Source organism: Corvus cornix, chromosome 1A (genome assembly GCF_000738735.6).
Source record: "Corvus cornix cornix isolate S_Up_H32 chromosome 1A, ASM73873v5, whole genome shotgun sequence".
NCBI classification, from domain to species: Eukaryota; Metazoa; Chordata; class Aves; order Passeriformes; family Corvidae; genus Corvus; species Corvus cornix.
The window spans coordinates 2,983,286-3,044,454 of NC_047057.1; the positions used below are offsets into that span (position 1 = coordinate 2,983,286).

Below are 61,169 nucleotides of genomic sequence, written 5' to 3' on the forward strand. Positions count from 1 at the left end.
TCCATCTTTGGGGAGAGCTCTGGGCTCCAGCGTGTCACTGGGATTTTAGACACTAGGGAAAAATGATTTTTGCTGGGAGCTGTGAGGAGATGCTGGGAGCTAAACTCACTTCACTGCCAAGTGTTGGATCATGCAGCTTGCTCAGTCCTTTTCCAGTAACACCAAGGGCTGGGATTCCATGAAATGAACTAGTTGTTACATGCCATTCCAGAGGAGACGGAAACAAAAAAGTCAAGACATAATCTGACCTTGAGAAAGCAGCTGGGCAAAGCTCCTCTGGTCTATCCAGGAGTATCTTTGGCTGTCCATTGGGAAGACAGCTTGGGAACTGCTTACTGGCACTGGGCAAAGGAGATGCCATTCCCATCTGCTGGGTTGGACACATGGAAGCTGCTGGATGTCCCTCATGTACGCAGCAAATGTACTGTGTGTGCTTCTGCATGAAACACGTTCTGTTTGTGGCAGTGCCAGGCCAATCTCCAGCTGCTCGCCCAGAGAAAATGCACATTTCTTCACGTCAACCTGCAGGGACAGGTTTTTCTTGGGAAATGATAATCAAAGACATGAGGGTCCTTCCTGAGTCTCACATGAGGGCCCACTGGGAGTTTCCTGTCTTCAGGTAAATGGTAATCTAGAAAAAGGAAAACACTTTCTAAGTGCTTTACCTTGCTGGGAGCTATTAGCGGAGTGGAAAGTTAAGTTTATCAAAACCCAAATGTCTATTCTCATGTGTTACTTTCACATCCAAAGTCAGACTAAGAAATTGAGTCAATATTAGATGTTTGCTTAACCAGCTTAGCCTCTGAATACAAAGGCCACACTTTCCTATTATGAAAATTTTGTAAGATTAAACCCCCTTTGATTTCTGAGGAACTACTTATGTGTTGTGTCCCTGGATGGGATCCTGTGAAGTTACACTCCATGTACACAAGAACCACCAAACCTATTCAAACTAATCACACAACAGGAGAGTTTTCCTATTCATTTTGGTTTTACTGTTGCTCTTGGTTATCATCTGGGTTCTCCTCCAATGGGATTTATGCACTCACCTTTCACACAGCGACTGTACAAAATACCAGAGCTCCAACAGCCAACAACAAAATCCAAACATATTAAGTCTTTTGTACTTTCAAATATATCCTTCCCTGGTGGATGGCATTTCATTTAAGAGAGGCTTAGCAAAATTGTACAGATGATTATTTATGTCTGTGTAAACATCAGATCCATTCTAAGGAATACTCAAAGGCCACAACAACATGAGCTGTTTTTGAGAATCCAGGTCACATTCATGTTTCCTCTGAAAGCAGCAACAACTTAAGCAAAGACCAGTTTTACTTGACATTATTTTCAGAGAACTGCTAATTTGTGATTCATTGTAAACTCAGAGCCTCAAAATGCTTCATAATCTAAAGAACCTTCCATTGAGGCAGATTCATTTATTGAAGAGAACCAAGAGAGAAAATACACTCACGATCAGCCTGATCTGTCTCAAGTGCTGGATGGATGTTCTGCTGTGCCAGTGGGTTTGAGGGGTTTTACAGCAGATGCTGAAGAAGTCCAGAAAATGCCAACATCATTCCACAGCAGTACCTTGGGAATGCAAGTTGGCATCCTTTTGTTTTTCTTTTCATATGAAGTTACTACCTTCACACAAGATTCAAAGCCCAAAGCAAATGAAACCGTATGATATAAACATGCCAGAAAAACCTGCAAGCTCAAGAAGGCTGAACCAGTGATTTCTGAGCTGGAAGCAAACACGTTGCACTGCCTCCATCCCTCAGAGAGTAAGTGCTAGGAGCAGTGATTTATCTCTGTTTATCCCATGCTGGTTTATATGCATGTGGAATTGAATGACTACACTTGGTGTCCAGATAAACTTTGGATCTTAGATATCAAAAAAGATTTTAAAGCAAGTGTTTTTATCTTGCTTTTTGAGAAAAAAAAGGAAAGAAAAAAAATGAGGAGAAGGTTTTGCTGCTAAGTGTCTTCCAGTTTCAAGCATGAGAAGTCTTCAGAAAACTGCAGTTTAAGAGTATCAGACAGATGGTGATTATCAGAGAGCACAGGTGAGGACGGTCAAAATGAGCTATTGAGCACATAGTTTGGGAATGTATAAACCAGCTCTTGTGAATACAGACACAGATATTCCAGATTAACACATCACATCTTTTTTTTTTTAACAGCTGAACTACTATGGGAAAAGGGGAAAAACAAGACTCAAGAGTCCCACCCCCTGGGGCTTCATTGAATTATTGAATGGTTTGGGCTGGAAGGGACCTTAAAGATCATCTTGTTCCAACCCCCTCCCAAGGCAGGGACACCTCCCACTATCCCAGGTTGCTCCAAGCCGTGTCCAGCCTGGCCTTGGACACTTCCAGGGATCCAGGAGCAGCCACAGCTTCTCTGGGCACCCTGTGCCAGGGCCTCACCACACTCACAGTTAAGAAGGTATCCCTAATATCTAATCTAACCCTGCCCTCTGTCAGTGGGAAGCCATTCCACCTTACCCTGTCACTTCACGCCCATGTCCAAAGCACCTCTCCAGCTCTCCTGGAGCACCTTTAGGCACTGGAAGGGGCTCTAAGGTCTCCCTGGAGTCATCTGTTCTCCAGGCTGAACACCCCCAGCTCTCTCAGTCTGTACCCTGGAATATGGCTGCAGACAGAGAATCCAAACCTGCCCATCCTTTAGCCCCATGAAGTGCAGTGAGTGACACAGATCACTCCAGCACACAGCTCCTGCACATGTGGCACAAGAGGAGCACTCCTACATAATGCACATAAAAATTTCTCAGTGCCAGTGGTGGTGCTAGAATTTTCTGTATGAAAGCATAATCTGGCAGGTAAGCTCATAAAATGGAAATCTGAGAACTAGTCCTAGAACACATCTGTTTCCAGGGTACACATTAAACTTACAGGTACTTTCACATCTGACATAAATTAAAAGCCCTCTTTCAAAACCAAGTTGTGTTTTTATGTTTCTAAGTCTTCTAGAAGACAGCACTGTCAAATGGAGAGTTTCTCTTTGAATACCCACTGAATGGCTACTCCCCTCACTTCCAACAACACTGACCTCTTCAGGGTTTGTCTCCCTTACTGCCATCCAAGCCTGTGGACCTTCTCAGAAAAAAAGGGACACCCGAAGAGGGAAATGGCTTCCTATTTACCTTTGCTGCCTTTAGTTTTCTCTTCAAACCCTCCTTGTCACTCAGAGGATCAGTTAGGTTGGAAAAGACCTCCAAGATGATCGAGTCCAATCTTTGACCACCTTGTGGCACCAAGTGTCCCGTTGAGTCATTTCATGAGCACCTCCAGGGATGGTGATTCCACACACTCCCTGGGCATCCCATTCCAATGCTTAACAACCTTTTCTATGAAGAAATTCTTCCTGAGGTCCAATTTGAACCTCCCCTGGTGCAGCTTGAGACTATGTCCTCTGATCCAGTTGCTGGTTGCCTGGGAGAAGTGACAGACCCTCATCTGGCTGCACCCTCCTGTCAGGGAGTTGCAGAGAGCAATAAAGTCTCTCCTGAGCCTCCTTTTTTCCAGGATAAACAACTCCAGCTCTCTCAGCCACTCCTCATAGAATTTAGCCTCCACACCCGTCCCCAGCTCTGTTCCCTTCTCTGGACTCACTCCAGCACCTCAATGTCTTTCCTGAACTGGAGGACCCAAAACTGGACACAGGACTTGAGGTGTGACCTCACCAGAGCTGAGTACAAGGAGAAAATCACTGCCCTGGTCCTGCTGGCCACACTACTGTTGTTACAAGCCATGATGCCACTGGCCTTCTTGACCACTTGGGCACAGCCAGCTCATGTTCAGCTGCTGTCACCAGCATCCCCTGGTCCTTTCCCACTGGGACACTTTCCAGCCACTTTGCCCCAGCCTGTAGCACTGCCTGGGGTTATTGTGGCTGAAGAGTAGGACCCAGCACTTGGGCTTGTTGAACCTCATTCTGTTGGCCTTGTACCATTGATCCAGCCTGTCCAGATCCTTCTGCAGATCCTTCCTACCTTCCAGCAGATTGACATTCCCAGCATACTTGATGTTATCCATGAACTTACTGAACGTTCACGTGATAAGATACGTAGTACAAATAAGTCCTATTCCAACAGGAATAAAAAAGGCCATGAGAAATATAAATATCAAGGCTACAGAGTGAGAATAACTCAACAGGAATACTAACCAGTAAAGCAATGACACATACATTCTATCTCAAACCAGAAAACTAGACCAAGACCTCCTCATGTCTTCTGAGTTATAAGGAAGGGATCCATCCTATTTGGCTTTTGTCATATGCCATGTAAGCATCAGCAGTCAATCTGGTCAATCTGGGCATTGTTAAACTCAATGCAGAGAAATAGGTCATGACCCTGAGACATTTGACCTGTATATACACATCAGTAACTATGTATCTCTGTGTGTGTATAAATAAATACATATTCACCTACATATATTACATCATAATAAAACATTTATTACTATATATAGTATATATTTATTATATCTACTTAGGCAACAGGGTGAGATGAACTGCTCTCTAAAGGCTCTTGTTCCTCCCCACTGCCTGCCTCAGACACAGATACTTGCATTCAGCCAGGTGAAACCCATCTTACTGGGCTGAGCGTGGCTAAAAAGAGGCAGAAGAATATCCAGACCTCACAGATTCCCAATAATGTAAGGACACGTCAAGTATTGTGTGTGCTTGAGCCTGTCCTCAGCTGCCTTTGCGCTGGGTTGTCTCATGCTCTGCAGCTACAAAAGGACCTGTCAAATTAATCAGCTGCCATGATCTGCAGCATCCTTGTCTGAGCTGGAGGAATGATGCAGGAACTGTTGTGGAAAGGAGTAATCCAAAATAACTGGGAAGAGGGGAGTGATGAGGAATGCATGTATATAGTGAACCGTAAGGGAGTCCAGTCACATTTTCAGCTGCAGTGCAGGGGGTGAACAGGTTTAATTTTGAAAGGGAACACTTTGAGAAGGGGAAAAGTAGGCCTACACTTGACCCACCTGGGTGGGGAAGAGGCAGGGGGACATCAGGTGTCCAGCAAAGCAGCTTTGTTGGTGGGGAGCGTGGGGTGTGGGCTGAAATGATGGTGGCACCATCTAATGTGCTTGGGACAGGGGTCCATATGTACTCCTGGTCGCTTGGGAGGGGCTGCAGTTGTATTAGAAATACACCTGCTGCATGGTAGGAGGAGGAGAATTGGGTTTGGGAAGCAGTTTCAGGCAGGGCTCTTTCCCCATCTGTCAGTGATAGGATGCCCTCCTCCTCCCAGCACTCTGTAGGTGGAAAGTCACACTGTCCTCGTAACAATTAAGCCATAACATCTTCTGCCTCCTTCACATTTTGGATTTGAGTGTCCAGGCTTTCTCCTCATTTGGCACTGCTGCTCTTGGAGTCGCTGGTACAATCTGGTTTCTTCTGTGGCAAGTCATTAATTCCATGAGTTTGCATCTGAATGCCACGATTCCCTGAGAAGTCTTCCCTACAATGGGAAAAAGACTTTACTACAGGTGGGAAGAAGCTGGTGTTCTATGGCTTCTTCTATATTTACTATGAGAAACAACAGAGTATTTTTTGCAGAAGACACCATTTAGGATCTCAGTTACTTTTATTTGTCAGTTACTATTTCATCTGGGATTGGCTCTTTCACCATTTGTTCCAGCACAGAGCCAGTAAAATGTAGATCATTCTTGACACTTTTTCACCCAACCATTTTCAGAAATCCTACAATGGCCCAGGCAATCTGCACCATAGTTGACCATCTTCAGTAAAGCATATTTCAAAGCACTGTTTACATTTTATATGGCTTTGTCTAGTCATGAATTGACAAAAATCCACTTCCGATGTGATTTCATGAGGTCCTCCCTTCTCACTTTTCAAGAAAAAACCCCATTCAGCTAAGAAGTATCAGTAATTAGTAAGGAACATGAAGAGAAATGAGGACAAAGATTAGCAAAGAGAGAGGAGAAGAGGAGAATTCCCAAATGTCAGATAGGGACATCCTGGCTTAACTAGGCTGGGGATCCTGTGAACAGGAATAGCCTTGGTGCACCTCAGTGTGGTAACAGAAACAGGGAGGAGGCCAGACTGAAATAAATCTGAAGTACAAAGTTGTTATGACACAGTTCTGAAATCAGGGGGATGAAGGAAACAGAATTACGTGGTTGTGGTGGCAGATGCTCCCCCAGACTTCCCACAGTTTGGCCAGAGAGAAAAAGACTGATTGCATAATCTATCTGAAACAACATATTTGCATAATTAACCTTAAATTTCCCACAGAATTAACCTCCCACTCATTATTTGAACTGCCATTCTCAGTTCCACAATGGCTGGGACAAAGAATTTGTCCAGCTTTTTAGAATTATAGAATCACAGAATGATTTGGGTTGGAAGGCACCTTAAAGCCCATCTTGTTCCACCCCCCTGCCATGGGAAGGGACACGTTTCACTAGACCAGGTTGCTCCAAGCCCCATCCAACCTGGCCCTGGGCACCTTCAGGGATGAGGAGTTCATAACCCCTCTGGGCAACTTGTTCTGAGATTTTTTTATTTCAAAAGCTCTGATTCCTCCTTTTCTTGTGCCAGTATTTAACAGCTGAATCAGACAATCCCAAAATCCTGGGTCATATTTAACACCAAAGAAGCTGTCCAGAAATCTAAGCAGTGCAATAGGGAGAGGCTGATCCAGCTGATAACTCTTCCACCTCTAGGGATTTTTTGGTTAGATTTCCCATTTTCCTCGTTGTGTCCCACTTACCTTATTGTCTGCTTGGTGAGTCACACCAAGACAGTGGGAATGATAAGCAGAACAAACCAGATAGCTGTAAAACCAGAAAATCAATATGGTTAGCACTTGGAGTTATCTTATTTATTGCATTTACGCCAGCTGGGAGAAACACGCAAGATCAGGGATAGGGCCTCATCTTGCCCCTGTGCCCAGAGGCAGGAATTTTTCCATGTTTCCCCATTGCTTCCAGGACCCAGACAGAGGGGACTTGGGCAATGGAGAGAGATTGACCACAGCCAAATAACCAGGGACTACTGATGTTGTGGTCTCTGGTTTGCAAAACTCCTCCTTTCCTTCCTTCATCTCACTCCATTATTCCTCCTCATCATCATGTGCACTACAGTTTTCGACAGACTCCAGCTGGAATCAAGAGCCCTTGTGCAAAGGCTTGAGCATATGCACAGTAAGACGCAATTTCTATTTCATCAGCTAATGGCTGAGTGGAAGATGGGGAAGGGAGAGAAGAAAATCACTTCAGACTGATCTAAATGCACTGCTTTAGCTGGGAAGTAATGTTCTATTTGCCCATCTTTTTTTATTCATTTGAAAATGAGAAAAAAACAGCATTTAAATATTTACTTTTTTTCCCCCTGCTTTTTTCCAGTTGAAGTGGTTCAATGAATTCACAGAAAGTCTCAGAGAAGAATCTGAAAATGGCTCCATTTAAAAAACAGGCTTTTGGTTGATCCGTTTTCTTTTACATTTACATTACATTTACATGAGTCTTTGAAAGTTTCTTTATAAAAGCTTAAGTGCTTAAACAATCAGTTTATACTGTCTTCACTAACTTCTCACACAATACATGGATATAGATGTGTCTTGCAGCATATTTAGTAGCTCTTCTGACAGAAATGGATCTCTTTGGAATAGAACAACAAACTGAAAGACCAAGTAAGTGCTCTGGGTGATGGAGTGAAGTTTTTAAGAAAATGGCATACCTGTCACTGGCAGTGTCCTCGATGAGGAAGAGAAAGTGGACAGAAGAGTGAAACCTATGAAGAGAGAGAAATTCTTGATTTTTGTATCAATTCTCTCTTCAGATGAAGAACACCAGAGCAGTGATGAGGACAGAGGCAGGCAAAGAGTCAGCTTGTTCCAGCACCAAGGCAGTGCCAAGGGTAGAGTCTGACAGCTCTCCCTCTGCACAGAACGCTTAAAAATTGCCATGTTTGTTTCTTGGCCATCAGTAGATCTTTCCAGCCTAGATATCAACACATGTGCTGATCTGATACCTGTTAATGGTGGGCATGAAGCGAACTGGAATGGGATCCATCAAGATCTTTACTTCATATGAGACTGGAAGGATGACTTTCAAGGTGCCAAGTTAGGATTTGGAAACATGGTTTCAGCCAGGACCTGTTTTTGCCCAGAAATATAAGCCAAAACTTCCCTGGTGCAAGAAATTAATTGAAGTTCTCTCTTATCCTGAAAAGGAAGCTCTGAACTTGCCCCAGTATGAGATATGGACAGATTTTTCACAAGATGTCCTGTAACAGAAGTTTCTTGATAAATTTCTTTGTGCTGAATGCTGAAGGAGAACTGAGAAAGGGGAGTATATTCCTTATTCAACCTCATTATAGACATCACATCATAACCAAGACAAAGGCAACACTTTAGGGGAATAAATATTTGGTGCTCTAATTGCCAGGACATGATCTTGCTCAGGTTTGAGAGCATTTTGCAGGAAACTGGAATTATTGTTCTGGTGAATTAAAGGCCAAGGGGTTTTTTTCATTGCCCAGTCTCATGTTTTTCACAATCCTAGTTTAAAAATTTTAAGATATTTGTAATTTTAAAATACTTGTAATTTCAAAAGGCTGTGTTATTTTCTGGAGCTGGTTTGTTGGTGAGTTATTTCCATCACAGCAAGAAGTTCCTTCATCCTGATAGCACCAAGTGATATTTTCAATGGAAAAAAGTCTGGTGGTGTGATGGAAGAGGAAAGACCAGACAACAAATTGTGATTACCGTACCTGGAACACTCTGAACCAGGCACCACAGGGAAACAGATCTATGAAATAGGAGAGAAAGTCCTGGGTTGATGCTGAAACAGGGTGTGCAGTGGTCTGGTAAGGTCACAAGGGCCAGAATGCTCCTCACCCACTGTTACACAGATGTGGCCTCTGAGGTAGTCACCGAGGCTCAGCTGTAGGCACTGGGCAGAAACAAGGCTTCACAGGGCTCATTTCATCTCAAATAGGTGTAAAATAGAGCAGCTGACAGAGCACCATCAACACCTATTCCCTCTGTTGGTTTTAGAGCCAGCCCAGCTCAGATGTGGCCATCTGTGCAGTAGACATCTACACTTCTGCATGATTAATTTCCTCTTAAAGGAAGTACTGGTGAAAAGCCTTTTTTTTCCAGTCTGTTGGTAGGAAAAATCCTCTCATACTGTCCTTGCATTGGCTTCCACCTCTTTAAATTTCATCCCATTGCACTTCACTGCCTCAGAGGAGGTTGGGAGGGTACTGGAAGCCTGAGGACTGCAAAGGGTGTGGATAGCTGGGTCTGTCCACCTTGTAGCAGGGCATCTTAACCCCCACAAGAGCTTATCCACTGTTTGTTAGCCTGTCAGATAAACAGGACAAGCTGTCTTGTAGTGAGTTATTTTGGCCACATGGAGTTAACACTGGTCTGGCATCCCCCAGCTGCCAATAAACATCCTACTTTTGAAGATCTGACAAGAAAGGCTGAATTTCTGACAGCCATTCATTTTACAGCTATAAAAGCCACAGCAAAATTTCACAAGGCAGAAATCTGTACATGCTCCTGGAAACGTGTAGAGTTTCTCCTGTGAGTAGGGATATCTATTTCACAGTTACTTCCTAAGGGATTAAGTGAAGGAATCTGTGTAGATTATCGTCATTTTAGTGGTAAATTACATTTGACTCCTAATCAATACTATTTCTTTTGCTGACTTTAATATAGGTACCTTGATCCAGTGCACTGTTTTATGTTATGCTATAATCTACTAGTAGTTCTTTAAGTTTTATACTCCGTAGTGAGTAAATCTGATTAAGATCTTTCATCTGTTATCTCCTGTCTGTTCATTTGTCTTAATAAATATTCATTTTTATATAAATACATCTGATTTGTCATCAATAAAACTTGCAGAACAAAGTGATTCCTTAAACTGTTGCCAAAATCTGAGGCTAAGGAAAGATTTATCATCATTTAAACCCCTTTCTGTGAAGGCATTTAAATACACAAGGGAGTTCTTTCTTCCCCTCAGAGTCAGCAGCAGGGCTTCTTTAGTAAACTTTTTTGAAGCTCCCACTCTCCCCACAACAGTTGTGGGGTCTGGACCCCCCGATGAGCAGGTAATGACACTGATGTGGCGTAATCACAACCATCTTACCTGGCCCAATGGTCTGTGGTGGCCACTGGTTGCTGTCATTGGTGCATCTCATATCAAGAGGTGTCCAGATGATTTTGCCATTCACCTTCTTGCACGTCCTGCTGCCAAAGGTGGGGGGTCTCTTATCATAACCTGCTTGGCATCTGAAATGTAAGACTTGTCCCACGTAATGCTGTGGAGGCAGCCTTATGGAGGCATGTGGAACCGTCTTGGGAGGACCACAGAAATCTGTGGGAGCACAAGGCAGCACACAGTTAAAGCAGACAGATTTTGCATACTGCTTTTGTTCTTGAAAATCTTGTGCTCTTAGAAAATACAAGCAGGATATACCAAGCCTTTCTAATTCTTGGTCAGGACATAAAATACTCATCTGCTTACACCATATCACTTGTTCAGCCAAGATATTACAGCAATTGTTTCTTTCCCTCTGTCTGCAAAGCAATTAAATATTACTCACCATTTTCACACCACACCATGGAAATCAGCAGGAGAAGTGTTACAGTATTGAATGAGTTCTTATTTACCTTTTTGCTTGAACTCTGAAAGTTCTTCTTGCTTCTGGGGTGCAGGGCTCCTTGGTTCTCTTTCTGGCTTCTGTGTAAGTTCTAACTCCGTCATGGGAGCCATTGATGAAAAATTTTTCTTAACTGTGGAGAAGTTACAATTGCTGAGTTACAGCAAGACAAATATCAGAACAAAGCCAGAACACTCAAACTTTTGGAGGTGGGATAGAACTGTTTCAAGTTTTAACTTAGAGAGATAAGCATGAAAGATCTTTTGTTAATGCCCAGTTGTGTTTTATACCAAGTAACACATTGGAAAAACACCTCTATGTATAGAAAAAAGACAGTGCTCACTCACCAAGGCATTTAAATTCCCCGTATTTCCAAACAGCACCCTGCTGTTCACTCTTACACTGAATTCCTGGGTATGAACCAGGTTCTCTGTAATAGCCAGGGTGACACTCATAGTACAGTTTGGTCTGTAGTGGATACATTTCAGCAGTAACATCAACAAAATCAGTTGTTGGAAGACGTGGGCACATCTCTGCAAATAGAAAGCCTGAGAATCAGGACAGCCTGGCATTCTACTTTATGCATCAAGAACTTCCCCATTCTCAATACCAGACATGTCCAGCAGATGGGCAACATGAAACACTATCAATATTTTCTTAATGAAGCTGTGCACACTCATTTTGGAGAGCAGCTGCCTGCACCAGAGTGTGCTGCCCTGAGTCTATGGAATGAGGCACAATAGGTAAAAGCAAGCAATTAAAAGTTGCAATCATCTACAAGCAAAGATTTGGAATGGGCGTAGACTCAGTTCTGTCTGAGGACACCAAAGAGCAGCTTACTGTGAAATAAGTTTGTAAACCTAAATATATCTTGTTCCAAAACAAGGACGTGAAGTGTCGTGTCATCAGCAAATCATATCTAAATATACTTCTCAATCAGTTGGAATGAATTAAGTTAGATCATTTCAGTGCACTTGAAAAGCCTGATCAAGCTGAGCTGGAGACCTAGAAGTTGATAAAGGCACGACTTAATGATTATTTAAGGCCTAAAGGCTGTGAAATTAAAAGATCAGTCTGGTTGCACCAGGGCTGGCATTCTGGATCTTTGGGTGCATGAACCATGGTCCTTTATGCTTATGCACAACAGTAACAGCTTTTAGGATTGAAATTTCTTAGTCACCATATCCTCACATTTTCTGCAGCCATAATTAATGCAGCCTTAGCAACCAGCAGGAATGACTGCGAAAGGCCCTTGGGTCCCTGACAGCTGTTCATCATTTGGAGTCTGCCCTTGACTCCCAAAGTGCCTTCTCCTTGAAAGACCAACAGCGACTCAACCAGTGACTCCCAGCCCCAGCCCTGCAATGCCCTTTTCTTTCATTTCCTCACTTTGCTATTTTCTGCCCTTTTTACTTTACATTGTCGTGCTGTTTAGTAAAAGTCACAAAGTTTGAAGAAGGCAACAATGAAGAAGTATGTGAGCATAGTTTAACAGCTAATCTGCATAAGGGTTGTTTTAATCCCCTTGTACCTTTGTGTTATCAAAGGATTTGCCTTGTAAACTACATCAGACTGTGGCTTTGAGAGAAGTGACTGCACCCGAAATAGTTAACCACATGTTTTACCACAGACTGTCAGGGTGATTAAAATTAAAAAGTTATCAGATCAGCAGCAAGCTGAGATCATGTACTCTCACTTTCCCTGAAAGCTAAAAGCTTGTTTCCCTCAAGACTTCAAAAGCCTCTTTGAAGCAGATTGCAGATCCGAATCTCAGCACAAGGCACTCAAACCTACAACCCATTAGTCTCTTCTTAAGAAAACCCACAACATTTAACCTACTCATCATAAAGGGGAAGCATTCTTTTAATTGATGATTAAATGTTGGGTTCTTCTGAACCTGCACACATCAGACAGAGATTGTGCAGAAATGGTGCACTTGGGACATGGTGAACATCCACATTGCAGCTGGATCACACACAACCTTCCTCGGATCCAGCCTTTTATTTTCATCCACATTGCTCAAATTCTTGTCTTCTCACATCTAAATAACTGCAGTATCTTCTTTGTCCTTTACAACCATATTCCTTTCCCTGATCCACAAAGAATTTTGAAAGATGACTTTCCCAGGTCTTGTTGTGACCTTCTGCCTGCCTCCCTTTAACTTGTAATGGCTTCATTGTCACATCAAATATTTTGCTTCCATTTTCAAGAACTTTCTCCTTAGTAACCATTCATAACCCTTCAAAACACTGGCTTCTCCTCCCACACTAGAGCTCCTCACCAATGTGTTTGATATCAAAGTCATTGGCTTTTGGGTTTATTGTACCAGTCCTCATACTGGTGAGGAGCCGTGCATGAATATGGATATTGCAAGATACCCTTCACTATGATTACTCTTAATTGTCTCAAAATATCTTATATACCTTCAGAGGTGCTTGTCTTTATTTGGTTTTTACTCATCTTTCTAGAAAAAGTAGGCACTCAGCATGTAACCCATGCACCGTCCTGCCAGGGAGTTGTAGGGAGTGAAAAGGTCCTTCCTGAGCCTGCTTTTCTCCAGGCTGAGCCCCCCCAGATCCCATCAGACTTGTGCTCCAGACCCTTCCCCAGCTCCACTGCCCTTCTCTGGACATGTTCCAGCACCTCCATGTCTTTCTTCAGTTTCATGTCATGGGACCTCCTGGAATAATGTGGGAAGACTGCAGAGAGGATGCAGACCTGGCAAGGTTCTGGACAGTACTGACCTCGGGAGTGAATCATGCCTAAAACTTCATTCCATCTCTGTGCCCAAGGAAACTGCATGGTTTGCCCCTAAAAAATCAACATCATTGTTGCATGAGTGGTAAAAGAGCCAAGGGATGGGAAGAAGCCAGGGAATAGGGAATGGCAGGGTAGGTATGCTCCTTCATTAGATTTCTGACTTTTTACATTTTTAGCAAAGAATAGCTTTGCTTTTTTTTCTTTTAAATTTTGCTTTTTTGTTTTGTTTCTTTTTTTGGTGGGTTTTTGTTTGTTTGGTTTTTTGTTTGGTCTGGGGTTTTTTTTTGCTGTTTTGCTGTTTTGTTGGGAATTGGTCAATCAATTTGAGTTCACCTGACATGAAAATAATAATCTTTAAAAAGGCCAGCACATCTGGGCATAACACAGGCTGCCTCACAGCCTGTGGTGGCTCAATTTTGCACAACCCAGATTTCCCTGGATTCTGCATCCCTCCATAGCTGCTCCAGGGTTGCACTCCTGCTATTATTTGTTGAAAATATTGCCCTCACACTGCCTTGAGATCTCGAGGTTTTGTTTGCCTCTTCATTTTCCCTTCCCACATATTCCAATTTTTCATCCCCATGACAAGGTGTTGTGTGCCACTATTTCCTTCTCTTTCTATCCTGATGTCCACTGTTCTCTCTTTCCTTCATTCACAAAATTCATCAGCTCCTACCTACCATTCTCACTTCCCACACCCCAAAAGTGTCCTGGGACTCCATTTCTCTGCACTTAGAGGGGCCAGAGAGGTTGGTGTAATTGTGTTCATGGGGATTTTGCCCTTCTGTCAGCTGCAGAATTATGAGAACACATAGCTCTCCTAAGGCAGATGTGAATTTCTGTTTCTCCCCATATCAATGGATTTTTGGTGCCTATAGCATTTGTGGAAATTCTGGAGGTGGTTTCAATTATTATGATGGAGTGGATGGAGACAAACCCTTGGAATTAGAAGGAGACTTGTGAATTCAGACAATAGCCATGAAACATAAGAATTTAAAAGTAGTATTGTTTCTGCTGGAGTGCTCCCCAAATTAAGTTTGATAAGTTTTTTGAGACCTTCAAGCTCTGTCATCTGAGCCAACAGATATGTGTGAGCTAGGGTGTCTGATGCCATTTAAGATGTCTCAGGGCCTCTGGGATTTCCACATGAGCTGTCAGATACCACACGGGAGATATTGAGGGAAAGAAACCCAGCAGATAAATCAGCAGCAGTTCTTTTAGGTTTCTTCCCTCACGCTTCCCATTCAAATACGTCACTCACCCAACCACAAAACTGCTCTTAGTGGGTGTGCTGGCAGTACAAGGCTTCATGAAACCCTCCTGCCTGTTTCTCTTCCATGTCTGAGTTGGCAGAGCAGTGTTAGATGAGGCATCAGAACAACACCTTTAGTCCACAAGAAGTGAGTGGGGAAAATTTGTAACAGGTATTTTTAGTGCTAGGTAAAACACAGACGGTGAGTCACACCACAATAACCTAAACTCAGAACTTCCTCTATCACATGGCCATGTGTCACCAGTGCTGACATTATTCTTATGTCGAGTTAAAACAGCAAGGTGCAAAAATAGGATGATTTTCCCCTTACTACAAAGGCAGTAAAATGGGATTGGTAGAAGCTGGATGTTCTGAAGACTTGGGCAGAAGCAGTGGAAGAAACCAGGCACTGCACACACCTGCCCAGTTCAGAGATGAAGAGCACCTCTCCCCAGAGACACCAACAAATCAAACCAGGCCAAAATGAAGATATTTCCCCAGCTGTGCCTGAAAAGCTAAATCAGCCCTGGGGATTTATGTGCTGTGTGAAACTGTGCTCTCTGAATGGTGCAGTCTCCTGAAGATGAAACTGATACAGGCAAAGCGAAGGAGTTGATACCAACAACAGGACTGAAATGGTAATGAACTTTTTCTAACTTTAAAACTTATTCCCAAAGGATCCTTTAACAAGCAAGCCTCAGCTCTGCAGGATTGTTTCCCCTCCTATTAAAATCATCATTTATTGCTTATGTGGATTTGCAAGATGGGAAGAGATCCCAGCTGTGGAGTTGGGGTACAGACCCCAACTTTACTGTAATTTGCCGGTGAGATTTTTAATTTAACTGTACCTTAGATTATAGAGAGATTATCTTAAAATATATTTTGAGTAGTAGTGAGTCTGCAGAGTAAGTGACAGAAATACAGTGGAGATGAAATGACCAGGCACAAGTTTTAATACGAACAGCAATGAAGGAGAGATCAGCCTTACAGGGCAGGAGGTGGGTTTGAATATTCCCAGCAGTGGAGAAGAGGAATGTCCTGTTCTAAGGATTTGGCAGTTCAGTGCCTGCTGAGTTTTCTGTACCAGAAAATGTCTCTGTTGGAAAGACAGTGTAAAATAAACTGGAATATGAACTGGCAGGAGCTCTAGGACCATAGAAAACTGGGTTTGGGAGAAATGCACTTCTCTTATCTCTTGGCTTAATCCTGCTGACCAGCTATTTGCCATTGACCAAGGCAGTAGAATCTAATGCAAAAAAATTCCATATACAGCAAGGCTAAATTTGGTTGGACAGTGGACTAAGCTTTCTCATGCTAAGCATAATTTAGCCTCTGGCATGTGCCTTCTTAGCTCCTTCTGTGAGAATTGGAACTGGGCAAACCTCTCTAGAGCACAGCAGACACCTAATTTACCTTCTCCAAAGCAAAGCTTAAATGTGCTTCTTTCTTTTTATCAGCTGCAGGGGTGGGAGAACGTTCCTCCATGTTCACGTTAATAATCAGAGTGGTTTACCTGATGCATTGATGGATCTCACACCTGCCCTAGCAGGGACGCTGGGTTGGGGACTTGGACTCAAAATGTGGAATCGGAAGTGGGAACATTAGGAAAGAGGGAGAGGGAGGAAAACTAGCCTGGGCACAGTGCACTGCATAGAAAGTGCACTAAGTGAAGAATGGGGAACGTTTGTTTTTGTTTCTGGGTGTTTATAACATCCTTGGTTCCGCGGTAAAGCCGCAGAGCTCAGATTCTCTACATGCAACCACGGCACATGGTTTTGTAGCAGAACAGAGCCAAGTCTTGAGAATATCATATGTGAAAGCCTTGTTTTGGTATGTGACATTTTTGCTTAAAGAGATAACCTCAGTAACACACATGTCTTTGGTATTCTCATCTAAAAGGAAACAAAAAATTGTCTTTTTAAACAGCATCAGAGGGTTCAGATTCTTTCCTTTGTCTGGAACTTTCTCAGCCTTGCCTTTTGTAGGGCTGAAAGGGCAGTAGAGAATATCCTCTCTGAAATTAATTGAATGGTCTAACAAGTGTGTGTCCCAGTCTTGGGAAAGTGAAAAAAAAAAAAAAAAAGGTCTAGTGGGGAAATTTCTATTTCAAATGTGGCCTAAGGACTCATCTCACCTGACTTAGGGACTTAGCATGGTCATGGAACTTTTCCCCCAAAAGTGTGATGGAAATTTTCTACACATGGCAAGAATTTTTCTGACCTCGTCATGCATGAAATATTTTTCCACATATTGAGGGTTATATATTCTTCAGGTGAGGGCTCACACTTTACAAATTAAGAACATCAAGAAAAAGCAGCAGGTGACAGAGTGCTGCTCCCCTGGCAGGGCTGAGGAATAGGGAGCCAAGTGAAGAAAGCCATGGAAGGACTTTGGAAATGTGAGTTTTGGGGAAGTGTTGGAGGAGATGGAGCAAAGACTCAGTGAGCGACGTTGTTCCAAAATTCAGGACCAAGGTCAGGGAATGGAATCCGTGAGTAGAAAGTACCCGGAAGCTGGACTGTGAAGACAGCATTAATGCAACAGGGAAAGCAGGGCAGACATAGCTGAACATCGAGGATGTAGGGGAACCAAAATAACAACACTCTGAAGGCAACAGGGAACAAAGGCAGAAGCAGTGGCTTTCTAGAAGTAGATACAGAGTGGATTTTTTTCTGCAATAGAAGGAGAAAGGATATAACATCTCACCTCTGATGAGGTGGGAAAACAATTCGTCCAGCTGAAGATGCAGGTACTGCAGGATCTCTGTCTGTAATATCTGCTTTTCCTCAGCAGGATCACACTTTTAAAACATTTTTTAACATTTTTTAAATTTCAGCTGTATATTGAGCCCTTTGTTGCTGAGGGCCACTGTAGCTGAAAGGTTTATAAAGGTATTTGCTCTCTAGTTGACCTTAAAAGAATCACTTGTCCATGTTTGACAACTTTAATGTATTCTGCATTGCATTTCAAATCCATGGGAGCCAGCACTAATATGCAAGTATAATGGGAAAGAAATTCCTCTCATTTACATGACTGAGATCTGGTACCCAACTTGTGTGAATGAGATTCACTTGAATGAAATTCCTTCTTTTGTGAGTTTTAATCCTTTCCAGGTTTAACTTGCAAATCTACTCAGTGTATCCCTGTATGATGAACAGCAAGATGGAAAGGTTGTAGGAGCACAGCTTTTACCTTGTGTTTGACCCTCACTTCAGGCTTCACCCATGCCTACAGCTTCTAGGCAGCTGTGCAGAATAAAGGAGATAAATGAGATGCTCCTCACAGGAAAATCAGCATTTCTCTTATTTTTAGTACTAAGGTGTGGTTTAATTTTTAGTAAATTAATAAATGATCATCCCATGCCTTAACTTCCCCAGTCCCCCAGGACTTTGCCCTCTCAAAACACTTTGAGAACCATCAGTGAAACTGTTCTGTAAAACAAAGGCTTTTTATTTTCTTTTTCCTCTAATTACATTTATTCCTGATAGTGCATTTTGCCAAACACCATGTGGGGCTGGATCTATTTACAAACCTAAACTTGCAGTGCTGGGATGAGCTGAAAAGACTGAGGCAAAATAATAAAAAAAGCACTGTATGTGCTGAGGCCTGGTTGGTTTTTGACCAGTTTGACCCAGCCTCTTTCCCTTTGCTTTGCTTATGTCTATTCCTAGGTCTCCTTGTTGATCCTCCCTTAAGGAATTAAAACCAATGGGTCTTACAGCCACAACACCTTGGGTGTGTCTATGATTAAAAACCCCTAAATTGGTCAAAGGTGGTGTTTCTATTTTAGCATATTATTTGCAGGAAGAAATTGCAAATATATATATAAATATTATCTTTAAACTTTGAGAGAGACCTTGAAAATAAGTACAGGAAGCTGAGGAAAGAAGAGTTTAGAAATACAGTAGAGAATGCAATACTAGGCATTTATTCATTCAGTGGTGAATAAAATCACATCGAATACCATAAAATGCAACTGCTCTGACACGGCTCGATTTTTTTTCCAAAAAACCAGAAAGATTTCTGATAAACGAGATCTGCCTGCAAGAAATTTCACAACATGTTCCAGGCACAGTAATACAGAAAGTGTGATCTGGGGGACCTGACTCATCCCAGAACTGATCCCACTGACACATCTCTGGCTGAGCATTTCACGGTGCTGCTCCTGCACACAGCACCAAGCGCTTCCTGTGGGCTCTGGCACCTCATCTGGCAATGAAAATGCCCCATGCAGGAGAAGGTGCAGCATTTACTGGCAAAATAACAAGAATAAAATCACCTGGGGCTTCAACATTTGTGAAGGTCCTTCCTGCATTAATGAGTTTGGTCATTAGCAACACACTCTTCCCTTGAGATGGCCAGCCCCAAGGAAAATTCCCAGCCCTGCTCAAGATGATCCATCAGCAGTTACACAACCAGCATATCTGAGAGCCTGCCTTAGGCTGTGTCTGTTCATACCTCTCAGCCTGGACATCATCATGAGACACAGAAGGAAATATCACATTTATGGAGCATGGAAAATAGAAGATATTTTTCCCCCCCTTCGAACAAGGCAGTTTAAATTTAAATACACTAATGTATCACCAGACCATTTCTCAGTGCACACACTTGTCACAACAAATAAGCCAAATCTAAGCAGTGTCACCATTTATAAATGTGTCAAATTATGCTGAATTGGATTAGCTGTCTCCATTCACAGTTTATAGGCACTGCTGATTGAGAGCCATGGCTGAAAAAATATTTCATGTCTATAGTACCCACAGCAAATTTGGATGGTATCTTTTAGCTAATAGCATTGCCATCAATTTTACCTACAGGGGTACTGGCATTTCGGTGTCTATTTTTATGTTTCCTAAAGTTACAAGCAAAATGGAAAAAGCAAATTCAAAGGCCTGCCTCAGGCTGCTTTGATCTTCCCACTGTTCCAGTGATGGGTTGGAGGATACATATATTAGTCAGACAAAATATATCCTCTAAAGCTCTGGATTTTCTGCAGTTGACAGTTTGTGGGCACAAAACCCATTTCTCTCATTTCCTTAGAATAATAAATTCCTTAAGCTCCTTAACATTTTTCCTTTGCTAAAAGGAGTCAGGATGTTGTGAACACCCTCTAACAGCCACAAAAAACCCCAAATCATATTTTCCCTTCCCAAAAGGCAAAAAGAGTCCTTTACCTGGCTTGAGCGCCTTGATGAATCCAAACAAGAGCCACATCAAAAGCCACTTGAGTTCCATGGGACTTGTCCACATCTTTTCTCCGCAAGTCTGAGGATGAAGTTTCTCAGAAGTGATGAGCTGTTGCCAACCAAGCCAAAGAGCTGGTTACTGCCTGATGAGTCTGTCTGGGAGCGTCACCTACGTGTACAGCGAGGGCTTTGGTCAGCAAATCATCGTTTTGCTGGCTCCACAGGAAAGAAGAAAGGCTGCTTTCTGTTCAGGTATTAGTCTTTTATCCAGGAAACCAAACTCAATGCTCGGTGTGGCAGAGCGTGCCTTCGTGTGTAGGAAGTGGTTTGACACATCAGAGCTCCTGGCTCCAGAGCTCTTTCCCGTTTCACTACAGCTGAGGTCAGTAGAAGTGGGGAGACTTTAACAGGTTTGTGCAGGTGCTCACCCCAAAATCTGTGGCTGGACAGGTATTAGAGAGGGACCATGGCTGTGGAATAAATGTCTGATGCATGACAATGGATCTCAGGCAACATCTGTGGGCTCTACCTGAAAAAAAAAAAGATTCCACAGCTTATCCTTTTGGCTTTTCAGGGGTCTTCTGTCAGTGATGATAAAGCCACACTGTATTTGGTTTTGATGGAAGCGTGTTTGCAGTTTCTCTGAATCCCAGCTGATCTTGTGAAGAATGGACAGCTTGATTTAAAAAAAAGCCAAACCAAAACCATGAGGGTGAGGCTGGCAGGTTTGGAAAAGGTTCCCTTGTTTCTAAATTGTCTGAGTGTGACATGCTTCAGTGACATTCTTCCAAATGCCAGTGGAAAACTGGAAATTATCAAGGAAGTATCACACTTTATGTAGTTTTACTTCAGCCATTTCCACAGAAATTATTTCCTAACTAGAGAATTAATTGTGATAGACTATAGAAAAAACAGATTTAAACTATCTGTAGTATTCTATCATGATTATTACATGCTGGGCACTTATTTCTCCTTTATAAATTCTCAGTGAATTAAACCCTCTTAACAGGCAAGCTAAGGAATAGATGTCACACATTTTTAACTGCTGCTATGGCTGCATCCATCAGTCTGCCACCTTTCTCCTGATAAAGCTCCCTTTGCTCCTTCCATGAAAGATTTTGTGCAGCTTTGTGATGCAGGTGACAAATCCTCCTGCAGGGTTTGCCAGCTGCGAGGCTTTGCCAGGAGATTACTTCCCAAATCTAAATGCAACAGGGTGTGGGAAACAAGTAAGACTTCTGAAGCAGCTGCTGTGGGTAAAATGCTCTGCTCACCCTGGGCTGCTTCATGCTCCACAGGTATTTACTGCCTTCACTTTAGTATCAAGTCATCTTCTGTCTTTAACAGTGTAATAGGAAAAGCTCATGCCAAAGCCCTCTGAAGGACTTAAGAAAGTTTTGCTCCTGAAAAATCTGTCTGAAAGCCTTAGACCCCCAGTCCTTCACCTTTTTCCAAGATGCCTGGAGATATGTAACTGCCTGAACCCTGCAGCCATCTGGGCTGGTAAAACATTTATTACATTGCCTGGAAAGAAATCCCAACCTTTTTATCCTTTCCCTACTAAACATTGGATCTGTTCTTTTGAGGTGAAGGGATTTACTGGCCAACATCTGCTTCAATTTCTTGTTTGGTCTAACTATCTAATTCCATAGCTATTTTAATGATGGAGACAGAGATGGGGGGTGTTTTCTGCAGTCCTCCAGCTCAATCTTTCATGTAGCCATTTGCTTTCAGGTAGCAAACCTCAGCACAGGTGGGAAACAGCTACTAAGATTTTATTAGAAATTTAGAGATTTTATCCAGGAATGAACATGGAAAGTACAGTTAGAGGAAGTGGAAAGAATGGTGACTTTGGGTGGCTCATTGCTACAAAACCAGGTTGCATGAGAAAGACCTTTACACCTTTTAAAGGTCAGAAAAAACAGTTATGGTTTGTGAGAGGAATTAGCCAGATCAGCTTTGGGAAATAGGTCAGTTTGCTGAATGATTCTAGGAAAAAAACAGTGCTGATTCTGCAAGCAACTGCCCCAAGGCAGAGTGAGGAAGGGAAGGGGAGAGTGAGGACAGAGAGAGCCAACAAGCGGGAAAGGTGTCCAGGCACAGATGAAAACAGGGGTTTATGAGAAAAAAAACCATAACTGGCACTATAATTTACATGATTAACATGAGATGTTAGCAACAGAATTAGGTGTGGCAATAAAGGAAGGGGAGTGCTGTGAAAAGTCCATGGATATCTGGGAACTGGTGGAGGGATATTAAAAAAGGCATCTTGAGAATCAAGGAAGGTGTAGGAGAACAAGAAGGTGCTTGGGTCTCTGTTGCTCCTTGACTTTCCTCCATTGATGAGCAGAGTTTTGCTGCTCAGGGAAGTTCTCTGTTTCAGCATAGAGCTGGGAGGAAAAGAGCCTGTCACGTAGCTCAGGCCACCACAGACAAGATTATAAAGATTATTTTTATTCAGTGTCACAAGACCACAACAAATTCAGAAATGGAGTTGCCAGGGAGTAAACCACAAACACAGCTACAGCCTTTTTAGGTGTAGGTTTAACAAGGGCCTTTTGAAACGCTCTAAGTGCTTTTAAAACTCTACACAAACTCATTTGCTCTGGAGGACTGTCCTTTCCTTAAACTGATCTCTCAGCCAGCTTGCAGAAAGGACAACAGTGTGATCTTATTGCAGCTCTTCCCAGTTCAAAGCAGTTGTAAACATCCATGTAACTCACTGAAATAAGCAAGCTTTGTGTTTTGTTCAACTTTTCTGCTGTGAATCACTCTTACACAAGTCCTCCATTCAAGGGAATAACATTTCATATGGACCTTCCCAGGGAGGGTGTGAGGGTGGCTCTAACAGCTACCTGAACTCTATTAATCAGCATATTGTTTTTGCATCCTTAAAATGATGGTAATGGTGGTTGTGAACTCACATTATGCACCCACAAGGGCTCTTCCCAACCTCCACAGCAGCATCCAGCTCTGCTGCAGAGCAGAGGTTTGGGGAATCCCGAGTTATACCATGTCCTAGAAATTATCATCAGAAAATTTCCATCCAATCCATAAAGGTCAAACTGGTTTTAATCACTTTTTAGTTCCCATCAAAGTGAGACAGAGCTGACACGAGGCACACAAATTTCAAGCCTTAAATGGAGCATCTTTACAAGGTCCACAGGGTTCAACTCAAGAGAGAGTTGTATGGTCAATACAGTTGTCAAAGTTCCCCCTTGAGTCAGTGGAGAGTCAATAAGGGCATCTAGAGAGTGATTCACCTCCTCTTCTGGACATCTACCTCCACCACTTGAATCACTATTCTCATCTTCTCTCCCTCTCTCCCTCCCATCTGCAGACAACTGTTAAACCAGCACAACAAGTCTTTTAGGTAGCCCCAGCTGGATGAGACGAATCCATCCTGAAAATCCATCCTGAGTTTGAAAAGAGAATTTAAATTGATTGTTTAGTGACTGAGAACAGTCTTTCCTGTCAAACATCCTGGATATGGTTCATTATGCTCCTATTAACTATTCCTTTCACTGGTGATGAGTTGTAAGAGAAATACATGAGGAACATGAAAAACCCTTGGATATATTTAGTTTCCATGTAGTGAGTTCTGCCACAATGTTCTTAACACACCAGTTCCTAGACTGGTTTCTTTAATACTTCCACATGTAAATACAGCTGAATAGTACAGATAACTTCCTTCCTATTCTTATTTGCAATCATCATTCCCTTGGCCTGAGCAAAAAAAATTGAGGAACTGGTAAATGAAGTGTATTATTGCATGGTAATATTTGCTCCTTCTCCTCTTTTTATTACCATGAGGTTATAGTGAATCAAATATATTTAATCCTGTAAAGTGCACAAGTCTTAAGACAGCCTCTGCAATGAGCTCCTTACCCAAGATACCATTTCTTTGCTTGATTTCAGTAAGAATTTTTATATTATCTGTGAAGTTATGGAAATATAATCTAGATGAATCATGAGGTGAGTACAAAATTTATTGGAAAAATCCCTGAAAAGAGAGTGCCCTTAAAATGGTTCAAAACTCTGTCAAATGGAAGAGCATATTGATAGGCACTGATAAACTCTCAGAAGAGAAGGATGCACTGAAAGGTGGTGCCCAGGTGATCCTTTGGTTATTCAGTATTTTCAGCAGTTCCCTGGACAATGCAGACCAATTGGCAATGTCACACGTGAAAAAATTAAATCTAACTCTGAAATGTACAGCACATGCAAAGAAATCCCTTGTTAATCCCTTGTTTTGTGCTGTGATGGTGAAGCCGTGGATAGGATCCTGCCCCTACTCGTGGGCATCGCACACTGAGAAAACATGGAGCAGCAATGGGAATGACAAAAGGGCCTCGAAAACCTTTTCTAAAAGAAAGAACCAAATAACTTGAAACTGTCTGAGCAATGATGATCGACAAGGGAACAAAATAAGAGCCTTAGCAGTGGTAGTGATGGAGCTGCTCTAGGCATGGACTAGATGAGCCCTCAAGTCTCCTTCTAGCACTAGAGTCTAGGGACTATCTGAAATAGGACAGATCCCCCTTATTAGAGGCATCTAAAATCAGGAGAGATGAATGTGAGCAAGTTTCAATGCTCACTTTGGCACCTCACACTATTCCCATCCCACCTTTGGCCCTTAAATTGCCAAGTGAACTTCCCATGGTTGAAGATCACCATTAGAAATCTTTCTGCTGCACTCAGAAGGCACTTTCCTACATCTTTAGCTTCACAGGCTGGGTAGGTGCTTCTGTTTAGGAAGGCATAGCTCAGTGCCTTCCTTTAGCTTGGTAAAAGCACAGTTAATCTTGGCTGTATGAATTTTGTTGAGTCAGCTCTGAATTTACCACCTCATAGGAAGCTGATGTAGATGTTCCAAGAAGCGGGGCTAAATTCTCTGCCACAGAAATTAAAAGCAAACAGTTGCCTTTCAGTTCTTAGACCTTAATCTACCTGGGAGTGAAATCATTTAATCACTACCCTGGGAGTGAAAAAAACCTTCTGAACTGGATGGATTTTGAGGATTTCTTATAGAAATGCAAAAAATTAGAACTTTGAAATGCAAATAGTAGTAGGAACTATTTAGAGAAGTGTTGGGGTTTTTAGGAGTTCTCCTGTTTTCTTTTTCTCTTAAAGAATTTTTCCCATATATGTTGTCAGGGCAACAAATTACTGTATGCTTAAGAAAAACAAAAGATGTGGCCACAGAAGGAGGGGTTCAACTGGCTACTCTCTTTCACCTGGGGGTTGGGTACACCCCGGGCAGGCTGGTGTTCTCGGCTTTGGGACAGAGAGAGGCTGCCATCGTTGTGGAGGGATTTTGTCACTGCTGCAGGCTTCTGCTTTCAGCTGCCTTCCTTCTGCAGTGAGTGGAGCCTGCTCACTGGAGCGGCTGTTGCACCGGGACCCTAACACCCCACCTTAGTAAAAGAGGGACCTGTTCACCATCTGCTCGGGTGCCTCAGGGAGAAACCCCGGGGTTCCCAAGCCCGCCTTTCCCTGCCCTGCTGGGAGCCGGGCTTCAGCCGCTCTGCCCCTGTCACTGCTTCGAGCCTTCGCTCTCCTGTAGCCCTGCTTGCCCTGCCTGCTGAGACCTCCCGGGGTTCCCACTGCAGCTCCGGAGTTCGATACATCTCGTCTGCCACCTGGGATTTGTGCTCGTCCCTGCCGTTCCAGCCTGCTGTTCCCGAGGGTCCGGCCGGACACTGGGATCGGCTGCCCAGGGGTTTGTGAAGCCTTTGTCCCATCCCTTCCCGGGATCCCGGGGCACCGGTGCCGCGTGCTCCCCGAGCTCGCTCCGGAGCGCCCCCTGCAGCCGCGGGGGAACCATCGCACCTGCCCTGCTCACCGGGAGCCGCCAGCGCCCCTGCCGGCTGCGAGCGGAACTGCACCCGAGGGGAAAGGGCCCGGCAGCCGAGAAGGCTGGCACTGGGTTTGTGATTGCTGTTACTGCCATAGTTGTTGTTGTTTTGTTTGACTGGTTATACACATTTAGATATATAACAGGAAAGAGCTGTTATTTCTGTTCCTCATATCTTTGCCTAAAAGCCCCTCAATTTCAAAATTCTCATAATTTGGAGGGAAGGAATTCGCATTTTTCATTTCAAGGGAGGCTCCTGCCTTCCTTGGCAGACACCTGTTCTTTCAAACCAAGACAAGAAGTTCTTCAGCTTGAGTAACTTGGAAATTTCTAGATCTAACCACTAACCAAGAAAAGTTGGTGTTCAGGTGTGAAAATTTGTGTGGTAATCAGGAAGCAAGTACAGAGTGAGAAAATGAAAAGCTGAGTGGAAAGGTCAGGATGCATTTTGCTTCAGCCAGGCTAAAGAAACAGAAAATAATAGGAGTTTTTCCTTCTTGAGCAGAAATTACTAAAGCTAACCCTTTTATTCCGTGCACAATAAGGGTTCATGCCTTGTTTCTTTGCTTCTAATGAGGCTCAGGACTTTGTCCAACATCTTTGTGATGAGCCCCAAATCCTCTTCTTACAGAATCAAGTGCAATCCTTCCAATTACTGCCAGAGTAACTCAGGCTAAGATTTGTTACAAAAGTCAGACCTGATGATTTGGGACAGAATTTTGAAACCATGATTTCCTGTGGCTGCTCTAAGGTTTTCTCTGTAGGGCATTTTTCTAACGCACATTCTGTGATTCTCAAATACTGCAGTGACCCCAGTACACCTGGCTGTAGATGAGGCAGACTAAAATGGGATAATTAAGCATTAATGAGGGAGCACTGATGGTCAACAGAGCTGGACGTTTGAAGACAGAAAATTATGGATGAGATATTAAATAAATAGCTCACTGATGGGTACCCTTTCCATTGGGTCAGATCTCCATGGGCCGTTTTGTTGCAGTTAACCTAACACCATTTTCACTGACTGAGCATTATTTGTGAAGGGTGGGATTGGGATGGAATCTTGGGATTACCAAATCAGAGAATTTTAGAGTCACAGACTGGTTTGGATTGAAAGGAGCCTTAAAGATCATCCAGTTCCAACCCCTCTGCCATGGGTAGGGACACCTTCCACTGTCCCAGGTTGCTCCAAGTCCTGTCCAACCTGGCCTTGAACACTTCCAGGGATGGGGAGTCAACAGTCTCTCTGGGAAACCTGTTCCAGTGCCTCACCACCTTCATAGTAAAGAAATTCTTCCTAATATCTAATCCAACTCTACCCTCCTTTGGCTTAAAGCCATTTCCCCTTGTCCTATCACTCCCTGCCCTTATGAAAAGTCCCTCTCCAGCCTTCTTGTGAGCCTCCTTTAGATACCAGAGTCTGCTCTAAGGTCTCCCCAACCATGAGGTGACAGATGTTTGGGGTCCAAAGCTCTGAGTAACCTGACAGGCCTGTGGAGGATTTCAGAGCACTTCGTATCTTTCTCCTGAGGGAGCTCGACTGCTAAGACAAGATGAGAAAAGAATTTTGGATCAATAAGGTGATTTTCACCTTTTCTCGGTTAATGAGATGTTGGTGTAGACACAGACTTCTGAGTTAGTCACCTGTCTGCTGTCACTGTGAAAGCAGAGGAGAAGCAGCAGCTCAGATGACCTATTTCTGATGTCTGCTTTGGGGTGAAATGAGCTCTACTGTGAGGTGGCTGCTTCTCTGCACTGACTGTGAACACCCAAATGCAGTACATATCACATCTGGTTTGAGGGCACCCACCAAACCTCCCACCTGGCATTCATCTCCCACAAACAAACTCCGTCTGCTATAATTAGCACCAAACATTGCCCTGCGTTGCCTTGGTGTCCGTGACAGTCTCCCAGTGCTTAGAGACCTCAGCAAAAACAACCTCTGCACCACCAGGTTTAATCTCTTCAATCAGATGAGCTAGAAATTTGTCAATTATCCTGGATACAGACCTTGTCACCAACCCCACCATCTCTCTGACTCTTGTGCACAGGTTATAAATGCTGGAGCACAGCAAGTTTGGGGCTGAATTCTGGACAACTTCACTTGTAGATACAAAAATGCTGCTACCAAGGATTTCTTGCTATTTTCTAAGCCCATGAGAGACTTTTCTCTCTCACAGAAGAGGTAGCAGAGTTATATAAACAACCAAACACCTGCAGCCTTGAAAAGTCTCATTTATAGTACAGTAGGAAAATATTTTGACAATGGATGTTTTAGGATTTTAGCCAATCACCCCCAAGGGGTGGCTGATTCTTTGTCCAATTAGCCTATGAAGAAAAAAGTCTATAAAAGAGTTTGTAAAATAATTAAATAAATCAATCTTGCTGCACAATTCCTGCCTGCTGGATCTTCTCTCCTCCTCCCTATGGCTGCGGGACACGGTGATAGGGCCTAGGACAGCGGCAATATTCACTCTTGAAGGGTAATGCAATTAGAGGTGAACGCAATGGATTGCAGCTGGCAAATCTGTAGTAGGGAAAGGTCCACGATGTTCACACCAGCCCTGATGCTCACACTTCAGGACTTCTGATGGTCAGTGCCTCTCTAGTGCTTGGGAGGAGAAGGAAAGAGGAAGGTGACCTAGACAGGATCAAGCTGACTGTAAAGCATGTTAATGAAATGCAGGAGTTATTTCCATAAAGCAGTTCATATTTCATGCCCTGTAGCTGTTCTTCCAAGAAAACAGCAGCTATTTATCAGGCTGTTCAACACAAGTACTTGTACCCTGAGGAAGTTCTCCTCTGACCCTAAGGAATTAAACTGTCCACACTTCACAGCCAGTCTTTATTTCATGATCTCCATTCATCCAGCTGAGGGAACTGCCTGGTGGTTGGCTTTGGAGGTTGCAGAGGAATCATTCATGTGGGGCAAATGGCCTCAAACTTTCTCCCAGAGATCAGGACAAAGCTCTTTGTAACATAAGAAGATTCAGTGCTGAAAAGGGGTCCTGAAATGCTGAGCTCAGACAGTGAGTGCAATTGGCTTTGAATCTGATTGTATTTACCAACTGCACAAAAATGTGCAAATTTTGCTGGCAGTCACCTTTATCCAGCAGAATTCCATCATGTGTGGGATGGTCTTGTGCTTTGAAAGGGTACAGTGACACTGCAGGCAGGAAATCAGACAAAAAAACAACATGTGGGATCTTTTATATCTCTTCTGGATGTACACTCACCCTCTTCTCTACTGATACCTCTGACTATCACAGTTCTGCCCTTCTGAAGCCCTGTCTATTTTGATCACTGCATGGTGATCACCAAGGACAGCGCTATATGGTCCTCTGAAGAAAGGATAACAATCTTATAATTTCAGGCTCTGTCCTAAGGTGGATAGTTCCAATGCCTAAATTTCTTTATTTCTAATTCCCAGACATCAACATTCCCTCATCTTGAGAGTCTGACTTGCAACTTACTTTTAATATAGGGAATTATTAAATAAGTCTCTGAAAGTGAGAATATTTTGGGCAAAGAGTTTCACATGTCCTCATGTCACACAGACGCTGATGTCACTTGTGTTGAAGGAACAAAGAGAGGACAATTTCCAGTGCTGATTTACTTCCTATCAGCCAGACTGCCCCTCACTCAGATGCCCTCATGACCATCTTCATTATATCTGTCACCTGCATGATACAAAGAGTAGCACTCAAAAAACATCTCATTAGCCGTTTTCATGGTGAGCAAGTGGAAAACCTGAAATATGTGATGTGACTAATAAAAGCCAGACACTGAGCCTCCTCAATTTGGAGTGTTTTTGTCAGGTCATTTAAAGCTAGAAGTGGAAAGTACTCCAGATGCTGTGCCAGATATGTGCAGCTCAGATGCTATAAAAGAATAGATAAAAGACAATATGAAAAAATAAATCATAATAAAATGTTAGTATCTACCTGCTTGGCTGTTCAGTACTCATCAAGATGATTACATCTGTATCATCTCTCTTTAGTGCGATCAAGAAAATTCAAAAATTAAATATTTGCACAAAGGCAGTAACTGCACCCATTTTAATGCAACTGGATTTGAATCCTGGTTGCTGTGGCATCCCAAACGTCCATGCACAGCCAAACCTCAGCTTCTCATGCTCCCCAAAAAGTGACATTGTCTGAGCAGAGCTGCTGGCACTCACTGATTGTCACAGGCATTGCTGTGAGCTCCCCATGGTGGCACAGCCTGGCTCTGCCCTTGGAATGCTCCATCCCGGAAACATCCAGCTCCAGTGTGGAGCTCTGAAATGAGAAATCATAACCAACAAATGGGGATTTCTGATAAATGGGAAACCAGAGGAGCTGAGAGAGGGAGAGCTTCATGAGAATGACCTGCTGCCAAAGGCAGCAAGCATCATAAGGAGGAGCCCAGAGGAGACAGCTAAGAGCACCTCATCATAATTTTGGCTCCTCCACTAACTCCAAATGTGGATTGGGAAGTCACCTCCTTGCCTTTCCCCTTGCCCAACACCTGTAAACTCTTGAGTACAATACATTCTTGATAAAAACCTTCATGTTAACTGCAGAGATGTCTCTATGTTCTGCTTGATGCCATGTTCAGTCTTTGAGTTAAGACAGGACTTTGTCTTAGAATCACAGAATCATTTGGGTTTGGAGGGACCTTAAATATCACCTTGTTCCAACAACCCCCCCTGCCATGGGCAGGGACACCTTCAACTAGACCAGGTTGCTCCAAGTCCTGTCCAACCTGGCCTTGGACACTTCCAGGGATGGGGCAGCCACAGCTTCTCTGGGCAATCTGTGCCAGGGCTCACTACGCTCACAGTAAAGAATTTTTTCTTGATATCTGATCTAAACCTGCCCTCTGTCAGTTTAAAGCCATCCCCCTTTGTGCTGTCACTCCATGCCCTCACACAAAGTCCCTTTCCAGGTCTCTTGGAGACTGCTTAGGTACTGGAAGGTACCTGAAGTTCTTCCCAGACCCTTCTCTTCTCCAGGCTGAAGGATCACTAAAAACATCTCCTCCTAATTCTGAATAACTAGAAAACAACAGAGCAGAAGCTCAGTCAAAATGTTTCTACCTTACATCTAAAAAGAAAGAGAGAAAAGCTTCATTTGTTTTTGCTTCAGGAAGCTCTCTGCACCAACGGAGAAGAAAGTCCCTTTCTAAAATAACAAGAAATTCATTAGCACTTCTTGTACTTTTTTAAGGTCACCATTATAGATATTTTTGATAACACAGCCTTTTACGCACATGTGGTCTGGTCTGATGGTGGAGATAATGCTGTTTACCTGAAGAGTAGGTTTGGGGTGGGTTTTTTTAATGTCTTCCTTGTTTTTCAGGAACAGAAGGATGGATAGCGCTCACACCTGGCCATTGCTCATTTATGGTTAAGGTATTGGAATGAGTGTAGAAGGAAAAACAAGGCACATGGTGAACATTGTCAGGCTGAAAAAGATGACAGCTCAGTGTTCAATTTTCATCATTTGCCTTCCATGATACAATGATCTGATCCATAGTAGGATCAGATCATCAAGGACTTTAGGGGACTCTATCTCTGGCTACACCACTTTTTTTTTTTTTAAGAAATGTAAGAGTTGACAGGCTGGGCTACATTACCTGTCGGGGTAGTTCAGTATCAGGTCCTTTTCAATAATCATATAATATTTCTGAAGGAAGAGGCAAGAAATCCTACCTAGACAAATGCAGGATAATCAGCTTTTGTTCCTAATCTTGTTTTAACATATTGTTGTTTTGTAACATATAAAAGTTTTTCTGTCTTGTAAGAGATGTACACTCAGAATAAACACACAACTCTTTGTTTCTTACTCGAGCAACATCTTGTGAATTGTAGAGTTACCAAAACTTCATGGCAAACAATTATTTATTTTCATAAAATTAAAACTATGACCAAAAATAAGTCCTAGGATATAAAGTGGAATATGGAAAATGTCCCAGTAAGTAAGGAAACTGCTGTTCCATGGATTCTGTTCTAGAAATGATTGACCACCTGGCCTCAGTCCATGCTTGCAAACGTATTGGGCATCTCAGTTTTAGAAAGCTAAACCTGGATGAGATTAATTATAATTGTATAAGACAACATCCTTGAGTCCATATATCCAATATACATGGTCCATTGGTGAGATGGAATGTGTAACTTCTAAACAGCTGGAAAATGCTGCTTGGGGCTTAAGGAAGCTCTGAATCCTAAACCAGAGTCATATCACTTAGACCAGATTGGTCAGGGATGAGTGTGTTCCAGTGCTCCTGTCGCTGTTTGCATCACACACCTCTGTGGCAGAGACAATCTTGAAGGGTTGACGTTTAAGTCCTCCAGGACTGCCCTAAACCAGAATTCCTACATTCAACAGATTCTGAACATCTGTCTTAGCTTCAAAAATTCACCTGGAATATCAATGCCACTGGACATACTTCAGGGCCCAGGATGCTGCGCATGACCCACATGGGGAGAAATCCACACAAAAAGACAGAGATGAGACCATGTCCCAGTACAAAATTCTGCATGGAAAATAAGCTGAATTTCTATTTAAAAGCTGGCAATCCCTAATGGAGGAGCAAACTCCTTTTGACATTTTCTCAGTAGTCAGAGCACTGTGAGAGTAAATCCAGAGCAAGCCTGGATGCTAAATCTTCTCCTTCATCTCTCTGGAGAAGTACAGCAAGCAACAAAGCCACAGAAATAATCACTGACTCATCGAACAGTTCAGATTGGAAAGAAAAGGCTGGTTATGAGATCCCACCTGGATTTTTACTCTGTTGGAGCTTGCAAACCTCCAAGGATGGAGACTGTGCAACCTCTGTGGGCAACCTGTTACTGTCCATGAACATCTCAGTGCCCATCAATGTGCTGTTAACATCAAATAGTTCTGTTTATACCCAGAATGTCGTGACAGCCACCATGACAGGATGTCAGAGAATTCTCTTTGAACTTCATGTTCTTGGACTCAGCTGTTTTGTACTGAAAACAGTTGTTCATGAGAACTTGATATGAATCTTGAGCAAGTGGAAGGGTAACCTCACCTATCAGTGAATCATCAGAGCAGAGGCATTTCCAGAGTGATGTTGCTCCGCTCAGTAACAACCCACAGTTCTTAGAATCTAATCTCATATCCAGAATTTTATTTCAGTCCAAAAAGTGTGCCTGTAAATTTGGACAGAGATTTCATTTAGATGTTTGTAAAGCTGATTTTTTCCTTCTCTTCCAAACCCTTCCTCACTGTTTGCCTTGGCTTCCAGTATCTTTCTCAGTTATTAGTTTTAAAACTGGTGACCAATGCAATGGACGTTTAACTCCCCCGTCCCCCTCATTTTCATAAAATCACAGAATATTTTAAGCTGGAAGGGGCACACAGGGATCATTGAGTCCAACTCCCAGCAAAGGTTCTTAACCCAGATCTTTGTAGGTCCCTTTCAACTCACAACCTTCTAGGATTCTAGAAAGACAAACCTCCTGAAATCCCTCCAATTTCTCAGGCAGTAGGATTTTCAGCATGTAAGAAACCTGCATTTTTGGCACAGAGACCCACTGTATGGCTAACACAGGGGAGTTCTGAATAATTTCTTATCCAAATCCTTCCTCTAGCAGAACAGCACAACCCTTTTTTCCCTCAGTGATGGCAGACATCCCATCTGTACTGAGTCTAGTCATGTGTAATATTTTCACTGTTATGTTTTTGACATTTTCTCACTTTTTCAAGCAAGCTTCAGACAGTGGTGGTAAGACAAAATGGTCATTTCCTCATTTAAAGCATGTTATTTTTCCCATGGCTGGCCAAACAAAAACACTTCCTGGGCAGTGTCAAAAGCAAAGGAGTTTTCTTTAGTTGTCATCAAAAAATATCGAAGTATGTGTGTCGGAAACTTCATCTGTGATGAAATGTTTCTGTTCTGAGACATTTCTTACTCATTTTAGTTTTGCAACTCAGCCAAAGTATGAAATGAGGTAAAAATGTGAAGCAAGTAAAAAGTAGGTGAAAAACCCCCACAATTTTCTGGGGGTTTGGGTTATTCTATATATGGCAAAAAGGCACTGTTTCCTTCATGCTTTCACAGTCACATTTTCAGCTGTTCCCTTAGCAGAAGAAAGAATATTTCAAATGCCTTTCTAACCATTTTCAATTCCTTCAGGTTGCTACTCCTCGAAGTTTGGATTTGGTGTTTTTTCTGAGCCAGCAAACCTAAGCCAATCTTCCCAAGCCAGGACAAGTTTTCTTTCCACTGGGACTTTCCTCTTCATATTTCATTTTGCCACGTGGGTAAAGCTGAAGATCGTTGGGAAGACAACAGCAAGCAATTATTTTCTGGGGGAAAAAAGTTAAAGAAAATCAAATCCAGAAAGGTTTGAAGGTGCTGCTAGGGCAACCACAAAAGAGGTAGAAGGGTTGGTTCTCTGCTTGGGATCTCCACCCTTGGCTGTAAACCACCATTTAATGAGATTTAACTACTTTTTGAGCAGGTTGACACTGCTCTGATCAGCCCTAGTGTTTTGCTTTTGTGCCATGTGCTGGTCCCCCACCATTTCCCACCTGTGTGAGTGGGAGCCCCTCTCTTCTGATCCTCAGAGGTTTTCAGAGGTGGCTTCCCACACTCAGGATTGCCACCCCAAATATTCAGGTTAGGTTGCCATGCACTGCCCTCTAATGCCATTTTGGGATATTAGCAACCCTCACCCTCAGAGGAGATCTGTAATGTAATACAAACGATTCACATCCACCAAAAACTGCTATCAATGTTTTACAGAAATGAGACATAAAGGAGACATTTATAGGCTACTCTTTTTTCCCCCCAGCACTGCTTTATTTTACACATTCATAGAGATCACCATCAGGGAGAAAAATGAGAACTCCCTATTTACCTTTTTTGGACCATTTTGGGTGCTTGATGCTTCCAGGGTCCCCTTCAGCTGTCTCTTTTCACCCAACATATCTGATTTCTTTAAGTTTTTGTATTGCACTGCTGGTTCTTGGAGGCGATAAGATGCCCAGGAATGCAGGTGGCCACTCAAAGGTGCATGTGCATGTTGGATTTATGAGGATATTTTCTCATTTTTTAAATTTTTTATGCTTCCCAGCAGCCTGTTTGCTTTCCTGCTTCCTTCAAAGCACTAAGTAGGCATTTCTGGGAAATTATCCACAATGAATGCAGCATCTCTTTCCTTAATGGAAGCAGCTGATTTAGAGCTGCTGCTGTGTGTGTTTTGTTAGTGCTATTTTCTCTTGTGTGCATTGCTTTGCATTCATTAACACTGGGTCCCATCTGCCATCTCATCACCCAGCCAGTGCTATGCCATCCTTCTGCAACTTCTTGCTTCCAGCTTTTGGCTGATTACTCTGAATAAATTGGGATTTGCAGCAGATTTCATCACCTTGGCTGTTCACTTTTTCCAGGTGGCTTGTTGGTAGAATGAGGGGTACTAATCAAGGCTGGTTGCTCTTCTCACAGTGGAAAAATCAGTTTATTCACAGCTTTTTGGACCTCCCTGTAATGAATCCATAACCTCTCCTCTCCTCTCCTCTCCTCTCCTCTCCTCTCCTCTCCTCTCCTCTCCTCTCCTCTCCTCTCCTCTCCTCTCCTCTCCTCTCCTCTCCTCTCCCTTCTCCTCTCCTCTCCTCTCCTCTCCCTCTCCTCTCCTCTCCCTCTCCTCTCCTCTCCCTCTCCTCTCCCTCTCCCTCTCCTCTCCCTCTCCTCTCTCTCCTCCCCTCTCTCCCTCCCCCCCTCCCCTCCCCTCCCCCTTCCCCTCCCCTCCTCCCCCTCCCCTCCCTCCCCTCCCTCCCTCCCTTCCCAGAGTTCAGGAGACCCAGCTGCATCGAACTCACTTCAAAATGATGAGAAAATTGTGAAATTGGGAGAAAAGAGCTGCAAGGTACAGACAGAGCCATTTGAGATAAGAAAGGCAGGTACAGAGGTAGAACTGCTGACACAGCAATCATGAGTGGGATTCAAGAGGAAAAGCACCACCATGGAAAGGTTTGAAATCTGAATGGAAAAAAAAATAAAGATAACTGGAAGATCAGACTTCAGCAACTGTGAGGGTCTGTTGGAGGCATGGAGCTGGCCAATGCTCCCCCACCATTGCAGATGTAGCTGAAAAGGAGATTTCAGCCACAATTACCCACCTTCAAGATGTGTAATGCTGGGGATGACTTCACAAATTTCCCCTCCATTTCCAGTCTGTCTGGGACCTTGGCAGCCGGGTGAGGTTTCTGTATCTGCCTGAAGCCTCCCTGAATTTAATGAGAAGGATTTTTTCGGCTCCTTTGCTCCTAAATGGGTGTGTACAATTGTGGCTATTATTACAAACAGTGATGGATCAGTTTTGATCCATGCCTAATGCATTTTTCAGACTTAACCAAGAGCTGCTTCTCTCCTTGTGAGTTATGTGATTCATGGCTTTAATAGGTACTTATTTACAGGTCTGACGATTTAGCCTTTACCCTCCCTGCTATGACTTGTTCTGAGGAGGAACTGAAATCTCCCCTTGCTATCGTGTTTTCCACCTTTGCAGACTCTAATCTCCTTTTAGTTTCTCCCAGTGACTGTCATGCTGTGATATTGCTCTGTGACATTTCAACTCACAGGGATTTCTCTCAGTACCTTTTGATGCAATTAATTATTTGATTCCTTCCTTTAACATAGGATACCAGTTCTTTTCTCAGTGGGATTCTGACACCGGAAAAGTAGTGCCTGGCTGATTTTTTTGCTTCCATAAGGTTACAAATACATTAATTATATCAATCCTTCCTTTAAAAAATGCAGGCATTGCTAAGGCAAGGAACCGCAGGAAGATACTTGGGAGATCCCCTATAAACAAAGTGAAGATAATTTCTTCTTATATTTAAGAAACTTTCACTGTTACTATGAAAATAGACATATCTGTAAACGTGTTTAGAAAGATTGGGTTAATAGAAAGCAGCATAAGTAGGAGGGGAAGTAGTAGCTTTATTTTATTTATTTTTTCAGCTAACCATGGGGAAATAAACTGCACAGTAGCACAGTCGGAAGCAGTGCTGGAGATAAAGGCTTTCTGATTAATACAGAGATAGTACTTCTAATATTTTGAGGCTGAGGTGCCAGATCTATCTGCTTCAGGGCTGGAGGTTGTGTTTGGCTTTGCAGACAGTCTTGCATGTTTATTTGCTTCATCATGTGGTGCAAGAAGCCATGATTCTTAGAAAACTCAGCTCATCTATTTCACTTGCTTGGTATGAGCTGGAGATATACCAGCCCAGTATAAATACAAAGGAAAATCCATTTTTACCACTGTCAAAAAGAAAATATTAAATAATTAGTGCAAGATAGTGGGCTGGAAAACTGGTATGGTTGGGTAAAATCCAGGCTCAGACAGATACAGAATTTTAAGGTTTGCTTTAGAAAAGAAACCTATTTCTGCAGACCTAACCAGTCCACTTCAAGCCCAAGTGACATAATTCAGTAAGTCCTCCTAATAGCCCAATATTCTGCAATAACAATTAACCAGTGACCTCAGTGGCAGTGATGGCACAGTAAAACGGCAGCAAACATGTTAGAGTATTAGACAGGGATGTTTAATATACACTTGATGAGAAAAAAGTTTTCTTTCTTTCCAACTTCCTCAGTACATGTGCGTTGTCAAACTCAGAATCATATTGTCTCCATTTTTTTCCCCAAAATCACAGGCGCCCTTGGTATGTAACTGGGAACGCTGAATGCCCATGGGCACGGGTTACTCGTTGAATAAGCTACCAGAAATTTCTTAAGGAGTTGGAAACATGGTATAGAAAACAGGGAACACAGTATAGTACAGGGAAAACAGTGTTGGGCATAAATACAGCCCTGCCCTCGGTGTCTGTCACTGTCACCACGGAGATGCGTGCCTGCCCTCCTGCTCTCGGGGCCATGCTGAAAACCCCCCTGAGGTCCCCCCTCAGCCTCCTCCCGCTGCACAACCCAAGTGCCCCTCAGGGCTTCCCCTCCACACCCTTCCCCATCCCCGTGGCCTCCTTCGGACGCTCTCCGTGGCTCAGTGATTCTCTGATTCCATAAAAGCTCAGAGCGCCGATTACACTCGACGTGCGCTGTGCGAGCCCGAAGGAAACGGGGCTTCGTATTCTTCGGACAGGCAGCTTCTTCGCGACTGGGAGGGCAGCTGAGGCGGGGGCAGCATTCCAAACCGCCTGCTCCGCTCCCTCCCGCATCTCCCAGTCTCCGGGAGTCGCTGTGCCGCGCTCCCAGTCCCGTACTGGCGCGTACTGGGGAGGCCCGTGAGGGGTGGGAATGGCGGGGGTGCCGCTCCCCCCCTCCCGCCGCAGGGGGGCGCTGGCGCGGCGGCGGCGCGGGGCGCAGTGCGCAGGCGCGGCCCTTCCCGGCGTCCTCAGCGCCGGCTCATGGCGGCCGGCGGCGGCGCCGGGACGGGTGAGCGGCGGCTGCGGGCCCGGGCCCCGGCCCCGAACGTGTGGGGAGGCGGCTCCGGGCCCCGCGGCGTGTGGGAGGTGCCGGGCGGGGCGGGTGTCCCACGCTCAGCGGCTTCTCGGTGGTGTTTGGGCCTGTGTGGAAGGTGGGGGGGGGGAACGTCAGGGCCTGCTTCGCCCCTTCTATCCCCAGATCGACGGAGGTCGCAGCCCGTCCTTTCTTTTATCGTGGGGACAGCCCCTGTGCCTCGCTCCCTTGTCCCTTCCTCGCGGTGACAGCGCCCTTCCTGCATTCATCCGTACATCCATACATTGTCCGCGGAAGGGCAACGGAGCCGGGGAAGGGTCTGGAGCACAAGTCTGAGGAGGAGTGGCTGGGGGGGCTCAGCCTGGAGAAAAGGAGGCTCAGGGGGGATCTTGTCGTTCTCCACAACTGCCTGGCAGGAGGGGGCAGCCGGCTGGGGGGTCGGGTCTGCTTACAGGTAACAAGCGACAGGACAATAGGAAATGGCATAAAGCTGCGCCCGGGGAGGTTCAGGCTGGCCATTAGGTAGAATTTCTTAATGGAAAGGGTGGTTAAGCATTAGAAGAGGCTGCCCAGGGAGGTGGTGAAGTCCCCGTCCCTGGAGGTATCCAAGGAACCATTGGATGTGGCACTGAGTGCTCTGGTCTGGGTGACAAGGTTGTCTTCAGCCAAAGGTTGGACTCGATTATCTCAGAGGTCTTTTCCAACTTGATTGATTCTATGATTCCCCCAGTGCATCCTGTCTCCCTCTGGACAGCATCACTCCTGCTGCCTAAATCCAACTGCTCTGTGGTAGGTGGGAATTCCTACAGTGCTCTGTCCTCATCCTGTGAATCTGTGCCTTTATAACCCCTGCTGTGTTTCATCCCGAGGCCAGATGTTTAATAATTTTCAAAATCTCCTAGTTCTTTGTTGCAGTAAACTCCATTCTGTTGAGCCCTAATTGTTCATATTCCACTGCGGGAAGAAATTAATTCTTGAACAGTTTTCATTACCTTTCAAACTGTTACTTTTATACAGCTTTGCTCTGGTTATATGTATTTGCCACTAGCCAGAAAAAGGTCAATTTTCTATGCCTTTAGGAAAAGTAAAATAAAATATGGTGTACCTATACATGCAAGCTATTAGCAAATAACCTGGAAATAGGTTTGTTGTGTCATCTGGAGGTTTTTTTTCCTTTTGTCTTTCAGTTTTAAATTGAAGAGAAAATGTCACTTTACGATGACTTGGGGGTTGAGACCAGTGATTCCAAAACAGAAGGCTGGTCCAAGAATTTCAAACTGCTGCAGTCTCAGTTGCAGGTGAAGAAAGCAGCTCTCACACAAGCAAAGGTACAGTCCCTTTGTGGTTTTGCTTTCTGTTTTTCAGACTTCTTTTGTGTTCAGTGCATTGTGTTTGTGACCTCAGAATACCAGTTTGGGGTAATTTGCTGGGATTTGTCTATGAGTTTGTAGCAAAGAACCTGGCAAAGTGGAGGGGGGGAAAGGGAAGATGCATTTTTCTTGATGTGTCTTAGAGGGAGTGTTGCAAAATTAAAATTGAAGGAAGCACTGATGTATGTGCTGCAAACTTCAGAGCTTTTAACAAGCAGAGCCAAAAGCTGATTTTCAAGTTTAGCTTTAAAGATAATGAAATTCAGCTCTTTAGGGTTTTTTTTTTAATGTAAGTAGGGGTCACACTGTGACTGATTATTTACACGTTTGCATCATTTTGTGGTTGTTATTTAAAAGGCTCTTGGTGCTAACCTGCAAATCATTATGTATTAGAAATTTTTACAGCAAGTGTTCTCAGAGTAGATGAAAGGGAGGAGTACAAGCTAATTCTTTTTAGACTGTGACAGAGCTATTTTATCTTTTTATTGCTGCTGCTTTTTTTGTCACCCTTTTTCTTTGAGCAGTGTTGATATTTTGGTTCCGGCAGGACAGGAGTGCTCTGTGGGGTGTGTAGGTTCTGTAGAGAGATTAATTAAAAAAGAAGCAGTAGCACTGATGCCAAATACTTAAGTAGGCACAGCATTTTTTTCCCCTGGAATTACTCCTGATTTGTGCTGCTGAAATTGGGGGCTGGATTTAGTTGATCCTTGGAACAAACTGCATGGACGAAACTTACTGATTGCTATATTAGTTATATTCTTTGTCCGTGTAACTGATGTGCAGTGTATCCATAGCCTAACAGAAGAATAGGATAGGATTAGAAAACTGAAGTTCAGAATAGATTAAAATATTTTATCTGATGATAAATGGGAAGAACAGTAGATCTTTGGGATAAGTCTGAACTTCTTAAAAACTAACTCAGTTCAAACTCACCTGAAGAGGTTGTATGGATTTCTAATGGGTGTTCCTGGTCCCAGTGAAAACCAAGGACCATTCACCTACCCCTGCATGAGTAATCAAGCAAGCTCATTTTTAGAAAACTGTATTATCTTTTTTAGACATTGTGTGTTTTGGTGATTTTTGCAGAGTCAGAGAACAAAACAAACTACGGTCCTTGCTCCAGTGATTGACCTGAAACGAGGCAGCTCCTCCGATGAGAGACAGATAGTGGACACACCCCCTCATGTAGCAGCTGGGCTAAAGGTAAGACCAGGGGGGCTAAAAGTCCAGCTGTTAACAAATGTTTTGGAAATTAAATGTTTCCTAGTGGTCAAAAAAGTGATTGTTTTCTGAGAATGTTTTCCTCTGCTTAGAGTTTTTAAGTAACATTTCAACTTTATACAGACTTCCATGTGGTACAGCATGGAATTACCATGGTTAATGTGCAGTTATAAAACAGTATTCTTAGAATCCCAGACAGCTTCAAACTACCTAGCAAGATAGCAATTTGGGCAGCTAAGTAATGACTATAACTGTGATTGCACCAGTGTTGGAACTGGACCTGTATAACAATCAACTGAAAAATAAATGAAAGCCACCTAACCTTTTAAATTAATTTCTCATGGTAAGGAATCAAGAGAAAGTTTGTCCCTGCAGCTTTTTCGAAGAAAAAGTTCTGAAATGGTTCTTTCAGATTAGAGAAGAACAGTCTGTGTGCCACTGTTGGTACTGTATTAATAGCAGCTGATAAAAAGCCTGATGAGATTGTGTGGGAGGACCCTGGCAGATGGTTGCAGCAGCAAGATGCCATAAAGCTTATAATAATGCATTAATGGGGTTTGAAAATTCTTGTCCGTGCTGATTTGCTGCTGCTTTGCATTTGACAAGGGGAGGGGGTGGTTCTTTCTTCATGGGAAAATTTGAGATAATGAGAGACTGGGTGAAATGCTAGTTTTAAGTAAAGCCAAGTTTTCTTGTAGTACCAGTGGGATTAGGATATTACCTGACATTACAGAAGTCAGGAATCAGAAGTGTTACATTTTTGCTTTCCAACTGAGTGTTGTTTTCAGCTCTCAGCTGAAAAAACTCCTTTTTCTTTTTTTTTTTTTTCCCCCCCCCAGGATCCTGTCCCCAGTGGTTTTTCTGCAGGAGATGTGTTGATTCCCCTGGCAGATGAGTATGATCCCATGTTCCCAAATGACTACGAAAAAGTGGTGAAACGTCAGAGAGAGGAACGACAGCGGCAGCGGGAGCTGGAGAGACAAAAGGAGATTGAAGAGAGAGAAAAGTAAGGCTTTTGTTTAAACTCCTGACATATTGACTCTTATGTAAAGAATAGACATGTCAATTTGTTTCATTTTATCTCTCTACTTTCAGGGAAATTCGTAGAGGTTTTGTGAATACTGCGTGCTTGTAGAAACAAGTGCAGTGTTTTAATTAATATGTTTTAATGCCCCTGGTAAAAATCACCTAACAGTGCAAAACCAATAAGAACTATCAGTTTTGCAGCCTCTTTGGCTGAAAGACCTTTGTCAAAATTATTCTGAATTTACTTTGTTTCAATAATAGCAGCAATATTTAGGTACTTCATGCATCATTATCAGACTTCCACCTTGCAGGTGTTTTAGAGTATTTGTTGTCAGTGCCACCTGACTACAGAAAAACCTTTTCAACACTCAGTGATGAACCATCCTTTTTGCTTCTAAAAACTACAAACTGATCCATGAATGCATTCAGTTTTACATGTGGCTAGCAGAGCCTTTGAGAGGCATAGTTGCATTTCCTTTTTTAATACTCTGCAGTCAGTAAGTTAATAAGTTAATTACGTGTTTAATACTCTGTTGTCTTTGGAGAAAAGAAAATACTACTTTATTTTTAATGCCCTTTCCCTGAAATAAGAAATCTCTGTAATCACATTAAGGAAGTTGAATGCAGACTCAGTATCTGATTGTTGTAAGTGGTAAAAGGTCTGCCAGCCAGTCAGAAGATGACATTCACTCGTTTTAAGTGAAGTGAATAAGTTGTCTTCATCGCAGTATGAATCATCTGAAGTCTGGAATTACAGTTCTTCTGCCCTGTTTAGATTGTGGAAATTAATATTTCTAGTCATTGGGACTTTTCTCTTGGATATATCTTTGTTGTTTCGCTGGAGAAGGAATGCCTAAGGCTCTGTCCTACTGGCATGCAAGACCTCAGGAATCTGGGATGTCATTCCTACAGTTTCAGCATTGATTGCTCTTTAGTCATATTTGTACTTGTGTGTGGGCCAAGAGTCTTTATACATATAAACATTAGAGAAAAGAAGTGAAAAACAAATAGTACATTCTGATTTCAAACTGGGGGAAATAATCTCAGCCAAACCTGCATCAGATGTGTGCTTTGGGATATCAGGCTGTACATTTGTTTTGATTTCAGAGTGTAGAGATTCAGAAGTTCTGTGTGGTTCCACAGTAGAGCTGTTTTTAGCATCCTGTAGCACAGTTTTGGTGGCTGTGCTAGGAATGAGATCTGATTTATGCACTTTGTTCTCTTAACTTTTGAGGAAAAGTGCTTTTCCTTTTTGTTGTAAAGTATTAAAATGAGTAATTTCCTGATCACATTAGATAACAGCTGAAGTGCAAACAAATCTTGAAGCATTCCTTACTTCACGTTAAAAGTTATGCCTGAATCCTATTTTAATTAAACTTCTCAAAAATCTGATGTTTAAGCATGAGGATTTTTTTTAATTGAGTAAATCATATTACTCTGTATTGCCTGTGATGGGAAATGTAAAAGGGATTCTGTGCAAAGCAGGGTGATCAATTAATGTCTGTGACCCTGCTCTCTGCTCCATCCAACACCTGTTCCACTGCAGTCATTCAGTCACTCTGGCCTCTTTGGACAAGATTTATTCGGGTGCTTCCTCCTTTCCATACATTCTTCTTGGCTGACTTGCAAGTGGAAAATGATCTTGGTTTAGATTCATCTTCTGTTTTACCAAAAATGCCCCATGAGGATAAAAACAAAAAAACAAACGGTGAAGGTGTTTACTTGCACTTTCATGGGAAATGTGTTAAATGTCAGTTGGATGGAGCAGAATAATTCACCTTGCACAGGTGGGATCACAAATAAAAGCAAAGAGTTGATTTCCATGGTTTCTCATCCTAACTTGCTGTGTCTCCTAGAAGGCGTAAAGACAGACACGAAGCCAGTGGGTTTTCAAGAAGACCAGATCCAGATTCTGATGAAGATGAAGATTATGAAAGGGAGAGACGGAAAAGAAGTAAGGGAACTGCTTATGGTTTTGGTGTGGAAAGAGGAGAAAAAGAGGGAGGGGGATTCACAGTCCTGTTTCATGGATTCTGTATTTCTCTGTCCTCACATGAGTACACTGTTAATTCTGAGCCTTTAGAATTAGTCTGGCATTTTATTACAACATCATATAATCCAGAAGACCGCTATTTTTCCATGGAGATAGATGGCAACCAAGTTATTTGTGAAAATACCTCTATTTGCCTTAGTTTGTAGATACTTGTTGTAAGTTTCTGCATGGTGCAGGTTCCAAAGAAGGGGTGAGGCATGACATAAAATCAGGCTGTGAGAATCACTGTCAAGTTTTCACTATTGCAGGCTTTCATTCCTGCATTTGTTACTTCAGTCCCCTTAGAGCTTGTCAGGTGATGTGATCAGAAATACATCATTGCATAAGCAAAATTAAGCTTTACTCTCTTTCAGCAACAAAGTTACAGTAAATAAATCAGGTTTGTTGTGATATCCTCCAAATGTGTTGTGTTCCATTTTGCTCATAGGTATGGGAGGAGCTGCCATTGCACCACCCACTTCTCTCGTTGAGAAGGACAAAGAACGTGAGTGCTCCAAAAACCACTTCTCTAAACCCAGCAGTGTTAATTTCTCACTCAACTTCCTGTTTGGTTAAGTCCTCCTGCTTTTCCCGTTGGAGTTTTTTGTAGCAGCAGTACATGAACAAGTTCTTTGTTGTTGTGGGGAGGCTGTGGGGGACCTGTGATGCTGCTTTGCTTCACATCTCTGTTCTGAAGGATTCTTTCTGTATTGCTGGACAAGTGGTTTGGCAAACTGGGCTCTTACCACCATGTGCAGCTACTCACTTCTGATGTGAAAGAATAAATGTCACAGGCAGGTTTCTCTGGATAGACTAGAAACCTCCACAGTGTGGAGGGGGAATTTTTCCATTGCTCTTTCCTTTAGGAGGTACTTAGTGAATGTCTTTTCTGAAGGAGTTATGCACTACAGGCAGAATTTTATGTGTTTTTCAGGGGTACAGTTTAGCTGAAGAGATTTGTGTGCAGTGGTGGTGTGAGGATCTTAGTTGTCCACGAGATGGCATCATCTTGCTTCCCTTTTTTTTTCCGTGCCTACCTGTTTTAAATTTTAAAATTGGAATAATTAGCTGTATATTGTCTACTTAAAAAATAGTAAGAAGATTCTTATGCACACAAACGTTCCTTTGGGAGTCCTCATTGTATTTATGAGAATATTGAAAAATAAAAAAACCCCCACAGCTTAAGTGAATGAAACAGCAGTGAAAGCGTGTGATGTAAGTAAACATTCAAAACAGAAAGACATTGTTTTGAGTAAATAATTAAGAGCAATTGAGTGGTGTCAAGGAAAAGTAAATATAGGCTGGAAATAGTAGAAATATCCTTATGGGGAGAGCTTTTAAAATGTGACATAGTCATATTTTAAAGAAACCTTTATGTGGCTTCTTACTTGATGCTCAAATCCAGGCTGTAAGAAAACAAGAAAATATTGGTCCCATAGTCCAGTCCATTTGCTGTTTAAATAGGGATTGGTTTTCCTCATATGACATCCCCAGACTTCACATCTGACCTTTTATTTGATAAGATACAAAAGCTAGTGTAGAAGAAAATACTCTGAAATTAAGTCAGTCTCATCAAAGTCCATAAGTCTTTTCAAAAGTGATTTACTTATTTTTTTTAGGGTTTCTATAGGTTTGGTTTTTTTTTTTTAATTTTGCCATTTGACTTGTCAGTGAAAGGTGGTTTAATAATCCATCCAGTATAATTGAGATATCCAGATCCATCTCCATCCCCAGGAAGAGCTGCAGTTCAGAAATTCCCAGTGAGATGAGTTGCATTCATTTTTTTTTAATAGACTGGTTTCTCTTCTCTGCAAATGTGCAGTGTATTTTTCTTACAGTCCTTGGGCCTTGAGTTCTGTGCATTGATCCTTTTTTTGTCATAATTCTGTTCCTGATGAATGGGAGTTTGTCCTCTGGATAATCTCATTGTAGTGCAGGTGGCCTCTTAATGTTTATTTTATCCATTTAGTAAGAGGTTAAGAAGTGCATTATAGAGCTGTGGGAATCTATATCCAATGAGGAAAATCCAGAATAACTCAGATCTTGTTTCTGAGAGAGAGAAGTGAGGGGATGTTAAAACAGCACATGCAAAGGAAACATACTTCTGATTTAGATTTATATGGAAGACTTTTTTCATAGTTTGTTAAAATTTTATTGAAAAAAACCCAAGTGTGTTTGTTTTCTGCAGCTGTAGCATCATTCCCATATGAGGAGGAGTCGAGACCTCGGGCACCTTCTTCCAAAGCAGCAATTCCTCCTCCAGTGTATGATGAGCCAGAGAGACCTCGTTCCCCCACAGGACCCAGCAACTCCTTCCTCGCCAACATGGGGTAAATGAGCGACCTCTGCACATTTTGTGGGAAAAGGCATTGGAAGGTGGTGGAAACCAAAAGCTGAAACAGTTTGTCAGGAGAGAAGAGCACAACCCATTGCATGTATGTGGTTAGTCTGAGTTCAGAGAGTCCAAACTGGCAGGATACAGAAAAAATGTGTATCCTGGAAAAATCCAGGATTGACTGGATTGAGGGAAACACATCTGAGGTGGTTGCATTCAAGGCTGTGTTTTTAAGCCAGACTCCAGTATAGTGTTTATGGCCTGTATTTGGCCAAGCCAAACAATGCAGTATACTTGAAAACACAGGTGGCGCATTGGTTCTTCTAGGTTTCTTTTCCAGCTTTGTCTTAAATTTGCTGCATACCAGCAAACTGATATTTCAAATCATTTCAGCTCTGCTTTGTTCAAAAATTCAGGAGTGTATTTGCATGAATGTAGCAGCTGTGGCTGCAAATCTGCCCATTTACTGTCCTGCCTTGTATGTGATGCTTGTGTTACTACTGTGGAAACAAAGTGAAGATGAGTCTATAGCTAAAAACAGCTCAGAGACCTAATTTTTGGATTTCGTGGGGGTTTTTTAATTGTCCAGAAAAAGATAATCAAACTTGGTACTGTTGGACCAGCTTGTGCATTGTTGCCACCTCTAGTTAGCAGTACCATGGAACCTTCACTTCATTGAAGAAAGGGCTAAAAATCTGACCTAACCTGCCTCACTTTGACCACACAATTGGCTGTTTATTCTGTCCCTTAGTGTTTTAACCTTTCAGCATTACATAGCCATACTTTTTAGCCTTTTGCTTAGAAAAAAATCACGTAACTTGTAGTAGCTCTTGTGCTTTTTGCCCCTGCATAAGGAGATTTTAGGAGGTAGAATATTTGAGCGCTCAGCAGAAATGCAGTGTTAATGTTTTCTGGAAGAAACCTTTACTAACTGATGTTTTTTCTCTCTTTGCAGGGGGACAGTAGCTCACAAAATCATGCAGAAGTATGGTTTCAGAGAGGGCCAGGGGCTGGGCAAACATGAACAGGGGCTCAGCACAGCACTGTCAGTAGAGAAAACGAGCAAGAGGGGTGGCAAGATCATTGTTGGTGAATCTACAGAGAAAGGTAACTGTGTTCTACACCAAGTCTGTGAGAAATGAAGCTCCTGGGTTTTTGTTTACCATCTGTCCTTGTTGAAAACATTGGAGTTGGAAAAATGACTTCTATTTGTTCTTGTGGAAATTTATCTTTTTGCAAAGTGATCCCATATGCTTTTTTTTTTAGCTCATCCTCCCCTTCCTCCATCAGCTGTCCTCCTTTAGTGTCAGGAAGCATCTTCACTTCCAGGGCTGATCCTGCTCTGCCCCAATGGCTTCCTCCCTCTCACGTCCTATAGACATTGCTCTCATTTCCCTGCTCTTGTCTGATCTAGAGACTACATCCAGGCTTCTGAGTACAAGTGATGGAAGTCAGAAGACTTTTAGTCTTCTAGTTCTTATGAATTATTCTGAACTTATGAATTATTCTCCTCAAAGAAATAGTACATTGTCAATGTTCTTGCTTAATTCACATCATTGGAATTGATTTTTCTGCTTACTGTCATTCTCAGTAGCTACAAGTTGTGAATAACTGTTCCTCACCAATATGAAATGACATTTTGTGGCTTTTATTCCATTGTTTGATCAATAAGATTCTGATAAAAGTCCCTAATTGAGCTTTAATCATAAATTATTCCCTGATTTGCTGTTCTGTCTTCAAACAGAAACAGGAAAGAAGGCGGATTCCAACCCCTTGACTGAGATACTGAAATGCCCAACTAAAGTGGTCTTACTGAGGGTGAGTTGGGAGTAAGGGAACATGTCTTGGTGTTGGAATGTTTAAACCTCTGTTCCTGATACAAGACTCTACACAGTTCAAATGGTTCTGGCCTGCACCCATGTGGTGTTTTGTGTTCTGGGGAAGTGATGTGACTTCCTGGGGTACAAGCTGTGACTTTAAATCAGCACTGCTTTAAATTGTACAGTTCTCTTGTCCTAGGGACAGGGAACTGTTTCCTTCTGTAGCTCTTAAAGTATTGGTAGTCACAGTTCACAGAGCATCTGTGATTCGTGTACACAGTCACCTACACAGACTCCATCCAGTGAGCTGGGTTTATTCTTTGACTTTCAGAACATGGTTGGTGCTGGGGAGGTGGATGAAGACCTTGAAGTCGAAACTAAGGAGGAATGTGAGAAATATGGCAAGGTTGGGAAATGCGTCATCTTTGAGGTAAGAAATAATCTGTCTCTCTTTTTGGCTGCTCTGAAAGTAAACTGGGCACTTGTCCCTCATGACTGGTGTGTTACTGCCTAAAGCTGCATACATAGAAGATCTCTCAGGGTCCTTTACTGTGTTGGGATTCTGGATTTTCTGTAAGATACAAATTTCTAATAATAGGAACTGGGCAAAAATCTCTGAGCATTGTGCTTTTGGAATCTTTTTATTTCGTTCTTTTCATTGCCTTTGTGAAGATCAATGTAAAACAGTATTTTTGCTACTGTTCTAATTACTTGTGGCTTAGGGTTTTTGATTTGTTTCAGATCCCTGGTGCCCCTGATGATGAAGCTGTAAGAATATTTCTAGAGTTTGAACGGGTTGAATCTGCCATCAAAGGTAGGATCCTAAATTGTGTCCTGTGAACCTCAGAGTTAACTTCTGTAGAGAGATTAAACAGTGTCAGTGGTCAGGCTGTTGAGTTAGAGATGTTTATTTTATTGAATTACTGCTTGCTGATCTGATCTTCGTTTCAATTCCAGCTGTTGTGGATCTAAATGGAAGATATTTTGGAGGCAGAGTGGTGAAGGCTTGTTTCTACAACCTGGACAAGTTCAGAGTGCTGGATCTGGCGGAACAAGTTTGATTTTAGAAATCTAGCTCAAGGTGTCATTGTTTTGGCAATCACGTTTTCAGCAGTAGGCTGGGAATAAAGAAGAGAAAAGTAGCTTTCCTAGCAAACTGGAAACAGGCCTCATTGAATGGATTTTACACATTCGTTGTGACTTACGTTTTTTTGTAATATAAAGCCCTTTGAAAGTAAGATTCACATCTGTGTGGTTTTGAATTGCACATTTCTGCTTACTGCTCTGGGGATCCTGGTTTTTTTGAGCTTTCAGATGACTTTGTCAAAAACCCACTGCTGAGGAGATGCTTTGTCTGTATTCCTGCTTTCTTTGTTCTGGTGCTTCATCATGGAGTCCCTGTGCTGGATCCACGATAAGTGTGAAGCTTTGGACAAGGACTGTGTGCTATGATCTTCTCTTCCCTGATGGTCTCCCTTAGAGTTAGAGCCTTGCTCTCCTGAGTCCTCATCTCTGCACACCAGTGATTTGGGTAATTGGACAGTTGCAGCTGGTTTGTTCTCCTGACTCCAGGACAATGCCTTCTGTGCCAGAATGGAGACTAAAATAATAAGGATTGAGTCTGTCTTCAGATCAAAAGAAAATCCATGTCTAATCCAGGGAAATAGAAAGAGAAAGGAGTTTAATGGGCTCTTAGCAGGAGCTCTGTGCTGTCAGGCAGTCTGTGCTGGGAATATCCAGGGATAACTGAATACAGATTATTAGGCAGGGAGATGGGAAACTCCTTCATGTATCTGGCCAGCTGTCACAATCTCACTTCCTCTAATTCACACATGGGCAACTAACTTTGTTTAATCATTTCAAACCTGGCATTTGCTCTTTCTGTGTATATTTCTATATCTGAGGTCAAATACCATCAGGGTTATGCTTTTTTTTCCTTTTGGGAAGGAGTGCCTGTGGAAGTTTTCAAAGTAGGTGGCCATGGAGGGAAGTTCTTCTATGAAAATCTGAAGAGTTGACAAACTAAACTACTAAACACTACTACTCTTACTTTTAACTTGATGTAAAATAGTACACAGCTCTCTGCTCCTGGTTTTATGTTTGCTTTTCGTTTGGGAACCGTATGTGACAAAGAGGTGGCAGGGGGTGACTCTGCAATGGTGGCAGTTGTCTCTGTGCCCCATTACACCTAGAATTGTGCAGATACTGAAATGCCTGGGAGCCCTGAGAGCATTTTAGCTGTTTGAAAGCTGATGCTGGATGTCTTCTTCCTGTTACACACAAGGACTGGGGGGAGGGGGGATAGACCTGTAGTTCAACGCTGTGAATATCTCCAGTTATTGCCCTTTTGTTGAGTTTTGGCCACAGATTTCTATGACAAAACCCTTGGGTCTTGTGTTTTGCTTATTTTGTCCACTTGTGTTCCGCCAACCTCTGTACAAACATTTGCTTGTAAAACGGAATTTTTAAAAAAACCTGGTATTTTACCTGCTGTGTGTTGGCTTCCTTACTCTGCTCTTGTGTTGTGCAAGGCCCTCCCTCAGAGCTGGCCACTTCTGCACCATGAGTTGGCTCTTTCTCTAATGCACCCTCACTGCAGCAGAGCTGAGGAACAGGCCTGACTCCAAAACCACAGGACTTGGGGCAAAAACAGAATCTAGATTCTGTTCCTGCCTCTGCTCTTCGTTTTCTCTTTGACTTCGAGCAACACTTCAAGGCCTTTGGTGCCGTGTAGTAAAACAGAGATGAGCCTGGTATGAATTAGCATAGGCTTGCTTGTAATACTCAAATAATTTGAGTGGCTGCTGTAGAAAGTTTAACCACTGGTAACAGATTTAGTGTGATCTGAGCTTGAAATATGACTTACCTTAAAGCAATGTGATTTATTTATGGCTCTTATTTCAGCAAATACCTCTTGAGTGACTAGGCTGTAAACATTTCCTGAAGTACACAGACTGGTTTTTGTGCCTTTAAGCAGCTGTTTTGCTTTTTAGCACCAGCTTCTGAACTTCCAGTCTGATAACTTGAAGGTTTTCCATTTGCTGAGAATGGCTTTATTGGCAACTTTTGAACGATTTCGTTCTGAGAATCCTTATTGTGGTTGAAGACAGGGGTAAAGTTTATCCATGAAAATGTAGGGGAGATAGTTTATTCGTTTCGTATTTTGTGTAGGAGATTGATGCTATAAATGAGGTGTTTTTATGTACCAAGGGGACTCTAAAGAAAGCACACCTGAAGTGGAGGAGACCTACATCCCCTGAGTTCCATCTCTGGTGGGTGCTGTACAAACACATGACAGTGGAGCCAGGTGTGTAAGCAGGTGGCCACAGCTGATGCAAGCGAACACCTGCCCAGGTGTGGAAACCTGCAGAGCTTCGGACACTCACTGGGCTCTGAGGTGGTCAGACCTCGTTTGTCTCCTTAGCAGGAAGCATTTTTTTGCAAATGCATCTTCTCCCTGTTCTTCAACACTCTCAGTGTGTTGGCTCAGACTTCCTCAGGCATGTTTGTATCTTGCAAGCCTTGAAAAATTTGGTTCTGAATTTACTTCTCTACTGGAGAATTGGCCTCCTCTGGAATCTTGCCACTGACTTCCATTTCTAGTAGTTTCTCAAATGACTTTTTATCTAACACCTCCAGCTCTTCCTGCTTACACATCCCTTTTTCTCCTCTGATTCATCAGTGCCCTTTCCAAAGGCTCAGCAGCACTTAATTTGGAGCTCTTTGCAGCTACCAAGTTTTATTTGGTGATTTGTCTTTACACCCTGGAAACTCTGCAGCCACCTCATTCTCTCATGTACGTACATGGTGACTGGTCTGAAGCAATAATACTTTGGTTTCTCTTTTTGTGTGGTGCCCTAAAAGGTTCTGATTTTACAGAAAATGAAGAGGATGATGGGCTGTTACGAACAATTGCTTTACTGGCAGTGCAGGATTGGTTATAGTGCTTCAGGTGAAGCACCAGGTATTTTTCAGGTATGATTTCCTAAATTTAAGCTTTAATTCCTTGGCTTAAGCACCTGTGTAAACGCTGTGTGTATTGAACAACTGCATTTCCTCATGGGCTGCGTATGAACTGTTCATTGCTTCTGGGAATTCAGATTACATGCCTGCTTAGAGAGATTTGAGTGTCCTGAAGCAACCAGCAAGCTGAGAGGGACGTGTAGGACGTGTCAGCCCGGAGCTGAATGAGGTGCCCAGTGCATTAACAACCCTGAGGTCTTAAGGACAGGGATTTGTGCAGTGACATCACCGTTTGCTGCCTTGTTCTCTTCCTAATTGGGAACACTGGCTACTATTTTAACAGTGGGGATTTAGTGACTTGATTACTTTCCTAATTGTTACAACCCCAACGTGGTGTCGCTGAGCAGGAGCAGCTATTTCAGAGCCCATCATTAAGCACATAGGTTATGATTTGTTTTCTCACCTGCACTGTTCTGCACTTAACCTGTGTTGAATTTCACCTGTCAGTTTATCACTTTGCCTACTTGGTGTCAGACTGCCATCTGAAGTGAGATGGAGCTCGCAGGGAACATTTTTAACATTACTATTGTCAAAATTTAAGTTTGCTTTGCTGTTGTTATATGAAAGGTGAGAGTTGTTGCCCCACAGAACTTTCTGTCTGAATAGCCAGGGAGGGAGGGAGGCAGGTACAAGAAATATCTTGCCCAAGGACATGCAGAAGGTGGTTTGGAGAGTTGGGATTACACCCTATTCCTCTGTACTTGCAACTGTGCAACCAAAACCCACATTCCTCGTGGAGCTGCTTTTTATTTTGGCAACAGAAAATGGTCAATTCTCTTAGCCTTGAGCTTTGGATTCTGAAGCAAGTTCAGAAGGAGATGTAATTCATGTGCTGCCGTCTGTGTAAGTGGTTGCCTTAGGAGGGGTTTATCTGAAATCAAGCTCCTGTGGGAGATTTGAGTGTTTCAGGGGATTTTACCCTTCTGTGCAAGAGAAAATACGTGTTGTAACCTCATACAGTTTTCTTAAAGATAGACAAATATGGAAGGTTTCAAAGAGGATCTTAAACTCTGAGATCCTTCTTGCTCCACAAGCAGAAGTCCAATGAGGGAGTGAGAACTTCCAGTCCTTACAGCACTTGGTGCAAGAGGCCCTGAGCAAGACTTAGATTCACCCTGTGTTTCATTGAATTAAATCCCATGTTCGTGCCTGGGATTGCCTCTCCCTAGGTACAGGACCTGGCACTCCTTTTTGAGCGCCATGATGTTCCTGCCAGCCTCTTCCCAACCTGCCCAGGTCCCTCTGGGTGGCAGCATGACCCTCTGAGGTAGCTGCCACTCCTCCCAGTTTATGTGATCTGCAAGTTTGCTTTAATTAAGGTGTTAAAGAGGACTGGACCCAGCATTGACACCTGTAGTTCACCAGCAGCTCCTGGCCTCCAGCCAGACCCTGAGCCACTGACCACTGGGACCAGGCATTCAGACAGTTTTTGGTGTCTGCTCCTGCAGCTTCAAGAGCTTCTTTGTGAGGAGGTTCTTACAGGACATAATGTTTGGAAGTCTTACATGAGTCCAGGTAGACAGTACCCACAGCTCTCCTCTGCCAGGCCAGTCATTTCATTTCAAGGTTATCAAGTTGGTCAAACATGACTTCCCCCTTGGTGAATCCAAGCTGACTGCTACTGATGATTTTCTTGTCCTTCATAAAAACAGTGTCCAGGATTAGCTACTCACAGAATTGCAGAAATTATTTTAAATTCTCTAAAAATTGGAAGAGAGCAAGAACATCCACACAGCTGGGGGCCATGTATGGATGCATTTGGCACTGGTAACGTGTTCCTAGCTGGGTGCAAGATTAACCCTATTCCTTTCCCCAAAAAAGCAGGAGCTGCTTGTGATCATGGAGGACTTAGTGTTGCTTACAAGCACTTTCTGTAGCAGTAAGTTCAGCACTGTAATGATTGAGTCCTTAGGGAAATTCCTCCCTTCAGGTGATCAGGCAGTTGTCCTTAAAGACAAACAGGGATTGATTGTGATTAGCAGTGTGTGCTCTGCTAATTTGCTGTCACTGAGCAATGAGAAGACACAGCCAGATTTGGATTTCTGCTGTGCTGCTCTGTGGAGATGTAGGTTCTTCATAGATGGGTTTGAAAGTAGCACCTGGGCTTTGGAATTTTTTTGGTGTGTTCTATAGACAGGACTTTCAATAAAAGACTGCCCTGTGATTTTATTCAAGCTGTAGAGCAGTTAAAGAGCAATCCCAGTGCCTTTATCATCCATCAGTCTGGTTTATCCTCACACACCACCACTGACTTCTGGTTGTGACTGTAGAAGGGACTTCTGGAGTCCAGCTGGAGATGGTCAGGCAGCTCCTGGCAGGACACATGGCCCTTTTGTGTTTAATATGTGAACACAGATGGTTTTTACCTGTGATGTAGTTTAGTGGACAAATTCACCTGCTTTGCCTTGTTTTGAATCATAAAATCAAAGAATGGTTTGGATTGGAAGGGACCTCAAAGATCATCTAGTTCCAAACCCCTGCCCTGGGCAGGGATACTTTCCACTAGACCAGGTTGCTCAAAAATGAACATTTTTCTGAAAAGACTTTAGTGACATTTCCTGCTTCACAGAGGATGACAGGATTTTTTAAGGATGCAAAACCTGGTAATTATATGAGTTGCTCATAACATCAGCCAGAGCTGACAAGCCTTAACCCCTGGGCAGCCCTGGATGTAATCATAGTTACCCATGCCTTGTGTCAGGAGCAATAAAGGAGTAGCTGCTCCTTTTTCCTCCTCACTGAAGGATTTTTTAACTCTGAAACTTCTTCTAAATGAGTGCTTTTTTATTTCTGCAGGTCAGTGGGTTAGAAGTGCTGCTTGCCTTGAATGTCCAGCATGATTTTACCTCCTATTTACTGCAAAAAAATGTTTTGTGTCACTTGAGATGCAACTCAGCAAGTTAGTGGCAAGGAGAAAAAAACTGCTGTAAAATCTGCAGGACTTTCAACTGCTGGACAAAAAGGTGGGCAAACCTAAAGTCTTTCACTTCTGTTCCTGAAGAGAGAAAATGAATGACAAACTCCCTGTGTGCCTGTGTTTGGTAATTTAACCAGAAATGTGCAGTAGCTAACAATAAATACGAATGTGGTCCTGTTGTCAGCCGTGCTCCTTTAGGGATCTTGCTCCCTGTTTGTGTCAGGTGGGGTTGGGTCTTGCTGGTGGCTTTTTGTCCACAGGTGCAAACACAGCTTTCCATGCCATTAAGAAAAAGCCTGTTTGAATGGGGGGAGAAATGGGTATTGAAGAGGAAAAGGTGCAGTGGAAGAACAGGCGTGAAAGCCAAAGGAAGCTCTGTAAGCTGAAGAAGGCATAGTGTGCGTGCTCCTGCAGAGGTTTCCTCTCATCCCCCGATTCCTGATCCCTGTTGGGCTCATGGTTGTGGCTTTATGGCTTTTCCTCTTTTCTTTTTAGCATCAGGAAATGGGGAAATCCCAGAGCACAGGGTTGTTAGTATAGAAATGTAAGAACACAGCCTAATGTCTTGTGTCCAAACAAATGTCTGGTGTCCAAACCCCGAGCTTTCAGCCCTGTAGCTGTGGGCACCAGGGGACAGGGCACAAATGTCCTGCTCCCACCAGGCCCTGCCTCCTGTGCAGGACATCCCCCTGCCCTGCTTTGGCAGCCCCAGCAGCTGTAGCACATGCTTAAAGCCCAAGACACCCTCAGCTCTATGGAAAACAGGATCTTTCCCAGGAAGATGCCTAACCCTTTCCTTTCTTCTCTCCCGCTTCTTATTCCTTCTCTGGGAAGAATGTGGGCTTTTTTCAAAGCAGCTTTCAAGCATCTTGCCACTTCACAGTCCTTGAGTTGTTTTTCCTCTCCCAGTCTCTGAGGTGTTGATCTCTGGCCTCCATTTGAGAGCTTGCAGCAAGTCAACAGCTCAGGAATCCACATGGTCCTGCCAAGACAAAGGTCTTCAGCTCATCTTGGGTTTCTCCACCTTCTGCCGCAGGCACAAAGCTGGGTAGCACTTTTGGACTTCTCTGCTTTGAACTTGTAAAACTTGTATAGCAACTGTGAACCAAAGCTCAAATGATACTCTGGCAAAACACACCGAGCTCCTCTTGGGAGGATGGGAAGTGAAAACTGGTGGGGTTTTGTGTTTTTCCACTCTGGGAAAGTGCTGGGTTTGTGCAGTTGCAGAGACGCAGAGTTACCACTGGGAGAGGATGTGAGCTGGAGCAATTCCCGATGTCTTGTCTTCTCTCTTTGTAGGAGGGGGTGTTGCACTCGAACAGCAAAATTTAAAGACCTTTCCAGGCAATCAATCCTGCAGCAATGAAGTGTATTCAAACTGGGGTTCAGGGATTTGCTTCAAGCCCAAATTTCATAGGAAGATCCATCTCCCTGCACCAGTTACAGCCCTGCCCATCATCCCATGTGACACAACTCCATTGCATCCAAAGACACTGTCCCAGAAGTATCACATTCACCTGCAAGGACTCAGCTCTTCTGAGGAAGTCGGGAATTTAGGGCTAACAAGGAAATTAAGTTTTGAAAATGTCTTCAGCTATGACATACTAGTCACGCATTTCCTCCCCTTTCTTCACTTGGATTTCTACCTGATCATTTAAAAGTATTTTGCTTTGTTTTATTTCTATCCAGCAGGCTGATTTATTCATGGGCAAAGCCTGATGGGTTTTGCTTTTCCTGCAGTGTTGGGGAACATAAAAGCCTGGAAACTTGAGGCTGCTATCAGCTTTTATGTTAAAAAATAATGGTGTTGGCATCATAAAATCAATACATCCTTTTTTTTCCTGTTTTTAAAAAAAAGGGGGGAGTTAACTGCATGGCAAGGATTTGCCTTAGCAATCCTGGACTGTGTGAAATAGAATTGATTATCTGTCACTCTTGATGAATCAGAAGAAGGATGCAGATGTTCCTCCAAACGTGACATTTCCTCTTCAGTGCCAGGTGGGTGTGTGGTAGCAGTTCAAAGCCACAGAAATCAATGGAGAAGGGAAACTGAGTTTCCTGCATGGAAAGAGCAGAATCAAATTTAGAAGCCTGCTGGAGCTGGCAGCAGCAGAGAAGCCAGGAAGGTTTGTACCTGGCAGCTGCAGTAACTACTGCCTGCAGATCACCCCTGGGAAACACTGTCTAGTTCTTTCTCTCCAAAACCCAAAAGCTGAAAATTGTGCAGAACAGGAGACCAGGATCTGGAGCTGTGCAAGGCACCAAGAGCACCTGGTCACAAAATGGTTTGGGTTAGAAGGGACCTTAAAGATCATTCCAACACCTTCCACTATCCCAGGTTGCTCCAAGCCCTGTCCAGCCTGGCCTTGGACACTTCCAGGGATGGGGCAGCCACAGCTTCTCTGGGCAACCTGTGCCAGGGCCTCAGCATCCTTACAGGGAAGAATTTTTTCCTTATCTCTAATCTAACCCTGCCTTCTGTTAGTTTAAAGCCATTTGTCCTTGTCCCAAGTCTTTGACCTGCATCTCTCTAATCCAATCTTGTCTCCACACCTTTATAGAGCACCTAATCTTTGTGATATGAAGATGGCAGCACTAATACCAGAGGTTAATAAAAGTAATCTCCCTAGGTCAGGCTACAGTGTACAAGGGGGGGTTGGCTGTAAACTCTCCAAAAGCTCACTGTTCCCAGTCCCTTCTGCATCTTAAGCCCTGATGACCCGGCTGTGTTCTCTGTTCTCCCAGCAGGAACAGGCCACGAGCCTCTCTGCAACTTTCCCCTGCTAAATCTGCAAGGCTGAAGCATCAGGCTGGTGGTCATGTGGGGAGAGCATGTGGGGAGAGCTCATTGTGAGAAAGGGAGCTGGGCACCAGTGTCTGGCTGCTGGAGTGTGGGGAGATCAGCAAAAGCCTTGAAAACCTGGGCACGGGCTGAAAACAGAAGTGTAATGGTCAGTGCCTGGTCACCTTGAAGATTGGCTTAGGTGTGACTGCAGCAGCTCAGCCAGGGAACAGCTGAGCAGTGGGAAAAGGGGCCTGATGCTGATGGGGAAAGCAGCACCTTCAGGCAATGTGTAACCCAGGGGAGGAGGAGAAGAGCCTGCCTGAGCACTCTGATGTATTATAAAAGGACAAAACAGAACTTTGCAAGCCAGATCAATCATGTAAGAAGATCCCCTGGTGTACCCAGCAATTCCCAGCACCCTCGTCTTCCTTGGGTTTGTGCCATGCAAGTCATTCCAAATGTTATAAATATTTCAAAGGAGTTGTTTGCATTCTTATTTGCTTGTAGAGTACTAGCCCTGCAGTGAAGGAGATCCCTGTGACTGATTCTCAGGCTAAAAGCACTGACATTCCTGTCTCACACTGCTCCCACCCATTATCTCGCTAACTGGAAAGGGAGACCAGTTCAATACTGATTTCCTGGCTGGGGATGTGCAGGGCAGCTCATTTCATCCCTGTGCCCCTTGATGCAAAGCCTGATTGCGCACACAGATGGATTCAGTGCAAGGTGGGGAAGGCAAATTAAATCTCCATCCTGGATAAAGAGGTTTTTCTGGGCTTAAGGATGAAGTTGAGGGAAAAATTCTTCCCTGGGAGGGTGCTGAGGCCCTGGCACAGATTGTCCAGAGAATATGTGCTTGCCCCTGGATCTCTGGAAGTGTCCAAGGCCAGGCTGGACAGCACTTGGAGCAACCTGGGATAGTGGAAAGTGTCCCTGCCCATGGCAGGGGGTTGGAACTGGATGAGCTTTAAGATCCGTTCCAACCCAAGCCATCCTAGGATTCTATGAAATATGCAGCCTAAACCTGGGAGAGCAGTAAAAGGACCCTTTTCCAGGTCAGTTCCAACTAAACAACCCCCCTGAAATATTAGCCATTAAATTATACTTTTGTTTCCTTTGGAGACAGCTTCCTACAGGACACGGCTGGGAGCGCTGGTAGCAACCATTGAGGCTCCAAGTGCCTCTCCCACAGAAACCAGCACTTGAGAAGATCCCAGGAAGCTTTCTGGACCATCCCTCACCCCTGGGGCACAATCAGTGCTGGCTGAAACCCTTCCCACCGTGTTTGCCCAACCTGTTCTGAAAACCTCAAGTGATGCTGAGCCACTGCCAGCCTCTCTGGCCATGCAGCCTGGCATTTGTGCTCTGCCAGGAGGAGAGATGCTCTGATTTCACTGTCCTGGACCACAGTTCGTTTAGTTTCATCTGAATCTTATTTTGGGACCACCTTGATTCTCAGTAATTCTTTTAATTATGACTATTTTTACTTTTATGTTGTTCTTTTTAGATGCCAGACAGAAATGCTGTTGAACTGTGACTAAGGGGTGAAGATCCCCATATATCATGTTTGAAATCTTCTCTGCTTCTTTAAACTGCCTGGCACTACTGAGATGCCTGAGGTGCTTTCTGTGGGTGAGACCCAACAGTATCTGATTTAGGGAATGATGCTCTGACTCCTTGGAAGCTGGTTTCTGGAATTTTCTGGAAAATGGAAAGCAGATGTGTGGACAGCAAGGACAGTCCCATCTGAGATCTTTCTAGGTCAATGCACAGAATAACTGGAGCAAATCCCAGGGCAAGGACCAGGTGACAGAAGCACCTTAATGTGGACCTGAACCATCATCCTCTAATACATGTCTTGGTTGCAACTATGAAACTCTGGGATGCTCCAGCTGGGCAGTTTTTGGAGCTGAAGTTGCATTGTCCAGGCAAGATCAGTGTTGCAGAAAAAAAACATCCGAGGAGTTAAGCCCCTTCCAAGGTGTGCAGGCACTGAGCAGGATGTTATGGACAACAAACTTCGACATGAGCACCCAAACATGGATTTGATTGGTAAGACACTCATTTTGGGTCTAACTCTGAGTATATTGGATTAAGTTTCTTTTGCCAAGCCTTGGAATCATGAGCTGGAAATACCCTTCTGGAGATGAACTGCTAATCTGCATTTATCCTGGGAAATAAAACTGTAAAAATCTGGTTTTGTGTTTTGTAGAGAGCTGAAAGCTCATCACTCCAAGGAATTTCACTCTTTTGCCAGAGCAGAGGACTGGGTTAGAGCTGAGGTGGACCAACAGAGCTCCTGGGTCATGGTGCCCTGGCCTTGGGCATGACTGGGGTGTCCTTCCCTTCCACCTGCCTTAAATTTTTCCAGCCTTTGGCCCTTTAAGGTTACTAAACATCCTGGGAAATTCCATTTTTAGATGATTTTTCCCCAAGGAAATGGTTGCCTGCTCAATTAGCTTGGGCAGACCCCCAGCCTGTCCTGCTGTGTTTCCCAGGGGCAGGGCATAAACCAGCTGCTGTAACTGGTTCCAGTCACTGGAAGAAGCCCAGCAGCCCGTGCCATCAAATCTTGAGCACTTCTGTTCCTCACATGGTGCTGGGCCTCAGGAACATCTCCACGTGCATCAGCCAACACTCCCTGAGCAGGACAGAGGCAGCAAAGCCATGTAAGACATTGATGTCCCTGTCCCTGCCATTCCTGCTGCAGCCACAGCTCTCATAACAGCCTGGGGGGTGTTTTTTTGGAGTGCTCCTCACCCACTGGCTTAAACAGGTTTTTCCAGTGGGGGTTAAGCCAAACCTGGCAGACTTTACCCTGGGGAGGATGAAGAACACTCACCTGGAGCATTGAGGTGGTCTGGATGGGGCTGGAGCCTGCAGGAGATGGATGGGGAGGCTTTAGACCACACAAGGGATGGTTTGAGGAAAGTCTTGTTGACTCCAGGAGGAGTCCAGTTTTGCAGGGAGCAGAGACACAGCGTGGAGCTCATGGTATCGCTGGCAAGCACCACGGGGAAAGGATGGGGTCCAGTCGTGCACAGTTCAAAGAGTTTCTCTTGAACTACCTCCAAGCCAATGTCTCTTTCTACTTCCAGGGAGGGCATGAAGGAAGCACAGTAAAAATAAACAACCCTCCCCAGTTCAAATGCTCCACCTTCACCTCCTGCTGCAACCCGAGCTCCAGAGAGCTCCCAGGCTGACACGCACACAGACCTGATGCTTTTCCAAAGCTGATGGCTCATCCCAGCCCTGTGATGCCAGGAGAAGGGTATTTGCTCATCCTCAGGATCCAGCACAGCAGGATCTGAACTCCCAATTGCCTGTGCAAGGGCAGGAGATGCTGAACAGGGGGATCTGAATTTCTGACACCCTTGTTTCTGAAGCAAGTGTGTGTTCCCAGCTTGTCCCAGTGCCACCACAAAGAAGATGGGGTTGGTGCTCTGATGAGTTCAGAAATTGCATAAGTGATGCAGGAGGCC

The 61,169-nt window shown here is 43.5% G+C and overlaps 2 protein-coding genes across 4 annotated transcripts; one reads left to right on the plus strand and one right to left on the minus strand.

Moving 5' to 3' along the window:
- Positions 1-4,458: 4,458 nt before the first annotated feature.
- On the minus strand, positions 4,459-20,127 carry LOC104694531 (interleukin-2 receptor subunit alpha-like). Its single transcript, XM_010407834.2, has 7 exons — positions 19,858-20,127; positions 11,019-11,204; positions 10,682-10,804; positions 10,158-10,385; positions 7,738-7,791; positions 6,770-6,833; positions 4,459-5,494 (listed from the first exon to the last, which is right to left on the minus strand). Exons 1-6 carry the CDS (start codon positions 19,931-19,933, stop codon positions 6,790-6,792), a joined length of 711 nt encoding a protein of 236 aa, XP_010406136.2. The 5' UTR covers positions 19,934-20,127; the 3' UTR covers positions 4,459-5,494; positions 6,770-6,789.
- Positions 20,128-38,074: 17,947 nt separating this feature from the next.
- Positions 38,075-50,448, plus strand: RBM17 (RNA binding motif protein 17). 3 transcript variants are annotated; one of them, XM_039571329.1, is made up of 13 exons: positions 38,112-38,134; positions 38,889-38,947; positions 39,346-39,486; positions 40,615-40,731; positions 41,589-41,755; positions 43,632-43,729; positions 44,256-44,312; positions 45,996-46,137; positions 47,098-47,249; positions 47,887-47,960; positions 48,294-48,392; positions 48,704-48,776; positions 48,920-50,448. In XM_039571329.1, exons 3-13 carry the CDS (start codon positions 39,364-39,366, stop codon positions 49,021-49,023), a joined length of 1,206 nt encoding a protein of 401 aa, XP_039427263.1. In that variant the 5' UTR covers positions 38,112-38,134; positions 38,889-38,947; positions 39,346-39,363; the 3' UTR covers positions 49,024-50,448. The 3 variants fall into 3 exon arrangements, with proteins under 3 accessions (XP_039427262.1, XP_039427264.1, XP_039427263.1); XM_039571328.1 differs by lacking the exon at positions 38,889-38,947 and having other exon boundaries at positions 38,075-38,134; XM_039571330.1 differs by lacking the exon at positions 38,889-38,947 and having other exon boundaries at positions 38,075-38,134; positions 43,635-43,729.
- Positions 50,449-61,169: the final 10,721 nt, after the last annotated feature.

Bases quoted from the DNA above. Each gene is read 5' to 3' on its own strand.
- RBM17 (XM_039571328.1), top strand. From the start codon at position 39,364: ATGTCACTTTACGATGACTTGGGGGTTGAGACCAGTGATTCCAAAACA. The intron at 39,487-40,614 runs GTACAGTCCCTT...TGATTTTTGCAG, and splicing joins CAGCTCTCACACAAGCAAAG to AGTCAGAGAACAAAACAAAC. The intron at 40,732-41,588 runs GTAAGACCAGGG...TCCCCCCCCCAG, and splicing joins ATGTAGCAGCTGGGCTAAAG to GATCCTGTCCCCAGTGGTTT.
- LOC104694531 (XM_010407834.2), bottom strand. From the start codon at position 19,933: ATGTGGACAAGTCCCATGGAACTCAAGTGGCTTTTGATGTGGCTCTTG. The intron at 11,205-19,857 runs GTAAAGGACTCT...TTCTATTTGCAG, and splicing joins CATCAAGGCGCTCAAGCCAG to AGATGTGCCCACGTCTTCCA. The intron at 10,386-10,681 runs GTAAATAAGAAC...GTGCTCCCACAG, and splicing joins TTCAGAGTTCAAGCAAAAAG to ATTTCTGTGGTCCTCCCAAG.